The sequence below is a fragment of the Physella acuta genome, unplaced genomic scaffold (genome assembly GCF_028476545.2).
Source record: "Physella acuta isolate Inbredline_101_S28 unplaced genomic scaffold, ASM2847654v3 ptg001752l, whole genome shotgun sequence".
Classification (NCBI taxonomy): domain Eukaryota; kingdom Metazoa; phylum Mollusca; class Gastropoda; family Physidae; genus Physella; species Physella acuta.
Genome location: NW_026733262.1, coordinates 1 through 72089, shown reverse-complemented (window position 1 = coordinate 72089; position 72089 = coordinate 1). Strand labels below are relative to the sequence as shown.

Sequence of the window (72089 nt, the reverse complement as noted above, 5' to 3'; positions counted from 1 at the left end):
CAACTTTATCTCACCGCAACAACTTTATCTCACCGCAACAACTTTATCTCACTACAACAACTTTATCTCACTACAACAACTTTATCTCACTACAACAACTTTATCTCACCGCAACAACTTTATCTCACTACAACAACTTTATCTCACCGCAACAACTTTATCTCACTACAACAACTTTATCTCACCGCAACAACTTTATCTCACCGCAACAACTTTATCTCACTACAACAACTTTATCTCACTACAACAACTTTATCTCACTACAACAACTTTATCTCACTACAACAACTTTATCTCACCGCAACAACTTTATCTCACCGCAACAACTTTATCTCACTACAACAACTTTATCTCACCGCAACAACTTTATCTCACTACAACAACTTTATCTCACCGCAACAACTTTATCTCACTACAACAACTTTATCTCACCGCAACAACTTTATCTCACCGCAACAACTTTATCTCACCGCAACAACTTTATCTCACTACAACAACTTTATCTCACTACAACAACTTTATCTCACTACAACAACCTTATCTCACTATAACTTTATATCATTACAACTTTATCTCCTTACTACAACTTTATCTCTCTATAACAACTTTATCTCACTACATCTTTATCTCACTACAACAACTTCATCTCATTGCAACAGCTGTATACCACTACAACAAATTTATGTATGACAACTTTGTATACCTTTGTATCTTAGACCATCATTTATCCTTATGGTATTCTTTTATGCAATTGCAAACTGCGCATGTCTTGTGTTTGGTGCAATCTGTTGGGGAAAGTTTAGTGTGTAGGGGCAGGGCAAGTGTTGTGTAGAGCAGTAGCGTAGCCAGGATCGTCTCATGGGGGGGGGGGGGTGTTCAAATTTTTTTCCAGCAGTATATAACCCGGGGACAAACTTTCGATTAGCACCCCCCCCCCCCCTCAACTTTTCGATTTGCACACCCCCCCCCCCTCAAACTTTCGATTTGCACCCCCCTCAAACTTTATATATATATAGAGGGGTCTATGGGGGGGGGCTATAACCCCCCTAATCCCACTCCTGCCTACGCCACTGGTTTAGAGTTTGGGTAGAGACTCATATATATATATATATATATATATATATATATATATATATATATATATATATATATATACCTTTTTATTTAGTTTGTATACGCGTGCTCATGTTTGCGTATGTGTATATGTATAATAGATTGGCTCGTGTCACAGGGAACCCTGTGTCCGAACACACCAGCCAGACCATACCCTGGACACCAGCTGGACATGGTATCCCATACTGCCACTGGACCCGTGACTGCAGTATTGGGCAAATTTTGTAATGTCAAGGTCACCTGAGCCACTTGTTATTTGAAAAATATTTTTTTTTAATCTGGAGAGGTAATTTTAAATGGGTTTAATTTATCGTTGTAAACAGGAAGAATTTTTGTAGTTATCGCTTTAAAAAGAAAAAAAAAGTTACTTGAAGGGCAAACTTGTGATGAATCTTATTAATTTGATCCTGAGAAAAAGTTGAGGTTTATTTTTTGTTTTTGTTTTTTGTTACCTGGTTCTCAAGGTGAAACCTTGAGTACAAGGTCAATGCAGTGAGTTATAACCCGATGACACAGTTGGAAGTAAGTTTTTAAAGTGAGAAATTATCGAGATTTGCTTTCTCTAAACTGAGAACTTACTCAGCTTTGATTTTTCTAAACAAATAAAAAACTGTTCAAGCTTCATTTTTAAACTGAGATATTATTCAGATTTTATTTTTTAATTTTAAAAAATCTTTAACGAACTGCTTGTAAATAGATATATTCGTCAAAAGTATCCAATGTTTGTAGATTCGTATGCCTACCCTAACTCCAAATACTGGCCTTAATCCTATACATGTGCACGTATTACCAACTTTAAAATATCTAGTTCGTTATTGTACGACGATGCCGACAACTGTATATGATCGGAAATATAAATAGCTCATGGCCCCTAAACCGAAAAAATCCCGAGTTCGAACCCCAGCGATATCCTTAAGACGCCAACTCATCTAGGTGGAAAACTCCTATATCAAGCAAATTCTGTCTTGTAGTTTGTTCTTGAATGGGCTGTGGAGGTAAATCCAAAAATAAAAGGAAGCTGAAATCGTATCAATGGCCTATATATATGGTGCATAACATGTTGACACGTAATACCTAATTGTGTTGGAGGAAATCACATCCAACGTTATAATTAAGAACGAAAAAGAAGAAGAAAATATTAGTAATAATTAGGCTAATAAATCCTACCATGTTAGCTTATAATGAGTCTCACGAAACTGGTCAACGTTAAATCGATAGCCAGATAAGAATTGATTCCTGATCGATCGAGAAGAGTAAAATCGATAAGTGTTATGATCGGGTTACAGCTTCAGTTTTGTTAAAGGATTTTTTAAATGTCTACAATAAAATTATAGCTTGCAATATTATCCACATAGAACCACGGCAATGTGAAAATAAACTACCCTGAATCATGAAAGTATGAACATGGACTACCCTGAACCATGATAATGTGAATATGAACTACCCTGAATCATGACAATGTGAATATTAACTACCCTGAATCATGACAATGTGAATATTAACTACCCTGAACCATGACAACGTGAATATTAACTACCCTGAACCATGACAATGTGAATATTAACTACCCTGAATCATGACAATGTGAATATTAACTACCCTGAATCATGACAATGTGAATATTAACTACCCTGAATCATGACAATGTGAATATTAACTACCCTGAACCATGACAACGTGAATATTAACTACCCTGAACCATGACAATGTGAATATTAACTACCCTGAATCATGACAATGTGAATATTAACTACCCTGAATCATGACAATGTGAATATTAACTACCCTGAACCATGACAATGTGAATATTAACTACCCTGAACCATGACAATGTGAATATTAACTACCCTGAACCAGTGGCGTAGCCAGGATCGTCTCAAGGGGGGGGTTCCAATTTTTACCCGGGGACAAACTTTCGATTTGCACCCCCCCCTCTCAAACTTTCGATTTGCACCCCCCCCCCCTCAAACTTTCGATTTGCACCCCCCCCCCCCCTCAAACTTTCGATTTGCACCCCCCCTCAAACTTTCGATTTGCACCCCCCCCCTCATACTTTTTATATATACCGAGGGGTCTATGGGGGGGGTTATGACCCCCCCTAACCCCCCCCTGCCTACGCCACTGCCCTGAACCATGACAATGTGAATATTAACTACCCTGAATCATGACAATGTGAATATTAACGAGACAGACAAGTACGCTTCTAATGTAGGTTTCGCTCTACAAAGTTGAACAGAGTTATCTTGTAAAAAGTGATCTCCCATCAGCGGAGTGTTTAACCCGACCATTAAGTCTATGCAAACACGGACATTAGCATAAGGCAAGGGACACAAAAATGTGGACCCCCCAACAGTAGATTCAGATTTCTACAGAACGTTGTCTTAGAGGAGAGACTCTTGCGTCATCGGGGTGGTCACGTGATCGTTTTGTGTTGCGGTCTCATTGGTGAAGGAGATGTTAACGCGACACTTTACCGGCACTTGTCTTTGAGAGCCGGCAATGTAAATACAGTTGGATAGAGGTGGATAGTCGTGGAAATTGAGCTGGATGAGGCTGGATGGCTCTTTAACTTAGAACATTAGCGTTAGGAACATCCAAATCAGTTCACGAGAACAAACACGTCTTTTTTTTTTACTTTTTCGTATATACTTTGAGTCTTTTTTTTACTTTGTCGTATATACTTTGAGTATACTTGTCGACATGGTTTGGGGATTAGACCGTAAACAAAGAAGGATGTGGATTAAAGGTTCACCGTAGTTTATACCACCTAGTGGGACGGCGTGGTAGAGTGTTAGAGCGTTCAACTTCTAGCCCGTAAGTCTCGAGTTTGGACCCTGGGTTCGAGTACATAAGACATATCTGAGTCCACCCAGCTCTGATAGTACCTGACTGGCAGTATTTTGACCACACTATCCCTTCATGTGCGGAGGTCACTGAAACAAGTGAACTCTACTTCACCTCATTAATTTACTTTTTTAGACACCCCACTACATAAATATAGGCCAGTTCTGCTGTAGCTATGATTGAATTGAGTACTGGCTACAACAGACCTTCCAGGCTACGGTCGGATTTCCTCACCTGGGTGGATTAGAGCATGCCTCATTGTTTATTAATTTACAATACTCTGCTTTAACTTTGACTGCTGTGTTTGTTTATTAGCGCTAATTACATCAGATCATGGTGTCACTAAGTAGATTGATACTTGTGATTGTCACTGGAGACAGGCTGACTATTTCTACAAGCTTTTATTTAACTCACTTCCTCTGTCTGTGTGTCTAGATCGAAACGGCCGAGCGAAATTGCAGGCACTTCTAACTGACATATACGGTTCGTAATTGGTACGTGGGTCAAGACATGAAGACAATGCATCGTGACATTAAATTTGACTTAATTGGTCGCCAGATTAATTTTTCATGAATTAATTATTAATTCACTGAACGAGTGAAGGCAAAACATTTTTTATAACAAAGAACGCATATATTAAATGGGTCAGGGAGGGGGGGGGGGGGTACAGTAATTACTGGGGTTTTGTCGAGAACTATGGCGAGCTTCCGATTTCTGTTTGTATACATACGTCAATGTTGACTGGAGTTTTGTTACTGTCTTAAGTCAAAATCATTCGTATGATTTTTAATACAAGCCTCAGACCTACATCTTAGACACGTTGACAGTTACAAACCCCAGGCCTACGCTGTGTGCTAGTTAAAGGACCTGGAGTGGCCACTCTGGCCTTGTGTTACCACTTCATCCAACTCGTAGACGCTGACGTCACTGCACCAGGTAACCCTTCAAGGTCAGCTGTACTTTTTTGTTTCGTTTCGCTTTTATTTTTAGACTTAGTTTTATAGAACAACGACGGGCAGCGGTAGACGAATATTTTTTTCTCCGCATCAGAACAGGCAATTCTTGTTTACGGTGGAACAACACGTGGACAATGGACGAAAGGTCAAGCGCGATTCTGTTTTGACCTCCCTTTGTCATTTCGTCACACGACTGCCTGTTCGCACTTGTTCCTTCGCGGAGTGACCGCGCCGGTGAATGGTGAATTTGTGGCCTGCGAATTTGGACCGGCCCAGCGCGTGTTTGACTTCTGGTCCAATTTGTGTACGCAAACTTTTGCGTGTGTTTGAAAAGTGGGAAGCGGAGAGGAAACGAAATAATTTTAGATATCAATAACACGCACTAAAATCACGTAGCTGGGGATTTTTTTTAATGTATTCGTCTCCTGGGATGTCTCAAGTTTGTTATACATGTTTTAACCATGTAAAACACATCTTATATATATATATATATATATATATATATATATATATATATATATATACATCTTTGGGGGAGAGTGTGGTTCGATCGTAGAAGATAGTAGAGGTGGCCGGAGGGGAAGGGGGAGGGATACGCTCTTTGATATTAGTAGGTAAGCAAAATATGGAAATTGTGTCTCTTTCTTCTTAGAGGGATAGAGCGCTAGAGTGCTGAACCGAAAGTCTCGAGTTCGAATCCGCGTTCGAGTGAGTAAAAATACCTTGAGTTCATCCAGCTCTGGTGAGTACCTAACTCGCGACAGGGAAATTCAAGCAACTTTGCATAATTTGACCACACTTTCCCTTCATATGCCGAGGTCAAGAAACATATGAACTGTACTTGATCCACCCAATCGATCGCTGAGTCTAAAGTGGAATCTATACTTTCATACAGATCCAGAAAGAATAGCATTTAAATCAACTCACTAAAATCTTCTGCATTTTTTTTAAATTTCACAAATATATTCAGTTTCCACGCAACGTGTTACAATTTTTTTTTTAATATGCGCATGTTTCTAGTCAAATGAATTGTGTGCGCACTATTCGACGAGCGTATACATCAGATAGCGCATTGCTCCGCCTGCGCAAGTTTTGTGTGCGCATTTGTTCAGCGCATGTTCCTGTCCTGCATACGTTCATGTACCGTGAGAGTCGAGTCGGACAAGGGGGAGCACTTGAGTGCACTTTCGCAATGCTATTTTAAGTGTTCCCAGTTCCCCTGTAATTTTTTCATGTGTTACCCTGTACAGTATTACCTGCGAGTTACCACCTGCGAGTCACCACCTGCCAATTACCACCTGTGTGTAGCCCCACCCCGGGTAGCAGGTAAATCATGTCAAGTTTCACATAATCAAATAAGATCACGTGTTCACCACGCCAGGCAGCGCAGGGTTAGCCCCACAGCACCACCTGGAAATATGATTTTATGGGGGTGGGGAGAGTGAGGGGGGGGGGAGAGAGCTTTCGTGACCAGATTTCACTTTTTAAAAATAAAAATATTTTTGCTTCCGTTTGAGATAACCTTGACCTTGATGCGCTCATGCTGACCCACTTTTGGAAAATAATGTTGAGGGTAGGGAGGGGGAGGGGGTTTGGAAGATGTAACGGTTTAAGGATAGGGCAGTTAATCAGCGCTTGATGACACCTTTATATGAGGGAGACACTAAGATAGATTTGATATCCTTATAGGAGGTGACACTATGATAGGGATAATATCCTTATAGGAGGTGACACTATGATAAAGTTGATAACATTATAGGGGCTACCTCTACGATATAAGTGATATCCTTATAGGGGGTGGCACTAGGGATAATATCCTTATAGGGGTGACACTATGATAGGTGAGCAATGCGGTTACACTATAGTAGGTGTAATATCCTTATATGGCTGATACTACGGTAGGGGTTTGATACTATGGTCAGTGTGATATTTTTATAAAGGGTGAGTGTGATGAGTATAATACCCTTATAGGCAGAACCCCTGTGTGGTCAAACCGTTAGTACTTGCTGGAAAATGTACACACTTTAACAAGTAAAATGCGTACAGCTGTACCCGGTGGCGTCATTCTGTGACTCCCTGTGGGGTTACCCAGAGTGTCGCCCCCCTCCCCCCTTCCCCAACAAGTATATGCAAGAATTACAAAAACTATAGATAATTTAATACCATCCCTTCCTCTATGATGCCGCCCTGTGTCTAATGATTACATAACTTGCAAAAGCAGATTTTCTCATTAAAATTGGCAGTCGATTTTTTCGGCCACACCCCCTCTTGGATGATGTCGCCCCCGGGCGGTGCACCCCCCTCCCCTCGCCCCATTTGAGTGCGTCATGTACGACAAAACAAAACAAGCAGATTTTTAGAAATCTAATGTTACCTTTTCACTTGCAACATGTATACTATACAAGTCTAAAAAAACTCGCAACAAGTTCATGTTATATGAAAATATTTTTTCCCACGAAACTTGTATACTAGACTTGCTGCGAGTTGTTGTTTTTTTTTCTAGACTTGTAGAGCGTTAACATGTCGTAAACGTGAACGCGGTGTAGAACAAAAATTTCATTCTCTACATGTGCCGGGTGGATTCCAGAAATTGGGCGGGGGTCGTGGTTGTCACGTGCGACTTAATTTAAACAAATTTATTTTCCGCACCTGATTGCAACAAGGGAAGCTGGTGGACCACGCGCCGCTTGCAGGCAGTGGCGTAGCTAGGGAAGGGCGGGTGGGGCGGCCGCCCCGGGCGCCGACCTTAACGGGGCGTCAAATGGGGTAGAAAAATTAATTTAAAAGCTCATTTTAAGCTGAAGTATTGAATTAACCACAGTCAAAGTTACGAAACTAAACGAACACAAGACTTTACATAAGTGCTTTTTCACAGGAGATATAACTATATTTAGAGTTGGGAGGGAGGAGGCGCAAAATTGATAGTCCGCCCCGGGCGCTGGAATAGGTCGCTACGCCTCTGTTTGCAGGAGATCTGTTGGAGTGTCGTGAGAAAATAGAGGTTTGGTGGAAATTTTGAAAATTGTTCTGGCACATACATTTCCGAGGAGAGAGGGGTTGAAAATTGTTAAGGTATATAAATTTTCTGAATAATGTATATATTTATTCCTTTCATTTTCGTAAGAAGGGGGAGGGGGCGGTGGACGTACTCTAGGGGCGGAGCGGGGGATTAATTGTAATTGTGCGAAAACCTAAGACAAGATTTTGACGAATTTTGAAGCTTTTTTTTTTCTTCTGCTGTCGGAAAAAAACTAAGATTTTGCAACCCTGTTCGTCTGTCTGTGTGTATATAACCACGATACATTGAGTACCGTTTCAGTTAGGCTTACAAAATTCATAAATAAGTATATATAACACTTGCATTTTTATTTCAACTGTTTGACAATTTCCGGTAATAAGAAGTGGTACTTTCTCCACTTTAAGTTAGGTGGACGAAATTTCATTTACAAGTATAAAATTGTATGCTAATATTTATGCAAAGTTTTGAACGATTTCCGTTAAATGGAAATGTAGTTTACTTATTTCCGTCTTCTAAAATACATATCATATAAATACTGTTTCAGTTAGGTAAATAAAATTTTTTACATAGGTGCAAGAGCTTAATCTCTCGACTTTTAAATTTTCACTGGTTTCCGTTGACCGGAAATAGTTACTTTATCTTATTTCCGAATTCTCACTAAATATCACTTATCACTTCTACCGGACCGATTTATTTTAAACTTTTCACGTAGGTCAAGACACGATAACAACAGAGGCGTAGCTAGGGGAGGGCGGGGAGGGCGGCCGCCCCGGGCGCCGACCCTAGGGGGGCGCCAAAAGGGGTAGACAAAAAAATTAAAAGCTCATTTTAAACTGCAGTTTTGAATTATAAACAGTTAAAATAAAGAAATGTAACGGCTGAGAGCCTTTGCATACTGATTTAACTGTTTTATACCTTGGTTGTGTAACTGTAAAACGTATATCTTTAAGAAACAGTGACCGGAAAAACCGCTTTCCAGCTTTCCTAGATGGGGAGGGGGGGGGGGCGCTTTTTCGAAGACTAAAATCGGAAAAATTCAGACCGAATTAAGGAATAAACCGATATCGCCTAGAAAAGAAACCCATTGAACTAAAGCGTATTTTAAGATTGCGTAACATAAAAAAGAGTTAGCAGACTGTCGGAGCGGGTGGATGGGAAGCGACACTCTTTGCCAAAATTTTAAGAGAGAAGGAAATTAGTATATTGTACTGATTATTACTTTGTTCAACCTAACTGATAATTCAAAATTGCAATATTGGCCTACTATTATCGAAATTGTTCTAAAGATACGACCAAAAGTACACCAAATAAGGCTTGCACCTTCTACAACATACACTCTAAAGCAGTGGTTCTTAACTTTTTGGAGTACCGAACCCAACCAGTTTCATATGCGCAATCACCGAACCCTCCTTAATAGTTGTATCGTCTACAATGAGAAAATCCGATCGTGAATCCTATGAGTCGGGTGTGTGTCTTGACCTCCGCGGAAGCACTGAGACTGAATTACCGAACCTCTCGGGTTCGATGGAGCCCACTGTTCTAAGCTCTTATGATTTTCTACGTGTTATTCGTTTCGGCATCTTAAGGGGAAATTAATTGGCGTCAAGTGAAGTTTTAGGGAACGACAATCAGCGTAATTGTTAATTTTTTTTTCAGACTGTCGCACACACAAACACTCACGCATATATATATATATATATATATATATATATATATATATATATATATATATATATATATATATATATATATATATATATATATATATATATATATATATATATATATATATGGGGGCGCCAAAATGAAAGTTCGCCCCGGGCGCCGGGAGGGGTCGCTACGCCTCTGGATAACAATGCACTGTAACATGAAACGTGACTTAATTACATTTTTAATTAATTTTTTTTTTCAATTTATCGAAGTTTCCATTATTAAGTAATAATTTTCCGCTCCATAGTCTACGTTCATTTGGCGCGCGATTCTTGCTTTATGTGATTTTACTATTAAAAAATGTAAGTAGACCTATACAAAATATTAATAAAAATATTTTGTATAGCTCGATTGCACTGAAAGAGCCATCCCCCTTATACAAAATATACGAGAAAGTTTACGGGGAGATCACTCCCGCTTTATTCAAATTGTCTTCAGGACAAAATAACTTTAATTAATACAAAGGTATCCTTTATGTTCTTTACTGTATAGGTATTTATTTATTTATTTGTTTTTTGTGTTTTTTTTATTTGTTTGTTTGTTTTTTTTGTTTGTTTGTTGGTTTGTTGGTGTGTTTGTTTGTTTGTTTGCTTGTTTCTTTGTTTGTTTGCTTTTTGTTTGCTTGTTTGTTAACTTTCACTACGATGAATGTCCGATGGATGAACATTATTTTATCCTACGTCGTTTTTTATCGCAACCAGAAGACACACCTACATACACCACTCCCATCCCCCACCCAACGGCAAGCCTCGTGCCAGTCCCAAAAAAAAATCTAGAACATCTGGCCGACTTCCGGCAGACGATAGTAAAGTGAAACGTAAGAATTTAGGGAACATGTCAAATGTGAGATCATTAATTTCACATTAGCTTAAAGTTTCGCGTGCTACCACTTAAAAAATGAACAACAAACGACGCTCTACCTGAATTGCGACGCTAAAGCTAGTAGAACAAACAACCGATATGTTAGTTGAAATTTTAATTATTTTATTATAAATCTTTTGTTACATTACATTGTGATTGGACCAGAGTTTCTTCCAGGCATCTCTTGGGGGGGGGGGGGGGGGGGGGCTGAAGGAACGAAATGGAATTTATATAGAAAATTCAATATACTTTTAACAGTGTCCGCAAATTTCAAGTACCCCCCTCCCTAGCCACTCCCCCGGAGAAAATAGTCTGGAAGAAACATTTGTTTGTTCATTAGTAAAACCACACTATCTCTTCATATGCCGAGGTCACAGAAACAAGTGAACTCTACTTCACTTGCCCCATAGACCGTCAGGTTTGAAAGGGAAACTTTACTTTTTTTTTACTTTATAGCTGTTTAACAAACACTGGAGTTTTAGTCAAAGTACACAAGTAAGCTTCATTTTATGTTACATTTTAGTTTTGTTTAAGTTACACTTACATTTAGGCTAGGAAGGTGCTTATATTTAGCTGATGTTATGGGTTGGTGTAAATTAGCTTAAGTTGAGGTTTATATAGAATTTTAAGTTTTAGATTTTAGCCGTCGGCTTAGGATTATATCTTGACATTTGTTTAGACTACTTTTTTCATGTTTATATTCTGACTCGGATTTTGTATAGGCTAATGTGTCTGTTTACATTTTTTGGACAACTTTACATTAAGGATTATGATACCGCCTAGAGTTTTTTTGTCTACCTTAAATTGGGGATTATGGTACCGCCTAGAGGCTTTTGTTTGGTTAATTTTAGGCGCGAGGGATAATGTTTAGCAATCGCGTATGGGGGGGGGGGGGTCCGATTTTTACCCGGTGACGAACTTTCGATTTGCACCCCCCCCCCCCCCCCCCTCAGACTTTTGATTTGCACCCCCCTCAAACTTTATATATATATATATATATATATATATATATATATATATATATATATATATATATATATATATATATATATATATATATATATATATATACATATACCGAGGGGTCTATGGGGGGTTATGACCCCCCCCTAACCCCCCCTGCCTACGCCACTGATGTTTAGACTTTAGATTAGTTGTATACAGTGGCGTCACTAAGTCAGGCGTCACCGGGCTGGTTTAATGAGGGTATCAGCCCACCCCTTCTATTAATTTTGCACACACACACACACATACATACAAACACAAACATACATACAGACAAACACTGGCGATTAAATCATTTTAAATACTCGCCTGCTAAATTCTAAGTTACCCCCACAGAAGGGAAAAGTGGTAATGGCCGTAATTTGTTGAGCCAAGATTTAACTTACATTCTAGAAATGTTTAGTCTTTTTTTTTAATATCTTGATTTCATGGTTTATACCATAATTTTACATTTTTAAAAATTACTTGTCGTGATCTTATTTTTAAAATTTTTTTTTTTTATAAAAAACGTTTTAATAACAAACTTTTATGTACTAATGCATTAAAAAGTAGTAAAATAAATTATACACTAAAATTTAAATTACTATAAAGAAAAGCGTGGGCCACTTTAGTATCTATTGGATACCTTTACTAATATTTAGGAAGAGAACCACGCTTTTCTTTATAGTAATTTAAATAGTAGTGTATAATTTATTTTCTACTTTTTAGTGCATTAGTAGGCCTACATAAAAGCTTGTTATTAAAAAGTTTTTTATGAAATTTTTTTAGTACTTAACATGTTTTTATTCCCACGTTTTCTTTAACTTGCTTTCTCTGTTTGTTTATTTGTTTGTCTTTCCAATCAAATCTTGCGATCGAAATTTCTGGCACTTCCTAGTTAGCTAGCGCGCTGAAATTTTCAGGGAAGCTTTCTTTTGGATGACCATAGAATATGCAATTGTTATTATTACTAAATTGATCAATGGAAACATTTTATTGAGCATTTTAGACCGCTATATAATCTATATATATAATTCTCCTCTGCGAGCCATTAGAAAAAAAACGAGCGACGCGTACCTCGCGCGCAGTGAAGCGAACGATCCCACGTCGCCACAGGTTTAGGGGCAAATAATTTAGTTTGAACCGAGTTTAAAGTTACAGGAGGTAGGCCAGTTTGGGGGAGACGATATGGTCGAGTGGTTGGGCACACGATTGCTATCCCACTCTATGTGTTCTAGTCAGTAACGTATTCACACAACAAAGCCATTGGCCAAATTTCAGACGCGACCAGATTGATAAAGACATTCCCGACTTAAGCATTGACTTTGGACCAGATGGAATCCATCGGATTTTTTGGTGTTCGTCCTTTGTGAGTGTTTGTCTTCGTTTACCCAAAACAAAAGTGAATGCGAGAAGATAAAATCGATAGCAAGATTTTAATGCAAACAAACAGACAAAGACTAAAAAGTAGAAAATAATAATCATTAAAAAAGTTTTAAAAAACCCACGTTTTCTGATTGAACTAAAAAGTAGAAAATAAACGCTATACATCACAATAATGCAAGCGATCACTCTACTATAAGCGATCAAAAACGTGGGGCGCCGTGATTTTCTTACAGTTTCTAATACTGTTGACTCTCTACAAGCTCCCTAATAAAAGTCAATAGTATTATCTAATCAATAGTAATATAACTTTTACTTCGGCGCCCCACGTTTTTCATTTACAATAGAGTTACATGACTAAAAACCATTGAGCAGCTATTGAACGTGATGACGCGTGTGGATAGAAGTAAAGTTCCCTTTCAAACCTGACGGTCTATAGGGCAAGTGAAGTAGAGATCACTTGTTTCTGTGGCCTCGGCAAAGGAAGCGTGTGGATAGAACTGCTTACTAATTTGGTCAAAATTTTAATTAATTCATAAAAAATTAATTAGGCGACCAATTAAGTCAAATTTAATGTCACGATGCATTGTCTTCATGTCTTGACTCACGTACCAATTACGAACCGTATCTGTCAGTTAGAAGTGTCTGCAATTTCGCTCGGCCGTTTCGATCTAGACAGACGGACGACAGACGAAGTGAGTTAAATAAAAGCTTGTAAAAAAAATCTTTAATATGTACTGTTGCAAGCTTAAATAAACCGGGAGTGATCTCCCCTAAACTTTCTCGAATATTCTTGTATAACACTACGGGGGATGGCAACTCGGAAAATAGACAATATTTTAATTCATTTTTAATTACTTAAACTTTTTAAAAATAGAATAGAATCTCGTAGAAAAGAATTGCGCACAATGTGAACGCAAGACAAAATGTGTGTAATAGTGCGGAATATTATTAGTACTTTATAAATTTACATGCGTTTTTTTTTTGAGAAATCGGAAATAGCATAGATTACTATTTCCGGTCAACGGAAATTACTCAAAATTTGACAGAAGACAGAGAATTAGATATTTTACTTACATGTGTAATTTCATTTATCTATCTGAAACAATACTCAAGTTAAAAGTCGAATAAGTTTCACTTCCGGTTATCGGAAATCGCTGAAAGGTTGATATAGAATTACAAATTTTAAATCATACTTGAGATTTCATCAACCTAGCTGTAATGGTACTCAAGTTATCGTGTTCACAGACACACATACATACACACACACACATACACCGACTCAGTGTGGTATAAAACGTCGAAATTTGTAAAAATCTCGATTTCCCCCCCCCCCCCCCCCCCGCGATTACAATACTTCCTCTATAGGCCTACTTCGTATACGAGAAAGTAAAAAGTTTTACTGTTTTACTAGATGTAGTACTTGAACTCGAGCACTAATAAAATGCTACTAGCCCAGTGCCCAACTGATCTTATTTCCGTACGTCATAACTTCCAGTCCGGCCCGTAGCTCCCAGTGTTGGGGCACGTCTGTTTTGTAAACACGAACTCGCGTAAAATCTCGTCGCGTCGCCATTGTGACGAGAGCACAACCAAAACAAGAAGTCCTTCAAAGGCGCATCAAAAGGTGGGACTTGCCAAAACAAGGATTCCTTCAGTGGCGGATCAAAAGGTGGTACATTACAGACTGATCCTACATAGAGTTAGTTTTCTGTTATAGTGAGGGTAGGAAAAGATAACATGATACTGTTGGATGGTGGGTTTTGTTTGTTTTGATTCTGTACATATCCTGCTTTTCATGTACTTACAGTGACTCTCTTTATCTGAACGACGGGCAGCCAACATACTAGTAGGATTATATATATATATATATATATATATATATATATATATATATATATATATATATATATATATATATATATATATATATATATATATATATACATATACATATATATATACATATATATATATATACATATATATATTGTTACGACTGTGGGGGCGTATATAGCAGGGTAGGGTTGAAAATAGACGTGACCCAGATTGAACAGGTCTAGATGGAGACAATCAACGAGGCACGTGTTAGAATTAGGTTACATTTACGGACGACGGCATCAATGGGGGTAGGTGTAGAAGACACGTACCTAGTTGGCCGGGGTGACCGTACTGGGGGGGTAGTATATTAGCAGGGTCTGACAATTTAATTAATCAGGTACCCCAGACCTGTTGGCGACATTTAATTAGGTTAGGCTTGAGTGGGACGTGTTGGTGCATAATTAGCCCCGCACCTGGGCATTTGTGAGTCCGTTATTTAAGGAGGGGGTAGACGGCAGACTGGGGACACTCTGAGGGACTCACACACGGAGACGGACTCGGATAGCTAGGTCTAGAGGAGACAGACATGGGGCGTCTCTGTGAGCTAATGGACAGCCAAGAGATGCCTGTACTGTAGTAGACCTAGGCTAGTTAGACAGTTAGGGATAAGTAGGGTAGTCGTGCTAAGAACTTTAGTTGTTTGTAGCTATTTGTGTATATTTCTGATTGTTGTACTTCGGTGGCGGGTTAACTTTAAGTGTTGTGATTTGTGGAAATAAATAGAGATTACTAAAGTTGGCGTTTATTTATTTTTATTTTTCTTCTTGTTTACGATTCCCTGACTAGTTCGAAAGGATTAGAGAAGGGAGTCGTAACAATATATATATTTATATATATATACATATATATATATATATATATATGCATACATATATATATATATATATATATATATATATATATATATATATATATATATATATATATACATATATATATATATATATATATATATATATATATATATATATATATATATATATATATATATATATATATATATATATATATGTATATATATATATATATATATATTATAGGGTTAAATCCTCCGCTCGGCCGCGGCGTCAAAGTTGTAATATTTTGTAATACAACAGACTCTCGGGTGAGTAGCAGTGTTTCCTCCAGACTTTTTTCTCCGGGGTGGGGGGGGGGCACTTGAAAATTTCTGGGGGGGGGGCGGTAGACATTCTTAAGGGGGCGGACACTGTTAAATGTATATATTTTCTACATAAATTCCATTTCGTTCGGGGGGGGGGGGGGCGGTAGACTTATTTCGGGGGGCTCTGCCATCTCCCCCCCCCCCCACACACCAGAAGAGATGCCCGGAAGAAACTTTGGTGAGTAGTATTGCCTCCTAGGTCCAAGGACATAGAAATGTGTAAAGTGTGTATGTGTGTGTGATTGTGTGTACGTATGCGTGCGTGTGTGTATTTGCGCTTAAGTGCATGTGTGTACGTGTGTGTGTGTGTGTGCGCGCGTGTGTGCCTGCTTGTGTATACACTCACACCTTTGTAAGCCGCTAACGGTTAGCGTTAGGGATCAACACGGGATTAACGTTAATTACGGTCGGCGCTAGCTCGGAACGTGCAGGTAGAATAAAATGGCGGGCAGCTTGACCTGCATCAGCTTGTTTGTTTTCTTTGAGCAGACATTTTTACGGCGCGTTGTCAGCCATGGGGGTCAAAAATCTGTGTCTAAACCTTGACCTTTGATCCCCCCGTCCTTGACCCCGGGGTAATAAACTGATCCGAATTAACCTTTGAGCACCAAGAAGTCTAATGCGTTAGAGTTGTTGAAAAATTTTTTTAATAATGTTATTTTGTTATGAAACAGACAAACGGTTGTTGGACATAGGAAGTTAGGGTAGAACACAGATTCAAAGAGAAATAGGTGTTGACTGTGTTCGAATCTCAAGGATCGAATCTTGAATTAAGTATAAAGTTTGAGTCGTTCGAGCTTCGAAGTTCGAATTCTGCCTTAACGGTAAAGTGTGACTTGCTAGGCCAATGCTGGAGGTTTATTTTCATATGAGTTAGTTCCTATGCATTAACCATACCCCCACCCCCCCCCCATTCTAATATGAAATATGGAATCTTTCTGTCCACCCCACCTCCCCAACCCCACCCTCAGCCCACATCGCAACCCCTCCCCCCTCAAATCTCCACATTCTGGAATCTTTCTCTACCCCCACCTCCCCTCCTTAACCCCACCCTCAGGCCACATCTCACCCCCCCCCCACAATCTCCTCATTCAATAATCTTTCTCTACCCCCACCTCCCCTCCCCAACCCCACCCTCAGCCCACATCCACCTCCTCCCCAATCTTTCTCTCCACCCCCCAGCCCCACCCTCAGTCCACATCTTCCCCCCCCCCAATCTTTCTCTCCCCCACCCCACCGTCAACCTCTTCACGACACGTTTTACGACTAATAAAATGCACGTGCACAGACTGACGCCCGCAAAATGGGTTTACGGGAGTCAGGTGACTCTCCTAATAAACGACCTTGACATTGATTTAACAACCGACATTTTTTTTTATCATTCAAGAGGTCACGACTATACTTGTTTAGTAAGGGGAGGGGGGGTGTATTAGCGCAAGAAGGGATGATCGGGAAATTTTTTACAAATTTAAACTTCAATCAGGAACATTGAGTACAGAAGTGGTTAGACCAGCGATATCTTCTAGTGGTGACATGGAGAAATGAACTTACAGATGAGGCTCGTTAGCTGGGGAAAATAAACCTTGTTGGCTGGGGACATTAACCCTTCCAGGAGAAAAAAAAACCTTGATAGCTGGGGACATTAACCCTTTTAGGAGAGAAAAAAACCCTTGATGGCTGTGGATATTAACCCTTTTAGGAGAAAAAAAATTGTTAGCTGGGGATATTAACCCTTTTAGGAGAAAAAAAAAACCTTTATAGCTGGGGATATTAACCCTTTTGTGAGAAAAAAACCTTGTTAGCTGGGGATATTAACCCTTCTAGGAGAAAAAAAACCATGTTAGCTGGGCACATCTAGGAGAGAAAACTCCGAAATCAAAACAACTTGTGTATTGCAGATGTCCATTGTCGTACGAAGACTATAAAAGCATACCCAGAAAGGAAAAAAGGCTGAAGGCGAAGTGAACGAACAGTATAGCCCAAACATGTTGAAACCTCTGTCGGAGATTCACAATTAATAATACACATAAGAACGGAGAAGAAGAAGGTCCATCATTATTGCGATCTTGATATAAATGAGTCTGCTTTTGAAACAAGATGGACAAGTTAAATTATTTTTGAAGAATAAATATTTATACCCTATCAATGCAAATAAAATGCAATTCAGCACTGCAAAAAATGAACATAGTTTTAAAATCTCGAAACAACTAAATTTTAGATTTTTTTTTTTTTTATATATACAAATAAACCGGGAGTGAACTCCCCTAAACTTTCTCGAATATTCTTATATAAAATAACAGGGGATGGAAACTCGGGCTATAGACATGATTTTTAATCCATTTTAAATACTTAAAGTTTTAAAAATAGAATAAAATCTCGTAGACAAATTAATTGCACACCAAGTGAACGCAAATAAAAAAAAGCGCATAATAGTGCGCAATATTATTAGTACTTTTAAAATTAACATTAGTTTTTTGAGAAATCGGAAGTAGCGTAAATTACTACTTCCAGTCAACGGAAATTACTCAAAATTTTACAGAAGGTAGAGAATTAGATCTTTTACTTACATGTGAAATTTCTTTTATCTATCTGAAATAGTACTCAAGTTATAGGCCTTTAAAAAATTCAAAGTAGGAAAAGTACCACTTCCGGTTATCGGAAATCGCTCAAAAGTTGATACGGATCTACGATTTTGATAAAATACTTATATATGAAATTTCATCAACCTAGCTGTAACGGTACTCAAGTTATCGTGTTTACACACGGACAGACACACACACAGACAGACACACACACACACAGACATACGGACAAGATTGCAAAATTATGTTTTTCCGTATCAGTGAGGTGTAAAACGTCGAGATTTGTAAAAATCTCGATTTTTTTTTTTTTTGCACGATTACAATACTTTCTCTATACTACGTATATACGAGAAAGTAAAAAAAGAAGAAGAAAAAATTATTCTATATAATAGTTTCGCTGTCTGTCTATCTATCTATCTATCTGACAAGAACGCTCTAGAGAAAACACAAGGAAAATAAAAACATGCACAGTAATTCGAAAAACGAAGTATGACGTCGACACATTTAGCACAGAGTAGAAAATAATCTCAAGCCGGATAGTGCACACAGTAATATGACGTCATTGATTATTGAGTAAACATTGAATAACAAGGAAATTTTGTCTAATCTAAGTGGTTTGCGTGAAGAGTTTCTTTCATACAATTTTTCGGGTAGGGGCGAAGCCCCACCCCCGCGTAAGAACGTCTGAGCCCCCCCCCCCCTCCCTAACTCAAAAGAAATTTCTTCATCGATACTCTATAATAAAATTACCGCCTAATTAATGTGTCTAATCTAAAAAGTGGTTTTCTTGCAATTTCTTTAATGCAATTCTTCGGGTAGTGGCTAAGCGCGACACCAGTGTTTCTTTCAGACTTTTTCCTCCCCGGAGAGGGGTGGGGGTAATTGAAATTTTCGGGGGCGGGGGTAGAATTTTCGGGAAGGGGGGCGGACACTGGAAAAAGTATATAATTATATTTCGTTGAATGGGACGGTAGACATGATTTTTTTGGGAGTGGGGTGTGGGGGGTGGGGGGGGGGGGTGGGGTGGGTGGGTGGGGGGGGGGTGGGGTGGTTTCCTCATCGATACTCTATAATAAAATTACCGCCTAATTAATGTGTCTAATCTAAAAAGTGGTTTTCTCGCAATTTCTTTAATGCTATTCTTCGGGTAGTGGCTAAGCGCGACACCAGTGTTTCTTTCAGACTTTTTCCTCCCCGGAGAGGGGTGGAAGTACTTGAAATTTTCGGGGGCGGGGTAGAATTTTCTGGGAGGGGGCGGACACTGGAAAAAGTATATAATTATATTTCGTTGAATGGGACGGTAGACATGTTTTTTTTTGGGGGGGGGGGGGGTGGGGGTGGGGTGGGGTGGCGGTGTGTGGGGGGGGGGGTGGTGTGTGTGGGGGGGGGGTGGGTTGGTTTCAGTGTTTCTTTCAGACTTTTTCCTCCCCAGAGAGGGGTGGGGGTACTTGAAATTTTTGGGGGCGGGGGTAGAATTATCTGGGAGGGGGCGGACACTGGAAAAAGTATATAATTATATTTCGTTGAATGGGACGGTAGACATGTTTTTTGGAGGGTGGGGGGTGGGCGGTGGGGGTGGGGGGCGGTGTGTGGGGGGGTGGTGGTGTGTGTGGGTGGGGGTGGTGGGGGTGGTGTGTGGGGGGTGGGTTGGTTTTAGTTTAGAGAAAAGAGACAGCACTATCAGCCTAGCGCCCGTTGTACCCTTCCTCAACGGGCCATTTTTCTCGTTCTATATAATAGTTTCGCTGTCTGTCTATCTATCTATCTATCTGACAAGAACGCTCTAGAGAAAACACAAGGAAAATAAAAACATGCACAGTAATTCGAAAAACGAAGTATGACGTCGACACATTTAGCACAGAGTAGAAAATAATCTCAAGCCGGATAGTGCACACAGTAATATGACGTCATTGATTATTGAGTAAACATTGAATAACAAGGAAATTTTTGTCTAATCTAAGTGGTTTGCGTGAAGAGTTTCTTTCATACAATTCTTCGGGTAGGGGCAAAGCCCCACCCCCGCGTAAGAACGTCTGAGCCCCCCCCCCCCCCTCCCTAACTCAAAAGAAATTTCTTCATCGATACTCTATAATAAAATTACCGCCTAATTAATGTGTCTAATCTAAAAAGTGGTTTTCTTGCAATTTCTTTAATGCAATTCTTCGAGTGGTGGCTAAGCGCGACACCAGTGTTTCTTTCAGACTTTTTCCTCCCCGGAGAGGGGTGGGGGGTACTTGAAATTTTCGGGGGCGGGGGTAGAATTTTCGGGGAGGAGGCGGACACTGGAAAAAGTATATAATTATATTTCGTTGAATGGGACGGTAGACATGTTTTTTTTAGGGGGGGGGGGGGGTGGGGTGTGTGTGTGGGGGGGGGTGGGGATGGGATGGTTTTAATTTAGACTTTTTCCTCCCCGGAGAGGGGTGGGGGTACTTGAAATTTTCGGTGGCGGGGGGTAGAATTTTCGGGGAGGGGAGCGGACACTGGAAAAAGTATATAATTATATTTCGTTGAATGGGACGGTAGAAATTTTTTGGGGGGGGGGGGGGGGGAAGGGGGTGGTGTGTGTGTGGGGGGAATGGTGTGTGTGGGGGGGTGGTGTGTGTGTGGGGGGGTGGTGTGTGTGGGGGTGGGGTGGGGTGGTTTGTGTGTGGGGTGGGGTGGTTTTAGTTTAGACTTTTTCCTCCACAGAGAGGGGTGGGGTACTTGAAATTTTCGGGGGCGGGGGTGTGTGGGGGGTGGGTTGGTTTTAGTTTAGAGAAAAGAGACAGCACTATCAGGTGTGTGGGGGGTGGGGGCGGTGTGGGGGGGGTGGGGGGTGGTGTGTGGGGGGTGGGTGGGGGGTGGGGGTGGTGGGGGTGGGGGTGGTGTGTGGGTGGGGTGAGTTGGTTTTAGTTTAGAGAAAAGAGACAGCACTATCAGCCTAGCGCCGGTTGTACCCTTCCTCAACGGGCCATTTTTCTCGTCACAAATATTTTGCCTAGTGCCTGACAAAGTTACATCCCCTTATGACAAATGTATTTTTAAAGGGAAATAATATTTTAAAAGGAAAAATAAGTTCTCGACGAAAAAGAAATATTTTCAACGAGAAAAATAAGACGATAAATCGTGTAAACGCCTTACAGGCGCCCGCCCTAATGTAAATCATAGCTAAGGGCGTTTGTACCGATTGAAGGGACAAAATGTGTTTGTGTGTGTGGGGGGGGGGGGGGGGTTGCTCTTGGTGCGAGGGTGGGGGTAAATAATGTTGTAGCCTTGACTTAATTATTGCACGCGCTGTCTTCTCGCGGCGGGAATTATGTCAAGGTTCCCGCGAGAAAAAAAAAAGATGATGAGTGGTTCACCTAGTTTTTCACCACAACAATTGAAATCATTTTCGTCTCTTCTTGATGGGACAACCCTTAATTTCCTGTATTTTATTATGGTCCTACTATTTGGTTGTATGGAGAATACAATTCATCCGTTTATAAATAGGTTTTATTTTTATACAAAACTTAACCTTGGACTAAACTCTATAATGAAAACAAACATGATCACTGGATGTTGGAGATCGCGTTAGAAAGAAAACTAAGATCTCAGCTCTTTGCTACGGAATATTTACATACATTTAAACCACCACACACAAAAACTAATTTTATTTACTGCTTTAAACCACCACACACAAAAACTGATTTTATTAACTGCAGGGGTAGTTAGCAAGTTGGACCGGTATTGTATGACCTATGTGTTGTCTAGTTTAACCTTGGCTTGATATGTTAACCCGTGACCTTGAGCGATGTTACATTGACCGGTATTACCTGACCTATGTATTGTCTATGTTGACCTTGACTTGACCTTTTAGCCTGCAAAGGCTTACGGAGGAGCAAAATGGGGTAGAATTATTTATTTTTTAATTAAAAAACCTCATTCTTAGTTGCATTTAGAAAATGGACTACAATTTTGCTTTACATACTGATTTAACTGTTTTCTGCAACGATTCTGTGACACAAAAATAAAAAGTCAAGCACAGCGACTGGTAAAAAGCGCACGACCTTTACAAATTGGGGATGGGGGTACCGTGGATAACATTATAATATGGGAGAGAGGGGAACATAATTGACATGTGCCACTGGGTAGATTCTTTTCCTTGCTACTTCTTTTGACCAACATATACCTACAACGTTATACCAGACTCAATGTATTAATATCTAGACAATCTCACAGCCTTGACCTTAATCCAGACACCTGCATGAACTATGAGACACAGCTAAGAAAAATCTTGTGAAAATCTCCATAGAAGGGGATCATTCTAATACTCCGGATTTAATCTTTTGTTGATTTTTATAGCTTCAATATGATGGGGTTAAAAAAAATATGTTCACATACTTGTGAGTAATTTGGTAAACCCGAGTCTGTTTAGGGAGGGGAGTAGTTGGGAGTGGTGTGGTGGGGGTGGTGTGTGGTAGGAGTGGGAGTGGGAGTGGTGGGGCTGGTGTGTGGTGTGAGGATGTGTGGTGGGGGTGATGCGTGGTAGGAGGGTGTGTAGTGGGCTAGTGTGAGTTGCGAGTGGTGGGTGGTGAGAGATTGTTGGTTGGGAGGTTGTGGTGGGAGGGTGGGGTGGGGTGGGAGGGTGCCTCCAGTGAACTCTATTGACCACTTTCTTTTAATTAATTTAAAATTTGCTCTTCGTATTAACTCCATGGAATTTCGCCTCTGGCGCCAGTCAGTTAATTTTAACTTAGGTTTAACGTTTAATTAATTCGTCCTCGGCACCCAAGGTCACTGGGTCAGGTTCAACCAGATGTTTAGGGTTAGGTTCAAGGTTTGTTTATGGCGGGGCGTACGGTTAATTTTCTAAGCGTTAACTTGCCAAATAAAAACGCTATTACATTAGCCTATACGCACTGGTAAAATTAATCTTATTATCAAGGTCTGCAACATCCTGTTTGCCAGCTCACCACTTAGTAAATTCTTACCTGCTTTACATTATAGTATTTAAAAAGAATATTAGCGCACCCGACAGTTCTATCTGCCGCATTAAGTCGTGTGATATTTGTTTAGGGTTCTTTAATCAAGTGTGTATGTACCGAACATGAATGAGACGTGAGTACCCTTCCCAGTGTGCTTGTATTTCATGTGCGTGTCTCACATTTCACGCGCTGAATTTACTGCCAGACGGGGGGGGGGGGTCGCGCAGAGGAGTGACAAGTTAGGTGTGGAGGTAGAAGGGGTGGGTGTAAGGTGGTGTGTTGCCGCTTTGAGATTTGGGATCGGAAGGGGTCTTGAACTACTTTGTGTGGGTCTTGGTCTTGTGGTACAGGGGTCTGCTTGTGGAGGGGGTAGGAGGGGGGGGGGGGTCTTACAGTTTTAGTGCGGTGTCCTGATAATAGAGTGTAATTGGTTTTCACGGAGTGTTTTCTTTATTGATAAAGGGGTACGAATGCTAGTGTTTGTGTTGAAATAGTTCAAACTCAATCGAATAACTGACTTTTGTATCAGCAAATAGATTAAAAAATGTCGAATGTATAGACATAATTTTAACATGCTTATTTTCTAAAATATTACCTGATTTAAAAGCAATTTAGTAGAGTATCGAATGTTTTTTAATCTCTCTAAAATGCATGGAATTCATGTAAATTTACTCTGTAATTTATTTCGCGTATATAATTGTTCTTAACATTTTTGGAGGTACCGAACCCTATTAGCTTCATGCGTACATTCACCGAACCCTTCTTAAGAGCTCTACTACCCTCACTGACAAAAAAGTCTATCGTGAATCATATAAATCGGGGGTGTATCTTGACCTCCGCTTGAGACTGACCCAGGAGCTCGATCGAACCCAGGTTGAGAACCCTGGTGTAGGCCTAGATAGTGTTAGAACCTACGCCAATTATAACTCGCATAAATACAGGCAAGTAAAAAAAATGTAAAAACTACTTTCAAATTTTAGGTGCTCGCGCCCTCTTGTATTCCGTACAAAATCACGTAGGCAACAAACTACAGATGCGCGGTTTTTTTTTAGCTAAGTCAACGTGTAAATAAAGTGTCACCCTATCTCCGTGCCCATCCTAAAGGAGATCGGTGCGTAGAAGAATAATTTATGTTAATGATTAATGGTCGGCCAATTTCTACACCCAGCTTGTACGCAATTCAAACTTAAAACTAGGTCGGCATGGCCGCAACAATCGACTTCCGGTTTCAGATGGGCGGGTTTTCAATCCGCAACAAAAAAAGGTCCGCCTAGCGACCGGGAGATATTTTTTTTTGTTGGTGTAAAAACAATAATTAACCAACTTTTTTTTTTATACGCACGCTAATTTTTTTTTTAAATAACACAGGCAGGTACAGCGCTGGGGGAGAGAAAAAAAATATCCCATAATTTCATCTCACTCCCAGTCATTTGAAACTGGGTCAGTGGATTACGCTTCTGGGTCACGAAACTTCCGGGTTGTGGGTTTGTGGAAAAAATATTGTGAGTTATAAATAGCGTGCCGGATTGTCGTTGATGGTGTGCGTGTAGTTGTGAATGTAATGCGTAAGGATAAAAAAATAAAGATGGTATAGAATTTGTACGGGTAGGTCGATGGTCAAGGTCATTTGTTAGATATTTCGTCGGTCGAAGTTCAAGGTTGTCAGCTGTAAATGTGATAAGTGTGTCTTCGTTCAAGGTCATTTTATGATGAAAATAACGTCTTTTCATCGTCCAAGGTCATTTTAGGATGAAAATGACGTATTTTCAACGCTCAAGGTCAGCGCTGTTTTGTCAAGTTTCAAGAAAATATTTTTGACATGTCAGTCTACGCTTAAGGTCATTAGGTCATCACAAAGATTTTAAATGAAAACCACCGTCTGTGTTTAAGATTATTCGCTGTAATAGTTTAAAAATTCATTCACTCTCAAGGTCAGCGAGTAAAAGAAGGGGTATCCACTTTCAAGGTCAGCTGTGATATGGTATAAATCAATCCACGCTGAAGGTCATCGGTTTGACAATTTATGTAATCTTCAAAGGTCAAGGTCGTCCGTTTGACATTTGATGAATTTATCCACGTTTAAGATCAGCGATTATAAATGGGACGAACCTATAGGTCACGTTCGACATTTGAAGAATTCACCCATATTGAAGGTCATCGGTTTGATGACTAATTCATCTTCATTGAACGTCATCGCCACAGATGTGCGATGAATCAATCCATGTTGAACGCCATCGATTTGATAATGATACCCACCTCGCTCAATGACATATGTTTGATATTCGATACATATTTCCAAGTTCAAGGCCATCGGTTTGCTATTTTCCGTGCACATCGCTTCCCCCCCCCCCCCCCCCCCCCCCTCTCCCCACAGTTTTTTTTTTGACAGCGTGGCAAAATTCTAGATCGTCTGTTAGAAATGTGACCAGCTTGATAAAACTGGCGGCTTGTCGAATGACGGGCCCGTTCAACATTATGTAGGTTGTCGTTTAAGACGTGTACGGTGCCGGATTAACCTTGGGGATAATCCGGCAACCTTGGTTCTCTGCGCATGCGCAGATACCATTGACCTGGTGGTATTGTCATTGTTTGTTCATTGTTTGTTGTTGTCGTTAGTTTGGTTGTAGTGGGTTCATGATTTGGTCGGTGTTGTAATGTGTTTGGTTTGACACAGGGAATGTCAGATATGTTGTGATGTTTTGTTTGGGGTGGGTTGGGGGGGGGGGGAGTTAGACATTAGCAATGATATTTGATGAAATGTGTAGGTTTGTCAGTTCGACATTAGGAATGTTATTTAATGAAATATTTAGGTTGGCCATTTTAACATTAGGAATGCTATTTAATTAAATATTTAGGTTGGTCATTTTGACATTAGGAATGTTATTTAGTAAAATGTAGTTTGGTCAGTTTGATAATAGGAAAGTTATTTAGTAAAATGTCGTAGGTTGGTCAGTTCGACAATGTGAATTTTAGTTTTGTAATGAAGTAGCCGTCTTTCCTTTCAATGACTTGAGCCAGGTACGAGTTAGAGCTGAGTCGGCTCAAGTGACTTTCTACAGACTTGAACCCAAGAACTCCAACATCTCGGCTTAACCAGCGCGTGTACTGAAAGTAGTCCAAGGCTACATGTATCAAGGGTGCCAGGTGAAATTAAAACTCGAGGTCACTGTGTGAAATCTGCTAGGTAAAATCCAAACAAACAGGTATTTCGTAGCACGTGTGAAAAGTATTAAGCATGTGAAATTACAAGGGGCCGATAACAACGCCTTTTTTAAAATTCATTTCAAATAGAAATTAAAAACCGTCGAAAGCAAGGTATTCAAAACATGTGGAGGTGTGAGGAGGGGGAGGGGGTAGAGTAAGTAACGGGGTGTGTGTGTAAAAAAAAAGGGGGTGGGGGGTAAGTGGCATAATTTACAGGCGAAGGTTCAACAAAAGTATTTTATCTGATGGGGTGGGGGGCATGTAATTGTAGCATTAATTCCCCCTCTCCGATAATGTTCTTTATAAAAGGGTGGGGAAATAGAGGAGGAACTCTAAGTAAACATGACGTTAACATTTTGAGAAGTTAGATAGGGTTTGCTTCCACTGTGGCGTAGCTAGGATTTTTTTTTTTTTTTTTGCTGTCTCTGTCATATGGGCAAAGCTGAAGCCAGACTGCCACTAACCTGGTAGGAATCGAGCAGTACTCACACCACTATTGCTACTCACCACCACGTGGGGGTCAGGGGTACCGAACTCGTAACGCGCGGGTCAGCAGGTGCGTGTGTTACCGCTAGGCCATCCCGCTTCCCCAGGGTATTGCAGTCTGGTGCGGCCCTCTCTTTGATGTCTGCCCTCCATCCTCTTTCACGAGGTTTCTTTCAGACCATTTTTTCCGTTGGATATTTGGAAAATGTGTGCGGGGTAATGAGGGGGCGGACAAAAGAAAGAAACACCCCCCCCCCCCCTTTACACACACACACACACACCACAACCAATTTATATAAGGAAAGCATGTAAAACTGTTAGAGTAAAGCCCAATTGAACTTAGAACTTAGTTCGTGGGTCAGGACTTCGCTTTAAAATAAAGATGGCTGTCCACTCAGGAAATCCATACCAATGTGATGCACACACAAGGACGCGCTACCGCCACCCGTGCGCAGCGCATTGTGGGGGCTCTGCTAGTTATTTATATTTTCCCGTTTATCAGACACGACAACGGAACTTCGTGTGTACACGGAAATAGATCACTTGTGTGACAGTCTGGGCTGCTAGATTCTTTTACACCTCATTTGGAAGGGGGCGAGACGGTGTGGTCGGATGAGAGAGCTAATGACTGCAAACCCACACGTCATGAGTTCGAATCTTGGGCTTGAGTCCGTAGGATGTCCCTGAGTCGACTCAGCTCTGATGGGTATCTGACTCACGTTCGGGAAAGTAAAGGCGGCTGAGCATAGTGTTGACCACATCATCCCTTCATATACCGAGCTCATAGGTGAACTCTACTTCAGTATCCTCATGGACCGCCAGTTCTGAAAGAGTACCTTTACATTTTCTTAGAGGGGGAGGGGAGAATATCTTTCATAAGGGAATGTATATAATTATGTGTGGGGTTAAGTAAGTATGCAAAGATACTTACAAGTATGGGGTGTGGGCAAGCTTTACCGATGTTCAATGTGTGTGTGTGGGGGGGGGGGGGCGTTTTTTTTGGTGAGGGTCTAGACATTTGTGGCGATATTTGGAGAATCAAGTTTTTTTTTTTTTTTTTTTGTAATGTCTCGGCCGTAAAACATGGGATAGGTTACCTTTTTATGTCGCAAAGTATTAAAAAAAATAAAACGGGGGGAGTGGGGTATTTGAAGAAGAGGTGGGGGTAAAATTATCCAACACAGCTTGCCTCGTTGATACGGCAGACCCACTCGCCTTAAAATGAATTGCTAAAATTAGCCAATAAGCTCTCTTGAAGTGGTAATTAAAATAAATGAACCACGCTGGTAGCGTCTAAAAGCTGCGAGCAGATTTTCCCCCTACCACGAAAATATCAAGACTCCGTCGCTTAGAGTACAGGCAATGTCAGGCTGATCTTTAATCAAGACCACAGACAGGGGGGATTACTCGCTAGTCAACACCAGACGAATTGAGAGGGGGTTTTCTCCCCTGTGTAGACTAATTGATATTTGATGAAGATCAGGCCCCGGCTTACAAGATAACCCGTCCTTGATGTTACTTTCATCAATTAAGCCAGCAGATAACGAGGAAGATAACAGGTGATTGGTTTTCTAATCTTCGTCATTAACACCTGTTTCACCTGTATTTAATATTGCGCTGCTATTAATAGATAATAAACTAAGCTAAGGGAGGAAACTAGGGATTTTTAAAATAAGGGGGAGTACTCTTGAATAACTTTTTTTCATCCTGTTTACTTTAAAACTTGCGAAAAACATAAAACAAACAATTTGAATTCTAGGTTTCTGTTTTGTAGGTTCAAGTTTAAAAAAAGCATTTGTCATACGCTCCTTATGGTGCATCGGAACTTTAAATTTAAAAATTATTTTGAAAAAAAAAACTACGAGTTAAAACGAATTCTGGGGAACAGGACTTACAATAACAAACAATCCGCACCTTGTACAACTCACTGTTTATTTGTTGTGATTTTGTTTATGTTAAAATCTACTTAACGTCGTGGGGTCCTTCTTAACTAAGTTTTTTTTTAAAGTATACAAACAAACCTTAATATCTGGGGTTTTTTTTAAATATATTTATGAGTTAAAAACTAGGATTGCACATGCAGGGAACAAATTATTCTAACTTTTCATAGCCAAACGTGAAAATCATAAACTCTACGGCCTTGAGCAATGCTCGTGAACGGCTAAGCTTAAAAAATAGCAGTTTTTTTTTTAGTGCTCATTACCTTAGTTGTAAAGTTTACTAAATTAGATCTAAAATCTACGAGTTATATTTTTTGAAGTGTTGTAATGTTATATAAAGTGTGTTTATGTCCGTCCGCAATTATTTTTTTTTTACAAACATGTAAGCCTTTAGTAAACTTTAGTTCCTATAAAAATAATTCTGATTTTTTAAATTGTAAACTATGCTTTTTCTATTAATTATTTTTTTAAATTATGTAAATTCAATGTAGTGATATCTATTAGGCATTTATCTGTCAAATAAAAAAAAATTTAGTTCATTTTTAATCGTAAAAAAAAATGCGCATTTTAAAAAAATTGGAACCCGGATATTAAGAGAGCCAACACGTGGGGAATGGATAATGAGAGGCGTCGCGCGAATAGGCGGGATGAAAAAAACTGATTCAACGAGGTACATGGAAGTGATGTCACCCGGTATGAGTTAGTTCCCTTATCAAGATGGCCGCATCACTAGTGGCCCCCGTCTGATAGAGTAATTAATCCTGTCTGTGCACCTGCCGTCAGACCCGGGCCGGCCAAGGCGATTTTGTTTATTAACTTACGCTTACGTCATTAGGAAGGGGATGCGGGTTCAATCCCACCTGGGGATAATTTTTTTTTTACTTCCCTTCAACAGAGAAAATTATTCTAGAACTGGTCGGTACTTCAGCTACGGGAGTATCACGTCAGGTTATTTAAAGCAAGAATATGTTTTACGCCGTTCGAAACAGGTTTTTCTTTTAATTTAAAAAAAATGTTTATATTCTACTTATCAAGAGGACGCCTTTTATACATTCTTCCAGAGTAGATTCATCCTTTTCCCGTGACAGAGAACATTTCTGCTTTAGAACCAGTATAGATGTAATTGTTCTTAACCTAAACCTTTTGAATTATGGCTCTAACCCAAGTCATCACCCTAGCCTATTCTCTAGCTATAACCCAAGTCATCACCCTAGCCTATGCTCTAGCTATAACCCTAGTCATCACCCTAGCCTATTCTCTAGCTATAACCCAAGTCATCACCCTAGCCTATTCTCTAGCTATAACCCAAGTCATCACCCTAGCCTATTCTCTAGCTATAACCCAAGTCATCACCCTAGCCTATGCTCTAGCTATAACCCAAGTCATCACCCTAGCCTATGCTCTAGCTCTAACCCTAGTCATCACCCTAGCCTATGCTCTAGCTATAACCCAAGTCATCACCCTAGCCTATGCTCTAGCTTTAACCCAAGTCATCACCCTAGCCTATGCTCTAGCTATAACCCTAGTCATCACCCTAGCCTATGCTCTAGCTCTAACCCTAGTCATCACCCTAGCCTATGCTCTAGCTCTAACCCTAGTCATCACCCTAGCCTATGCTCTAGCTATAACCCAAGTCATCACCATAGCCTATGCTCTAGCTCTAACCCTAGTCATCACCCTAGCCTATGCTCTAGCTCTAACCCTAGTCATCAACCTAGCCTATGCTCTAGCTATAACCCTAGTCATCACCCTAGCCTATGCTCTAGCTATAACCCAAGTCATCACCCTAGCCTATGCTCTAGCTTTAACCCAAGTCATCACCCTAGCCTATGCTCTAGCTCTAACCCTAGTCATCACCCTAGCCTATGCTCTAGCTATAACCCTAGTCATCACCCTAGCCTATGCTCTAGCTATAACCCAAGTCATCACCCTAGCCTATGCTCTAGCTATAACCCAAGTCATCACCCTAGCCTATGCTCTAGCTCTAACCCTAGTCATCACCCTAGCCTATGCTCTAGCTTTAACCCTAGTCATCACCCTAGCCTATGCTCTAGCTATAACCCAAGTCATCACCCTAGCCTATGCTCTAGCTCTAACTCTAGTCATCACCCTAGCCTATGCTCTAGCTCTAACCCTAGTCATCACCCTAGCCTATGCTCTAGCTTTAACCCTAGTCATCACCCTAGCCTATGCTCTAGCTATAACCCAAGTCAAATTTCCCTCTTTGATATTAATTTGTCGCAAACACCAGTCGTTGTATAAATCATTTCTAATGTATATAAAATATTTAGGTAGCATCACTGTATTTTAGATCTATTGCCGAAAGTTTTGGTTTTAAATCTACATTAAAACGACGCTAAGAATGTCTTTGTTCCCGTTGTTATGGGTATACACACTTTAGCCTGGTATAACAACCACACACAGACTTTTCCCTGGTACAACAGCCACACATACACACTTTTCCCTGATACAACACACACACTTTTGTCCAGTTGGTTAGGGTCAGACCAGTGGTCTTCGAAAATATCTACAGCACTGGTCATTGTGCGTGGGTATCATGGATACATATCCATATATCAGTAGGCATATAATCCAGTTGTCCAGTACAAATATCCACAATGGTCCGTGCCGCTAACGGCCTTTATAAAGAGGTCACTTTAATAACAGAACTCTCCCAGGAACATGACCAAGTCGCTTCAGACTGACCCAAAGGTAAAAAAGAAGCTAAGCTTGTAATCTCAACACCCACACCCTACCCCCGCAATAACACCCCACAGTGGGGTCTTTCACAACGCCCACGCCGCCCACCCAGGGAGGTATTAGTGACCAATCGACCAATTTCCCGAAGCTTCTCTGTACTTACAGACCACATCCTGAGTACTGTTTAATGAGGCTCTTGAATATTTATCTAGTTTTCGGTTTGCAAAAGTCTACCGAGGATGGCAATCAATTTGATGGTGGTGGAACGTCGTAAAAATCGTCCTGGAAAACATCGAGAACTTTCTTCTGGACGACTGTTGGTAAGTGATAAAAGGTTTCTGTGTGGGTGGGTGCATCGACTGATTGCGGCGGTTCCTCTACAGTATTATATATATATATATATATATATATATATATATATATATATATATATATATATATATATATATATATATATATATATATATATATATATATTATAGATATGCATATACTCATATAGGCACGCATATATACATATATATATATATATATATATATATATATATAGGCCTATATATATTTAATTATATATCAAATTATATTATCAAATAAAGACGACATTCTTACTAAGGTCTTTGAACTCCTGTTATACGTCATTAACTGTAGACGAAATTTTATTTTTGAAACATTTTATATAATTTATAATTTATCATATTTTTCAGAAATGTGTTATTTATTTATTTTTGAATCTTGAATATTTGTTTTGAAAATTATTTTGAGACAAACTAAAAAACATGAACTGTTATGAAAATCGCTCGCTAATGGAATAAATTTTTTTGTTTGTTTAATTTGCCAGAAGTTTCAGACAGATGAAAAAATATCGACAACGTCATCGTAATTTAAATTGCACAGTTTTAGATTGCACTTAATCATCCTCCGATTTCCTGGCAGACGTTCCCACTGCGCCAGACATTTTGTAAACAGCCCTTTTAAACACAACAACTTGTTTTTTGTTTGGGTTGCTTTTTATCCCTAACTTTCATTTTTTTTTAAAAGTTGAATTCGATTTTTCACAGACTCGAATTATGTGAGTTAAATATGTGAGCAAGAGATGCTGTATTATGCGGGGTCATCGTCCTAACGTTTTCAGATATAATTAGACATAATTTCTGTTGAATGTATGGACGGATCTGGAAGTTGTTGAATTACTCAGAGTATCGGAAGATTTAGACAGGTGGTAGAAATTTATGAGAAAATCAACTACATAGCCCAAACTACCACAAACAGGGTTAAGGGACAATCGATGATATACAGTTTATTATTTTATGTGCTGGCCAATCTCATGAGCTCACGCTTGATACTGTAAACAATAGCAAGTTGATTAGGGTGAACTTTTTAAAGGGCAAAACTGGAGGTGTCTTTTGAAGAACTGAGCACAGAAGAGATGTCTTGGAAGGCTGCAAAATGTGTATGAAGAAGATATCCCTTCAGGAGAGAGAGAGAGCTGAAAGAAAGACGCCATATGGCCGTAATGGGATTATTTGTTTTAGTATTTATTGTGTGATTAGCGACTGGTGTTTTGTTTTTTATTCCGCTTAATTTGAGCTTGCCAATTTTAAGACCCGCCCGCGGCCAAAGGTTCTTAAGTTCTCTGCCTGCTGATGCCAGCGGCCAAAGGTTCTTAAGTTCTCTGCCTGCTGATGCCAGCGGCCAAAGGTTCTTAAGTTCTCTGCCTGCTGATGCCCGCGGCCAAAGGTTCTTAAGTTCTCTGCCTGCTGATGCCCGCGGCCAAAGGTTCTTAAGTTCTCTGCCTGCTGATGCCCGCGGCCAAAGGTTCTTAAGTTCTCTGCCTGCTGATGCCCGCGGCCATAGGTTCTTAGGTTCTCTGCCTGCCCGCGCCGTGGACGGGAAGTTTCCTAGCCAGTGGTCACTTCCGGTCTTGTGATCTCTCCCTGACAGGAACACGACCAAAAACACATGGCCGGTACTAGCAGGATCACGGATTCCAGCGGTGGCTCCAATGACTGGTGTGAAATATAAAAAAAAAATCTTTTGAACTAAGCGGTTCATAGGACATGTGACCTCAGCATATGTTGGGATAGTGAAGACTATCCCCAGCCGCCATTACTTCCCATAACGTGGCTCAGGTACCTGTCAGAGCTGGGTGGATCTACGACGTCTTACGGACTGAGTTCGATATCATAACTCCAGACTTTCTGGTTAGGAAGTCGTCCATAAATGATATCACACTCTTAGGGGGGGGGGGGGGGGGGGTGATCCGTAATTTTGTAACGATGTGTGGTGGGGGAAAGGGTTAAGATAGTGTGACGTCACACTGCATTTTTTTCTAAACTAAATTTAGAAACTGAAATTCAGCCGTGATTTCGCGTTTGAACTTTATGCTGACTGAGCTCAGTCAATATTTTAGAAAAAAAATCGATGATTGAAAAAAATATATTTTAGGGGAGTGTAGGCTGGGATGTGGTCTCTTTAGGGGGGGGGGGGGGTCTGGCTTTGTGTGACGATGTGTGACGGAGGGGAGAGGGGAGATAAAAATTGAAAAAAAATTGTAACGTCATTTATGAACGAGCCCTGAGAAGTCGTCCACTCCATTGTCTAACCACGCTGCCCACTCGATGTGAGACAATCGTCATGGGAAAAAAAAACTTTGAACCTCTTTCAGATTATTCCAATATGATGGAAAAATAACTGTTATTTAAAAAATATACAAAGCGTTCTTTATTTGAACTTAGGCTTAGAGTAAGATATAATACCAAGATTAGGATTAAGATATTGACACCTCCAACGCGAAAATATCCATTCTCACTCCCACTAGCTGTGAAGACTTCTCTCCCTTCGATTGTGTAGCTACACCCCCGCGTTGTTGGTACCATGGTAACTGGGGAATGGCGTCTTACTTCTGCGAACCTTGGAGTGAAATGTCGCATTCCTAATGTGGTTGCTGAGACACACTTTTTTTTAAAGTCCGATAACTCGGTTTTTCTAACCAATCATAATAACTCTTTCTCGCTTTATGAAAAGTTAAGATCAGACTACAGAAAATCCTGCCTCAATTGTATTTTACAGTTGTGGAACAATTGATATCTTAATTTAAAAATCACATAGGGCATTCTTGCTATTCAATTTTCGAACTCTGTTTACAAACGTGAAAAATGCCATGAGTTTTTTAATATAAGTTTTAGAACCGTTGATTTCACATTTCAAAATACTACGAGACTTTGGCATTTCAGTTTTAGAACCGTTGTTATCAACCCCTAAAGCCACGAATATCCTTTGTCCAATACAGTTTTAGAACCGTTGTTATCAACCCCCAAAGCCACCAATATCCTTTTTCCAATACAGTTTTAGAACCTTTGCTATCAACCCCCAAAGCCACCAATATCCTTTTTCCAATACAGTTTTAGAACCGTTGCTATCAACCCCCAAAGCCACCAATATCCTTTTTCCAATACAGTTTTAGAACCGTTGTTATCAATCCCCAAACCCACCAAAATCCTATGTCCAATACAGTTTTAGAACCGTTGTTATCAACCCCCCAAAGCCACAAATAGCCTATGTCCAATATAGTTTTAGAACCGTTGATTTCACTTTTAAAAATACTATGAGCCTTTGGTATTTCAGTTTTAGAACCGTTGTTATCAACCTCCAAAGCCACCAAAATCCTATGTCCAATACAGTTTTAGAACCGCTGAGATCAGACTTGAAAAAAAAAAGCAACCAACGCCCCATCAGTCTTGAGTGTAACATGTTATTGGAATGTTAAGGCGCGGCCAATGGTGATGGTGTTGTGAACCATCGAGATAATTAATTCCCTCGGTACGGCCCGCTCGCTCTTTGACCCTCGGCGGTGACTCACGTCCATCACTCCCACGCCATCACCCTCCCACTACCACCCACGCAATCACCCTCCCACTACCACCCGCGCAATCATCCGCCCACGCGACATTAAAAAAAAAAAAAGACCTAACATTTTATATATAAATATATCTCGGAATCAATATAAAAGGTCATGAGAGCAGGTCACACTCACTCGAGCTTGAAGAACAGATCAATGGGGGGATTGGTATTTACAGAAACAGCGATGTTGCTCCTGGCTCGATGTGAACGTTCGCCGGAGAGGCGATCTGCTCGATACGATCGTTCGCCGGAGACAAATGTAATTGAGCTGTCTGTCTAGCCTTCTCGCCGTCTGCCCGCTAATGTATCGCTCATATCTCGTCTGATATCTATCTCTTACACACGTGCTTATCCTTCCTTATTTCTCACTCTCTCCATTGATATATACACACACACACACATATATATTTATATATATATGTATATATATATATATATATATATATATATATATATATATATATATATATATATAGAGAGAGAGAGAGAGAGAGAGAGAGAGAGAGAGAGAGAGAGAGAGAGAGATTATAGAAACATTTTCCAGAACTCACTTTCTACTGAACTAGATAACAATTTCAACAAGATGTTTCCAATTTAATATCGAACTTCCAGCGACCGACAGCGTTAGAGACCTACATAGCGGTCAGTGACACAAATGCACTGCTCACACTTGAAACATTCTTTGCTTCCTGTCCAACTTTTGAGCACGTGTAGACAGCACTCAAGAAAAGAAATCACTGATCTAGCTTTGGATGCACGTGTATACAGCACTCACCAAGTAGAAACAGATCTAACGGAATGGAAATTACGTCACCGCCCACTTCAGTGATTGGTTAATTAAGGGAAGAATATTTTTTTTTAAAATAAGCGATTCTATACAAGAAATTTTTTAAAAATATGCTGCATGAAGTAAGTGCTTTGAGGACAGAGAGTTCGAGTGTACCTTATCAACACAAAGTTGCTAAGTGTGTCAATTGCTATTTTTATTATAGATGTTTCTCATCGTTCCTAAAAAAAAAACCCAATATATTGCGTAATAAAAAATGACATGTAAATGTCAGAAACTGAAAGTGTTTTCAACTTCTTTGTCTAAAAAAATTAATTATTCATCATTATTATCGTTTCCGTCCCTAGATTGAATCTGACACATTTAGGTTAGATAACTCTTGCCAACAAATGATGCTTGATGTATTTTTTTGTTATTTAGAGTAATTTCCCTCTATCCATATTGCGCAAGCGTCACGAGTCAACATGGTTCCTACTATCTACTCCACAGAAAAGCTATCACTGGCAGCAATAGTTTCTAATGCAGTGGATCTTGAGTTGGATGTCGCTGCACGACTATCCCCCCCCCCCCCCAGAAGAAAGTCTACTGCCCCCCCCCCCCTCCCCGTAAAATTTCAAGTGCCCCCCCCCCCCCCACGCCGGAGAAAAACGTCTGGAAGAAACACTGCTCATGATGTATACTTTAAAATGTTCTCTCCGCGGAAAGTTTTGTGTACGCTTACTCCCCGGAGAAAAATGCCTGAAGGAAACATCACCTGGAACCGTTGCGGCAGGTAGTAGAGACGCCGTCTTTAAGATACACGACGACAAGAGGTGAGACACCATCAAGGTGGGTCACATGATGGGGTCAGGTGGGGGAGAATGACCGGAGACGATAGTCCAGTACAGAGAACTCAGGAGTAAAGGTAGACGGCGTAGAGGCATACTACAGCATAACTGACGGGAGACGATAGTCCAGTATAGAGAACTCAGGAGTAAAGGTAGACGGCGTAGAGGCATACTACAGCATAACTGACGGGAGACAATAGTCCAGTACAGAGAACTCAGGATAAGTTCTGATGATGGTGCTATCCATGTATTTTATCAACACACTTACTAGCGTAACTTACGGATTGTTGTTTTTTCCGTTACATTTCATCGATCTGAAATCCAGGTTTACATAAGTTTAATCTTTAAATCTCTTGCAAGTGCTAGGTTTAGAATTCAGCCATCTCAGGATTAACTTAGCTTAATCAGGAGAGCCTTCCAACAATTTCGAGATCCACTGGTCTAGTGACAATCCTACAAACAGGCCGGCCGCGACCCGCAAACCGAATGATTAAGAACCCCACATTAGCTTTAATCATTGTAAGTATATTTGCGTCTGCAGCGGACTTGTTCAGCTGCCAAATTTAGCGCTCTAATGCGCTCCATGGGCACATAACTCCAAGCGACTGGGTGTATCAGACCACGAGTAACTGTATCACGTGACCGAGATCCGCCCACGCCGCGATGACCAGTTAGTATTCCATTATTTATATTGAAATTTACTTACCTAAATCTAATATGTGGACATAAATCGTCTAAAAATAGACCCAAGTTCAAGGTTAACTTTGTCTAATAGATTTTTACGGGTCGTCCATTTTTTTACTTACACAGTTATTGAAGTAGGGGGTCGAAATGTTAAACTTTTTTTCTCTATTAGGAAACTTTCATTTATTGGTTTATGACGTAATGGTCGGTTTTTTTTTTTTTGTGTCGAGCGTTGGTGGACGGGAGTGCTCCGGGTGGAGTGTGGGAGGGGTCATTTTAGAGGGTACTTTTTTAACATTACCGCGTCGTTCCTGGCAGCCCAGCGGATTCTTCCCGCCTGGTACCCCAGCGGCAAAGTCTAGCACCGGTACCTAAAAGTCGCCGTGCTGTACGTACGGAATAGATTTGAAGTTATGTCAAATCCCACATAGATAGTTAGCGTGGGATTCTTTTGGCTGGTGTCAGGTTTTCTATTTTGACCATAGAGTGTGTAATTAAATAAATAAATAAATATAGACAGACAGACAGACAGACAGACAAACAGACAGGCAGGCAGGCAGGCAGGCAGGCGGGCGGGCGGGCGGGCGGGCGGACGGACGGACGGACGGACGGACGGACGGACGGACGGACGGACGGACGGACGGACGGACCGACCGACCGACAGACAGACAGACAGACAGACAGACAGACAGACAGACAGACAGACAGACAGACAGACAGACAGACAGACAGACAGACAGACAGACAGACAGACAGACAGACAGACAGACAGACAGACAGACAGACAGACAGACAGACGGACGGATGGACGGACGGACGGACGGACGGGCTGACAGACAGACAGACAGATGTATATGTGTGTCTTTGTTGCACAACCCACTCCCCCTCCCAAACCTTTGCACCCCCTATAGCTACCCCACTGAATACTTTTTAAAACTTTGATTTTTTCAAGCTCCTACACTTGATGTCTCCAGTTTTCATTATAAAATCATCAAACTAAAAACTGTTTAATTGACAGGGATTGAAATAGAAGGCGCACCGGCTCCCAGCACCGGCGCCCTGCACCGGCCTGAACTCCGTATTTCAACCACCGCCACGGGTGTATCAAGTCTCAAAGGTGACCAGTTATAACCTGCCGGAAGCCGGCATGAGCCGGCACACACCTGTGTCTCAGAAGGAAATATTTCCCTCCAGACCTCTCCAAATCGAGATGGGTTTTTTTTTTTTCACGCAGGTTTGTTTGAAATATTTATTTGCGGGATTTGGACTTCTGATTAATTATTTATTAAAATATAGTTTTTAAAATCTTATTTTAAAGCTTGTGATGACTGAAAATATATTTATGAATGATAGTGAGTCACATAAAGTGGGTGATAGGAGCAGGTGAAGCAGAGGATAGCTGGGGTGCGGGGGATTATTTATTCGGCAGATAAGAGAACAATTATAATTATAGGGAACCACAGTAGGGAACCACAGTAGGGAACCACAATAGGGAACCACAATAGGGAACAACAGTAGGGAACAACAGTAGGGAACCACAATATTGAACGACATCTACAATAAAAGTGTGATCAGAGTTTCTTTCTGACATCTTTTCGGGGGGTGGGGGGGGCAGACCCCGAAGAAAGTCTACCCCCCTCCCCCTCTTGAACGAAATGGAATTTAAATAGAAAATATATAGTTTTAACAGTGTTCGCCCCCCCCCCCCCCCCCCCCCGGAAATTTTAGCGCCCCCTCCCCCACACACACACACCACCACCCCCCTCACGGAGAAAAAAGTCTAGAAGAAACACTGAGTGTGAACTGTCTGGGACTAAGTAGAGAAGTGAAAGTGAGAGGTTCATAGTTTTTAATCACACTTAATCTTTTCTCATGCTGAATGGTGTTCAAGGCAAATGAATGAAAATTGTGATTTAACATGCCTTTTACAGCACAACGGGGAATTTCGAATGATGACGTAAACCATGGCCAAACCACGTGACCTAAACACGTGACCACATCATGTGACGTGAACCGGATAGAGTGCGCCGTTCCTAAAATAACTAACAAAATGTAGTGAGAACCTATTTTTAGCGCAATTTCCATTCTGGAGAATTGCGTTTATTAACCCGTCATTTCTGGATGTATGAATGTATGAATGAATGGATGGATGGATGTGTGTCCGCAGCTTTAGTTCGTATCTCCTCCTCAACGAAGCAATATCGATGACTAGTTCCAAAAGCAATTATGTTAAGCAAGTTACGAGGATGAACATAGGCTATAAAAATTCCGGGTTTCTTTCATGGATTTCCCGGAAAAGCCAAAAAACCTCGAAAAAAAGCAGTTTTTGGTCCATATCTCGGCAACCAGACCACTTAGCGACTTGAAACATGTACCAATCGATTCCTGCCATAATTTAGAACAATATTGCTGAAGAAAGTTTTCAAAAATATCCTTTCGTTCGGTCACAAAAAATTTTTGAATTAATTAAAATTTGGACCGAATTAGTAGGCATTTTTTCCAACCACACCACACGCGTCATCACGTTCAATAGCTGCGCCATCACGTTCAATGGCTGCGTCATCACGTTCAGTAGCTAGGCGCGCAATGGTTTTTAGTCATGTAACTCTATTGTAAATAAAACATGTATTTTAACCAATGGTTTTACTAACCCTGCTCTTGATTTACGCTACGACAGAGCTATTTTTAGATAACATAAGGAAATTGCGCTAAAATTGTCACTAGACTTTTTAATTACCTTGTTTTATTAAGGAATTGACACCGTTTTGCACAAAATGATACTTTGCCTAATTGACCATTAATTAGTGGATGGTGTGAGTCCTATTGTCGCATCACCGAGTTTGTCGACTGGGCGAATAGACGACCCAGGGGATAAGAGAGTCAGCATAGAGCTATGTGATATAGAAATGCTTTGGTTTTCTTTGTTCTTGATGTGTTTCTGATATTTAGAAAGATGGGATGTATTATGCTGTCACTTACATTATTTTGTATTTTTATTTTCACATAATTTAAAGTTTTGCAATTGTTGCAAGTAAAGCTATTTTTTCTATATTATTAGGATATTCGGAAATTCTAGGGTTTTTTTTTTATTACACAATGCTTTTTATACTGCGAAATCTTGTCAATGTTCTTGGGGGTTGGGGTACTAGAATATTATATAATAAAAGACGTTAGGGTTTTGGACGACCCCCCCCCCCTTTCCTATTATCACACATCTACACAAACAGCCAGACCACTCCCCTAAAATGTCACACCTCAACCGCCTCACAGTGGTAATTTTTTTTTTTAAATAAAATATTTATTGAGCTCACTATCCGTTGAGTACATCAATCAATTTCTATCACAATTTACAAAAAGAGTTTAAAAAACGCGAAATAACGGCTGTAACTCAGTTTATAACATTATAGTTTAAAGATGCAAAAGTCTGTTATCACACTTTCCGACCCCCCCCCCCCTTCGTCACACGTCCACAAAATTCCGACCCCCCATTTCCTCTCTTTGAGAGTGACTTCATTTTTGGATGAACCCTATGACGACTGGTGCACAGGGTGATATACGAAATGGGGTAGGGGGGGGCAGCAAACGTCTCATATATTTGTGTTATGTTAAAACCACCCACTCCAACCACCCACTCCAACCACCCACTCCAACCACCACTCCAACCACCACTCCAACCACACCACAACACCGGTACGCGTTTCATTGAGTTTTATTTCCGATGACACAAATTCTAGTGTCACTGGCTGTCCGGGACTAGAAAGTGAATGGGATAACTCTTGCGGTGGCTTAGGAGTGTCGGGACGAGTTAAGGGCCTTAGTGATACAGGAATTTGAACCCAACATTTCTCGTTATCAGTCAGAACTACGGCGGCGGCAACTTTTCCGGCTTATCTACCGGCTATGTAAAAACAAAATATATTGATATAAATACGAGTGTAAATCATTCTGTAGTGTTGGGGGAAAAGGTTGCCGGAATTTTTAGACGTTTTGGAATTTCTTTTGATTGAGCCGCACCTCGGGATCCTCTTATCCGACGAATAAATGGAAAGTGTAAAAACAAGAATGTAAAGATCCGAAACAAATAGTTTTAGATTAAAAGTAGGTTTTTTATTAAAGCTTTTACCGGTGAATGGTCTACTAGAAATTCCTGCTCAATTTTTATAATCATGGAATGTTGATTTGTCATTCTATGAAAAAAGGAGTAGTACGTTTCCTATTCTAATATGTTCAATAAAAAAATAATGAAACACATTCTAATATTCTTTTAATAGAAAGTTTACGTAAACTAAATATGAAACAAAAAGTTGATCTAAAAGGGATCGTGCATAAAGACGGTATATAATGACCACCCCCAATTATGTTACATTTTCCCCACCTCACCCCTTTGTAGCATAATATAATAAAATGATAAACACCTACTCTTCGTGTTTTGTATGTACATGGGACAAAATATATCGCAAATAATAATGGTACTAGCCGATTTCAATGGCTGTATCTTAGATCTTCTAGCGCTTTTTTGTTATCTATGTTGGTTGCATCTAGTTTACACTTTTGGTCGTGTTCCTGTGTTGGTTACACCCAGCTTATAGTTTGGGTAGTGTTCCAATGTTTGTTACATTCAGCTTATAGTTTAGGTCGTGTTGGTTACATCCAGCTTATAGTTTTGGCTTTGTTCCTGTGTTGGTTACATCCAGCTTATAGTTTTGGCTTTGTTCCTGTGTTGGTTACATCCAGCTTATAGTTTTGGTCGTGTTCCTGTGTTGGTTACATCCAGCTTATAGTTTTGGTCGTGTTCCTGTGTTGGTTACATCCAGCTTATAGTTTGGGTCTTGTTCCTGTGTTGGTTACATCCAGCTTACAGTTTTGGTCGTATTCCTGTGTTGGTTACATCCAGCTTACAGTTTTGGTCGTATTCCTGTGTTGGTTACATCCAACTTATAGTTTTGGTCTTATTCCCGCGTTGGGTACATCTAGATTATAGTTTTGGTCGTATTCCTGTGTTGGTTACATCCAGCTAGCGTACATTGCAGAGACAGACAGAATTAGCAACAAAAACTGCAGGTGATATTCATTGTTTTATTGATATCAGATCCAAAGTTTCCCCCATTAAAATAAAACACAGCTTGTTGAAGCATTGTATAACATGCAGACACAACCAGATATAATATAAATGAATGATTACAAATAATACAAATAAGAAACTGTATACAATCATGCAATAATTAAAGAAATTTGACTAGACCAAGCCCCATATAAATATACAGCCGAATATAATACTGAAAACTTATAGACTTTCGTGATGTTTACTAAAGATGTATTAATGATGAACATTAATTTTAGGGAGGGGTGAATGTGGTATATAAACACAAGCCCATTGGAAAAGACTTTGGCCTAGACTGAGATGGACTGATGGTGTAAAGACAGACCTACCAAGTCCTTAAGAGGACAACAGACAAATCTGAGTGGAGGTGGAAGGAGGTAAAGCAGGCTAAAGATGCACAGCCATGGATGGATGGGTGGTTTACGGCAGGGATGTCTTAGGAGACAACGTAATTCACACACACGGACTAAACAATGTGTTTAGGTTGAGGCCCTATGTCCCAAAATGACTACAATAGAGTAACACGTTAAGCACGATGAATATCACTGATTTTCTGTCAAAGTACATCCTTCATGATGTATGCTCTCATGATGTGTAGTTAGTTCAAGGTGTACACATGTGGTGTACTTGTATAATGTACATGATGATATGAATGAACAGGAACATTTCATTAACCTCTCATGGTGTGAGTTTACTAAATCTTAAATACCAAATTCAACACACTACTTTCAATTGTAAACACCACATGCATAGGTAACAAATGTTCTTTCACATACAGAAGAGTTCACCAAGGGAAAGTACCTATATATTTAAAAAAAAAATTTACCTGCAAAATTTAAACAAGCCTCAAAAATGTTAAAATGTTGCAGTACAAAATTTATGTATAGTGAAGATCAAAATAACATTTTGTTGATCCACTTTCAACAAACAACTTTTAAAATATCAAAAGGTGAAAGTTCAAGGCCAAAGGGTAAAGAGGTTAGTTGGTTTTAAGCTAATCTGATAAGTGTGTCTTTGCAAAAATAGCTTACACATACAAATAATGGGCAGATTTAAAAGCCATTAATTTCAATACAAAAATGTTAGGAATAATAAAACCAGTTAAACTATAAGAAACAAAAAGTTCTAGATAAATGTTATAACATATTAGCCAGTTGAATATCCTCTCTGTTTGGACCAGCTTCAAATGTATTTAATTAGAGTTATAACTTACACAAAAGGTGGGGGGAGTAACTCTAAATAAATGTTATTCATTACATTGTGTAGACTGTGAAAACACAAGAAACTATGACTTGATAGCTCACAGATAGGAACACAGTTTTAAGGATGAAAAGCTTGTCTAGACAGCTTACAACCGTGTATTCACAGGTAAATGAAGGAACAACTGATCTGAAGTCCAGGTATTCAATGAACCAAGTCAGATATCAAACAAGCAACATCTGATCTAAGTCAGACAATTTACCCACAGTTCAGCCCATTAAGATGGCCCACTTCTATTATAAGCTTTCTATCTCCTGATTGTGTTATGTCTTTCATAGGTGTATACATTTTTTTTACTTGCTAGTTATTTCCCTTGCTTTACTTGTGTTACTTCCCTTCTTTTTTTACTAGCCAGTTATTTCCCCTGAAGCCTGTTATGCTGAACATACCAGAAAGGTAAACAACAGGTCTGGCACCCAAAGCAACATCTTAAGCTCAAAAGGTAAACTGATTTCAGGGCCCGCCTTTCATTCAGGAAACATGATACATTTTTTTTTCTCCATTCATTCACCAATTTTTAATTATGGGTGTAATTAGCTTTTTTGGGGCTTATTTAGGAGTGTAATTACCAAAAAGTCGAACATGATGGATAAAAAATATAGGTTTGATAGTATTTTTTGGCATGGGTTAAAAGTTTTTGGCATGGGTTAAAATTAGACTAGATGAGAGAAAAATTATGTTAGTATATTTAGACATTTAACAAACACACAATGGATGTCTGTGTGGTAAAGAAATAGAAATCGGCAATGGTGTGCGCATAGCCACGAGTTTCCTAAGGGCATTGAGTTCAAATCCTTCCTACACAAGTTTAAGATAGTGCATCTAACTGAGGAGTAAGGGGCTTTATAATATATTCCACTTGATATAGAGTTTGAAAAAACAGTAGGATATTATTTAACCTATCTCAAAGCTAAGACACATCAATCATTTCAAAAACTAAATTATAAAATAAATGGTCTAAATAAAATTGAATAGCTACATGAAAAAACAGACATGTCTGTTGAGTGATGTTAAAGCACATTGTTTTAAAATGTTAGAACATTGAAGTGTAACAGGCTATGATGAACATTGCAGACATGCCTACCCCTGTCAGCCAAAAGTAGGAACAGTCATGCCTAAAAAGAGGAATTTGAAGCCAAAAAGAGGAACATACGCGCGGACGCAACTTTACTAAGTCAAAAATAAAAATAATTAATTAAAAATTGCTCTAATGACATTAGTAGGCTTCTAGTCCTATATAACTAGTCTCTAGGATACATTTAAATACTGTTTAATACTGCTTAATGTCAGCTTACATTTAAAAAAATAAATTAACCAGTAACCTGAGACCCCCCCCCCCCCCCCCGCCCTGAATAAAAATCATAGCTTTGACATAACATTATTGCTTTGATTATTTATGTCTTGCTATGTTCTAGGCTATATGAATAACAAATGCTGAAGGCTTCATCATATGTAATATATAATATAAGTTACGAGCAAAGACCCTTGATCTACCTAGGAAAACTCCTAGTACTTCTTACTAAGTTCTTCATAATAGTAGTTACTAGTTAAGTTAAACTTACAAGATAGATCAGTATTCACTATTTCAGTATCTACTAGTAGATCTAGAATTCTAGATCTAGTAGTAGTGGATATACTACTAACTAGATCTAGATCCAGTATTAAGTTGATACTTGTAAATATTGTAAGTAGACTAGGAAACAGAAACGTGTGCCAAATGAGATAATCATTTTTTCCTGACATTTTTTCAATTTACTCTATTACCTTTCTTTATTAATTTTTTTTTCAAAAAAATCGGAACCAACTGAGTCAATTTCGGGATGACGGAACAAATTGCTTTTTTAGGTGAAAAAGCGGGACGGTTCCGATTTTGGCGGGACGGTAGGCATGTCTGACATTGAAATGAAGGATGATGAAAAATGAGCACTCAAGTCTGATAATCAAAACTAAATGTGACAGATATAGAAGATGCTTTCTCAGATACATTAGAAATGGAATTCAGTGATATTATTGACCATAAGAATATGACATGCAGTAAAATAACATTCAACTTCATTACTCGCCATATAAGTAAGAAATTGGGTAATATTACTGTTGAGAGCAAGCACAAAACTTTAAACGTTCACAAATTCATTAGGATTGGAATTTATCAAATATAAATAAAAGTTTCCATGCAAATAGTATTTCTTTTAAATAAAAGGGTATATATAAATGATTTATATACAGTGTAAATAGTTTCATCTAAGAATAAATATGAGAGTATATTTAAAGATTAAGGCACCTGGAAATACATAGTGAATAAAAGGAAAAAGAAGGAGACATAAGTCATGGTAACAATCTTAAGGCTTGCTGATGATTTGCATTAATTAGTAGAAATTGTTAACAAAGATTAGGAATAACAAAAAATGTAACTAAAAAAGAAAATAGTAAGTCATGATTGGTATACTAGTACAAATAGTTGAAGAAGACTAGGAATAACAAAATAAATATAACAAAAAAGTTGACAATAGTAAGTCATAGTTGATTTTCTCGTACAAATAGTTTATAAAGACTAGGAATGACAAAACAAATTATAATAAATATAACAAAAAAATAGTAAGTCATGGTCAATAATCTTAAAGCTTAGTGATGAGTTATTTAGTACAAATATTTAACATAGACTAGAAATTAAAAATAAAAACCACAAAATATACTGATGAACTTTAGAGATGAACTCAATAACATAAGAGTAACATAATTAAAACTGTACTGAATGTCAGGTATGATTGCTGATGTCAAGCTACCTACACTAATGATAAATAAATGCATCAATGAGCTCTAGCTATGTGTCTGAGCTTAAATCTGAGCTAAAGATGTCAATGGCAACCGTCCAGCTGGCTAGGTTTTGAGTGCTGGTGTCAATCAAAGCACAATATGTAACACTGGAATGTGTATTGTGGGATGGGGAGTTGTGGGTGGGGAGTGTGTCAGGGTAATTACACCATTAAGCCATTCATTTTTAAACTATGGTGGTCATCTTAACATTTTTCTGTTTCAGGCTAAATAACTCAGGGTAAAATATATCAGAATAAAACATTTTAAAGTTCCCTTTCGAATCTGATGGCTCATGGGGTAAGTGAAGTAGAGTTCACCTGTTTTTTGTGAACTCAGCATATGAAGGGATAGTGTGGTCAGAACTATACCAAGCCGTCTTTAATTTCCCTAACATGAGTTAAGTATCCATCAGAGCTAGGAGGACTCTGGGAACGTTCTACTGTCTTGTACAAAGATTCAAACTCAAGACTTTCGGGTTAGCAGTCTAGCGCTCTACCGCTAGGCCACTCCAACCCACGCAGGAAAAATATTTTGGTATAAAATATCTAAAAAAAAAATATCTAAAGACAAATATTTTGTCTGCGACAAATTATGATATATTATGTCATGTAAACTTTCTTGAAGAAAGTAGGAAGGGTCTTTAAAAATACCTTAGAATCAAACATCAGCTAGCATAGCCAACAGTCAGACTACCTGAGGTTGTATTCAGACAATCACACCAAGTACAATCAACAATTACCTGTATACGATCAGTAAATCAATCATTGTCATAAACAAATAAAAAATAAATCATGGTTTCAATCAGATAGGAGTCAGTCAATTTCTTGTATACAGTTAAACATTTGTATAAAAAAGTCAATCAATAATTTTGAGCCATTGAAAAAAAAAGTTTAGCACATGATTAATTTAAATAAAATATTCTGCGCCTAAGTAAACATTAATTGAAGGCACTTGCATAATGAACACAGCTGATCTTAAAGCAGAGTGTAAAAACAAAAACCAACCCCAATATCTGGTGTAAATATACTGGTACAATAATATTTTTAAAATATGGAATATTGTAACAAAACAAAACAATTTCTAGGCATTAGAAAGTTTGTAAGCAATCACAGAAATGTAGAACATTATGGTTTTTTGGAATCTCATCACTCAAGGAATGTAGCATAGAGAGTAGAAAAGATAATTAAAAATCAATTACAACAGATTAAAAATTAATTGTTACATATATTGCACTTTAACTTTGGTTGTGATGTTGAGACAAAATATTTTAAAACAAAATAAAAATTGTGTAATTAAATAATTGCACTTGATAAAAAAAAACCAAATGATTTCTCTATGAATGAGGAAACTATTATGTCAACATTGTTTTAATGATAAACTAAACTGATAATACTATAATAAATAAAATGTTTAAAATGTAGGCCTATTCAAATTAAAATTTTGACCAAAATAAAGGGAGGTAACAGTTATTAATCAAATTTTCCCTCAGAAAATTGAATTAATTGCACTTGGAATGGAGAGGAAATAAGACAAATCAATAACAAAATTCAGATATAAAAATATCAAATGGGAATTCTGTAATAAGAAAACTAATTTTAAAAATAAAACTGCTTAATACTTAAAATGGAATGGAACATAAGGTTAAAAAGGCAAACATTACAACTGAAAACAAATACTGAAATTGAAAAAGAACACTCATCATACAACAATTGTTTCAAATTGCCATAAAGCTGGTCATTAATAGAACTTTTTGAACTTTTAAAAAAGTAGCAAGGCAGTTGGAAAAGGATAAAAAAATATATTACATGATAACAATTTTACACTTGTAAAATAAAACAGTAAGGCAGATGAAACAAGATTTTTTTTTTTTTAGAAGTATTACATGAGAGCAATTCTCTGACTAGTTGCTTAAAGGTGCCTCTCAATGAGTCTAGGTACAGATTTGTTAGCATATAAACCTTAGTGATCCTTGAGAGCCATTTCTAACCAGTCTTCCTCTTCATCCTCTGAGTTATCAGACTCACTACGCAGCAGCTTGATGTAGCGCACCTTCTCTTTATGGGGAATGCACATCTGGATAAGTGAAAACAAAACAAACCACAAGCCCGTCACAACACTGCCGCCAATAAACAGAACAGATGAGCCATAAGAATGATACACCATGCCAGCTATGAAACTTCCTGCTGAGAAGCCAATGCCAAAGTAGAAAGAGGAGAGGATAGATCTGAAAGTTCTGTCTTGTGTAGCGCCTATATTGAAGTCATCATAGCTAAGAATAGCAAACCAAAGAGTTGTGTGTGTGACACCATGGGTAAGCTCAATGGGAAGGATCGCCCATGGGTACGGGATAAAAGCGTAGTACAAAACACGGAGGCTGAGTACTAACAATGCCACAGACACCATCCAAGACGGGCCTAATTTTTTAACCAACCGTCCACTCATTAGTAACATTGGGATCTCAGCAAAAGCGCCTATCGAGACACACAGACCCATGGCAGTTTCTGATGATCCGAGATCTTGCATTCTCCAAAACAAGAAGTTGTGGTAGGCCGCGTACACTGTGCCTGTAATAAAAAGGGTGACAGAAAACAAGAAACCACGGCCGTCACAGCAGACTGTACGCAAACCCTTGCATAACTTAGACGTGTGTTTGCTGTTTACAGGCGGGGGAACAGGGTAGCAGCAGGAGATGACTAAAGCAGCAGCCATTAGAATAGCAAAGATATAAAAATGCAGCAGATAGTGATGGAGCTGGTAGGGAAGGAAGCAAGGGGTGTGATCAACAGCCACAGTAACTATGATAGGAACCAAGACAAAAGCAATGGAACCCCAGAATCTTTGCTGACCGTATCGCTCCAAGTCATCAATCCGATTCAGGAAGTCAAACCAGGAGTCGTCCGCTACTTTTTCCACAGGGGAGGCAAAAATTTCCCCAAAAACAACAATGGCTAAAACAACAAGAAAAAGTAGAAACTTGTCTCTCTGTAAGGTAGTCTGGATGGTGTGGAGCTTGTCCTTGAGGTCATCAAGGCTGGGCCACTCACTGCGTTTGTTGAGGTGGTGACTCACAGATTCTTTTGATCTACGTGATCGGGGCTAATGAAAGACAAAGGGAATCAAAGTAAGAGATGGCTTTCTTGTTTAAAGTATTTATTATAGTATACTAACATATCTGTAAGCTAAGATGAAATTGTTTTTCTAAACACAATATAACCAAATGGCAAGATATATAACAGTGACCAAAAAGGTAGATAAAGAAGCATACATCAGTTTCTGTATAGTTAGAAACAAGAAAAATGGCCAGTAAAATCTTTAGCTGCCCTTCTTTACTTTGATAGTGATGAACTTATTAGAACTTTATGACCAACAGTACTTGCTATGTTTACTTGCAACAGATTAACCTCTTCAACCCTACATCACAAGTAATTTTACTTCCAATTATTTAATTTTTAATCTCTGTTCATTTATTTACATAATTAAACTTTTTATTAAAATCTTGCTTAATTTAACATGGCTTGCCTACCTTTGTTGGTTGTCTTTCCTCCTTCAGGTAGCTGCTTAGTTCATTTAACTGGTCTTTAGAAGAATTGCTGAATAACGGTTGTAACAAAGTACTTAATTCTGAAATAGTAATCTTGTTGAGGTCAGAGTCTGTGAGGTTCAACTTATTCAATATCGCAAGAATTTTCTCGTCAAGCTGGATTTGATCCTCTGTTCCCAAAATTCCAGGAGGGTTTTTCTCTTTCATAGTATCGATGTCAGTCTGGTTAACACTGGCGTTAACAGCAGAGGTCAAACTTTCAGCTGTGGTGCTGGTTGATAATGTAGACTGTGTTGTCAAATGTGAAAGGGAACTGAATGTAGAATTAAATCCTGTCGTTGCTGCAATATCTGGATTCTCTGTTGATAAGATGGGACTGTCTGTGGTTGATTTCAGGCTTTCTACAGGGTATTCTGTATCTAATGAACCTGTGATATTCGGTGGAGAGGGGAGGCAATGTTGTGGACTTGAAAGCTGGGTGTATAGCGCAGGGAAGGATAAATACGTCACCATCATCATAAATAATGAAAGCATGAGAACAAGCCTGTGCCTGTTGTAGGCAGTCGCACACCGAGACCATAACGGCGCCCAAATAAGACTAGTCAATGTCTTGGCTGCAATTATGATGCCAGCATCCAACGCATTTAGTCCAACAAGGCGGAAGAACAGCGTGAGGAATGGAATGACTGCAGCTTTTCCACCATGAAAGAACAGGTAGAAAAGGTTCGTTAAGGTGGAGGCTTTAGAAATGTTAATTGTGTCTAGTCCTCGAGTCATGATGAACTGCTTAAACTGTGACCTTACAATGAGGGAGTGTCAGTTAATTCCTCCAAACTTCTGCTCATAATTGACTATAGGCCTATAACTGTTTAAAAAAAAGGGTGGAATAGACAATAAAAATTTAAAAGTATTAAAAAGTGGTTAAAAACAGAGTAAGAATGGTTAAGAAAAGAATATAGTAGTAACTAGTAAGTATAGGCCTAATTCCTACTGTATCCTTTATTTAAAAATAACGATTTCCTAGCGATTGTGTGTGTTTCGGTTGTGTTTATAATAAAATACGCTCAACCGGAGGTGAACGTGAAACGGCGTATAAAAATTAAAATACGCTAAGACTAAGAAAATCGAGTTTTACCGCTAGCCGCTAGCTACGAGAGGAGCTTACACTTTTCGGACACACATAGCGAAAAAACGCAACGTAAAAATTCCATGCGGTCTCATTCAGTAACCGCTTAACATAGAAAACAAAAAAAAGTATCATATCTATCCGCAACCATTCTACTTTAATAATGTGTGTGTCATTTTGTATTCATACGCATAGAACTTAAGCTATTCTTGTTATAGTGACTGGGGGGTCTTAACGTGTGTTCGAACACATGTAATACAGTTTTACATGTGTTCGGACACCTTTACCCGTCATCGGACATAGCACTTTTTGTTCATTTAGAATAATTTAAAGTCAATTTAATGAATAAAAACATATATTATATGCATTTATATTGTGTTATTGATTGTTTGTGAGGTAATTTTAATAGTATAAAACCTTTTTCCCACACTCCCAAAGTTCATCCCATTCAGCCATTGCGGCTCGCGCAGTACGCTGCTAAGCCAGCCAGGTCACATGATTCCCTCTCCTCTTTCGCATTCCACTGCCTTCTTGACCTTATTTTGACCCTTTCCCTTCAATAACCAGCCCCTTTTATGCTCTAAATTCTTATTTAATAATATTTTTGTGTTGCTGTCCGGTCCCATGTAAGGCCAAATAAGTTAGCGAACACCCCTTTTTTATTGTTCAAGCACAAAAAAAACCATTAACCTTGACATTTACGATGTTCCATACATATATAGAAGCTATTTATAGTGTAACCTTTTAGCTAAGCATTGATTGGTTCAAGTTTTGCCCCTAAGTCCAACCCTAGGTCACTTCATCCGGCTGGTGTAAAAATAGAAATGTGCGTACCATGCAACGTTAAAAAATTTCTAAAAATAATTCTTGAGAAAGGAAACGGAAGTACTTGACACGGAAGTGTTCATAAATGAACAGTTTACGTGCAGGCGCCGTGGTTTCGCGTGAGACATGCTAATTAAAGTTTCTATGAGCCAAAAACCGACGAAGTGTTCGGTCCTACGTAATTTTTGGTGTGTGTCCGAAAAGTGTAAACTCCTCGATCTACTATTTTACTAAACTAATAAATAAATCCTCCTAAAAATGTGAAATAATTACTAATGAGTCATCTTTTTTTCACAATACTAGCCTCGGCCGATTTTTCTTAGACCTACCTAAAAGTAAAAAGTTAGTAAAACACTACGATAGATTACCATTAGAATTTTAAACATTGAGTAAAAAACGAAAGTGAACACTAAAATGATACATTACAGGAAGTAGATCGACATGTCAGAAGACGGAAGTAAATGTATTTGTAGCAGTATCTAGACTAGTATCTGGATCTAGATCTATAAATAAATCTACCGTGTTTGACCCCTGGTGCTTAAAAATAATACGGAAACGCAGCATTATGACAGCCAGTAAAAAAAAAAAACTTTGGATGGGTATGGCAGTAGCGTAGCGAGGGGGGGGGGGGGGGGGGCGGACATATGTCCCTGGGCGCCGACCTTAGGGGGCGCCAAAATGGGTTGGAAAAATAAATTGAAAGGTTGAGGGTGGTGCAAATCGAAAGTTTGAGGGGGGGGGGGGTGGTGCAAATCGAAATCTTGCGGGGGGTGCAAATCGAAAAGTTTGTCCCCGGGCGCCGGGTAAGGTCGCTACGCCTCTGGGGTATGGGACTAACTTTGATACGAAGTGAGCTACTTCTTAGATAGTATTCCAGTTGTGATCGCCACGGTTACTTTGGTCAGGGTTGACAAAAGGGGAAACAATGAAGCCTATCGAAGCACGCACTTTCCCATAATGCCATAATATAAATGTAGGACTTTCAGTACTAAAAATTCTCGTGTTTATGAAAGAGGTGATGTACTGTCCATATGACATCACGCTTTTTGACGAACCATATAAATGTTCGATCCTATTGGCGCAAAAAGTGCAATTCAACCACCCCTCCTCATTTTTTAAAATAACGTTATAAATGTATGAGTCTCTGCAATAACAGTAGAGAATTGAGACTTCTGTGTAATTCTCAAAAATAGGCCTATATGTTGCATTTTTAAACAATAAAATTAGAAATTTTCGAAACTTAGGCTATTAATAAAGCATTTTTAGGGTTATTTGAATGCGTATGTCGTCTCGTGGCATTTTAATTACGTGTATTTGAAGTATGTTCCGAAAATGGCATGGGTAAGGGGGAGATTATCGACTAATATGAAAACATGTAATGCGGCTCCAATAAACTACTGGGAATGATCCTTTCTCTTCTAATGGTAATACCCAAGGTCAGTGTTTCTTTCAGACTTTTTTCTCCGGAAAGGGGGGGGGGGGGGCACTTGAAATTTTCGGGGGGGGGGGGCGGTAGACTTTCTTCGGGGGGGGGGGGGGGGGACACTGTTAAAAGTATATATTTTCTATATAAATTATATAAATTTCATTTCGCTCGGGGGGGGGGGGGGTGCGGTAGAAATTTTTCGGGGGAGCTTCGCCCCACCGAAGAGATGCCTGGAAGAAACTCTGCCCAAGGTACTGCTGACCCTTACTCCATTCACGCCACGGGATCAATGAAAGTTCATGACCCTCTTTGTAAGACTTTATTTTTAAATTGTATAGGGAAAACATTAAGATTCTCTAAATTCGTCATTTAAATTTTTCATACTTGTTTATATTTTTCCAATAGATAAAATCTTAACGCGAACGGAGATCTATTACATTTCATTTACGCTTAATATTAAATGATAGACTACATAGGCTTATGAAACACAAATAAACACTGTATCCATTCGAATAACCGATTTACTGTCGTAAAGTTATGCAATACATTTGTACATGTATTAAAAGTATTTTACACATTAATTATGAGTTTTTAAAGTGGCTAATTAGTTTGCGAATAAAAACTATATCTATATGCATCTACTGTTTATATGGCATATGGTTATATGTTTACTCACATTACGACGAATTTGCTAAATTTATATTGTTTTGCCAGCGTGTAAACTAGAATTGGACGAAATGAATATTTATGACAAACGGAATCGACTTTCATCATTTGGCTCACTGTTATGCTCCGTTAAGATCTAGTCTGGCCTTTAGGCTTTAGTAAGTCGCCTTAGCCTATATTATTGTCCAATCCCATTAATGCCCATGAGCTGTTGTTTTTCATTCATGAGCCATCTCATATTACTTGACTTTGTATTAGTCACCAAGCAATAAACTATATTCAAAGCCATCATTATTTACAAGCACTCATAACCAAAATGACCGCAATTCTTGTTTAACGTAACACTGGCTTGTAAAATGATTATAAGTATTTTCTAAAATGTAAACAGAATATTAGAAAAGCATGTACATTTTTCAAATTGGACGAGGTAGGTAGTAAACAAAGATATCAAATAGATCTATGTCTGAAAGCTCGATTACTCCGTTTTTGACCTAGGTATCGATATTGTCCATAAACACCGTAAACGACCAAGATGGCAACCCCGGTTCCTAGTACTTCTCCCGGTTCCCCATCAGCAACTAAACAAGAATTATCTATGGAGGAGGATCAATCTCCTAAAACAAAGGGTGCTCACGGAGACTTTTCTTTGGAAAACAACTTTTTAAGGGTATATCTAAATCAATGCTCATTTGTCTTTACTAACCCACTTTGAAAACTTGATCCAGTGAGACTGAAAGTTGAATAAGAGAAAAAAAAAAGCGCTTGTTGTTGTGGTTGAATGATTGTCTTTTGGCGACTTTTGGTCTCATTTGAGCTGAGCCATTATCATATTTATGGGAAATATTGGCCAAGCGGTAGAGAGCTGGATTGCTAACCTGTAAGTCTAGAGTTCGAATCCCGGTTCAAGTAAGTACACCGTCCCCGAGTCCACTCAACTCTCATAGCAGGGCATAGTGCTGACCACACTACCTCCTCATATGCTGAGGTTACAGAACTTGCCCCTTATAGCGTCTGGTTTGAAAGGGAACTTTACTTTTTTACATTATGATATTCATTATTATTATTCACAAGCCTGATATAGACTCTAGATCTACATTTGACTTGAGAATGGTATTGAGTGTAGGGCAGTGTAGGCCTAATTGTTAATCTATCATTTTAGTTTTAGGACCCTAAAATCTGTCAAAGCTAGTAAATAGAGGACCTAGATTAAAGATCTAGTATTGAGTAATGAAAGGGTGACTATTAAAATTTCAGTAGGGCCCTACCCAATTATTTCACAATATTAGGCCTACAAACTACAAGGATTTAATTAGAAGTTTGCCTATGTTTTAAAAGTTATAAAGATGTTTCATTTGTAGATTTTCTCACTAAATCTTAAATTTACTCAATTTACAATTTAAACATGATCACAGTATAATAGAAATCCATATTTAATCTATTAGGCACTAATTTTGAGGTTTTTAGTTAGTTTTTAAACTAATTGAAATTACTTAGGCCTAATTAAAAATATATTGTCACTCACATCTATAATACGCCACATCCCTCCATAATAACCACCCTTGTGTTTGAAGCTACAAAAAGCAATGAATCCGGTTTGACTTTTTAACTGGCTATGCACAAGAGTTCCTCATTAGCCTAGTGATCACCAAATAGTGGTTGTTTTTTTTTTAATTTGGTTGTCGTTTTCTTGGCCAGTCTCATAAAAATACGGCTGACAATATTTGATTTATTTTTTAATAGACTGATAAACCTAATAATGCTTCAGTATGGAAATCAATTTTGTACTATAGAAATTTATATTTAAAAAGTACTAGTATTTTTAATGAAACCAACTTTTAAATTTAGCCTTCATTCTCCAACGCAAATTTTGAAATGCTTTTCTGGCATGCATATATAGCCCTGCTACCTATAGTTTGTTGTTATATTGTGAAAACCCCGCCATTCTGCTGGTGGTTAACATTTTTAAAAGTAATTTGTAGAAGGTCACTTGAATTGGGCTACAAAATCGTCGGAAGTCATTCGTCCGGTCCGGACGCCATATTGTTGTTAGCAACCGACCACGCCTTCAAGTTAGAGTAATACTATCATTTAGGACCCTGGGCCTACCTATTTTTAAAGTATTTTAAACAATTTTATTAAAACATTTCAGTTGCCTAACAAATAATCTAAATAAATAAAAATTAGGCCTAGATTAATGATATTGTTACCAGATGTAACCAAGCTTGTTAACTTAGCAGTCACCTTTGTTTTTTTGTTTTTTTGTTAAATTTTTTTTTTGTGTTTTAATTAAATTAATTAGAATTCCAACTGAAAACACTCTCATTTACAGATGGCCACTGTTTATTGGCCCTACCTATAGTAAATCTTGCTCTCAAACACTGCTGTTCTAAGTTAATTACTGATTTAGTAGACATTACACACAGTTTTTTATTCAATTATCTATTATGTTTGACACATATAACACATTATACTTGTATTAAAGACATATTTATTTGCACCTTTCTCTCACATTACTAACTTCGGCCAATTTTACTGTCCTAAAACATTAGATTACCTTTTGAATTTAGTTATTTAAGGGGATATGCGCAGAAAAAAATCACAAAATTTCTTGTTTTTCGTCATGATGGGTTTCTTGCACTTTTGGATACTTTGTCCATTTTTGTATAAAGAAAATAATAACTTTAAAGAGAAAAAAATATTTTATTTGTTTGAATTACGATTTTTATGACCCTATTAATTAAAAAATAATAAATTTTTCCCAATCTTACAAGATCTCTATGAAAAGTTTTATATCCATCATTATATTGTATTTGACATCATTGGAAAGCTGGATTTCTCATGTATCTAATAAACTTAATTTCCTACATATGGGAAATACCCAAAGCTTACAATCGGCTTTGCAGTTTACACAGATGTGGTACTTTCCTGACCTAGTTTTCGTTACTTTTGGCTGTTTTTCTCAGTTCGCATGTTTTTAACACTAAAAAGCCTACTACTTTTTTATTTATTAAACAATGCCAACCATATTTTCAGTACTTGTTCTTGATATAAAAATACATCTTTTGTCACGAGGGAATTGTGATTGCTTTCATAGAAAAAAAGTATTTGGTAATTAATATGCAAATTTTGAAACTATTGAATACTAAAAAGGGTACGATTTTTTAGACCTTGTAAAATTCTTACTAGTAATTATTTCAAAAAGTTGTCGTGACAAAAGTTTTAATATATACTGAAATATAAGCAGTTTAAATTTGATTGCTATAGGCGCATAAATAAAAAAGCCTTAGTATTTTTAAAAGTACCAAAAAATTCAAAATGGCGGAGGTTTTTTGGGTTTCCATGACAACCAAAATTGTTTTCGACCCTTTTTTTGCTGTTTAATAATTACTTTTATATGCCAAATATGATAAAAGAATTCAAAAGGCTTTAGATCTTAAACTGTAAAAAATAGAAAAAAACATAGCATATCCCCTTAATAATAACGGTTACAGTAGTAGATCACTAAGTAGATTAGAGACAACACAAAAAGTCTCAAAATGACCACTAACATTAATTTTATTCAAATCACATAGGATGTCTTTAAAATAAATGAAACCGGTTAGGTCTAGAGAGTGGCTATATATAAAACTATAGGCCTACTGAACACTACACCTATGGTGTATGTAGTTGTATCTATTCAACTGTGCATAATATCATATGACTTATTTTAATTATTTATTTATAGCAAAGTAGCATCCATGCGTTTGGCCCATCTTTTTTGTTTCAAATTCCACTTTATTTGACTTCCCACATTTGGTCACCAGGGGTGCCCAACACTGATTAAAGAAAATACTTCTTATATAAATTATATATTTTTTCTGCTCTAACCGTACAAATGTTGAATTTTTTTAAATATAATTAGCCCAGGGCGCCTAATTGCACCCTGCCTGGAGTGCCGCGGATGCACCTGATTATGTTTAGTTAACTACTCTAATACCCTATCTTATTTATAGTCTTTTGCTGTTAAGAACGAACATAGGCGGCATAGCGCTCATGGTAAAGACTGGGGCTCCTGAATTGCACCCTGCCATGGTGCTGCCCGCGTGAGAGTGAAACAATTTTTTTTTGTAGGGTAAACCTTCCCTTAGGTATTCTCATCAACTCCCTTAAAGTTTCATGGTGATTGGATGAAAATTGTAGTAAAAACACACACACACACACTTTCATTTAAATATATGTATATATATAGATATTGATGTCATTATTCCTGTAACAAATCATTTATGCTGAAACATTAATGTATCAGCTTGATAAGGTTAGAATCAATAAACAACAGCCCTGAGCCTATAAAAATGGAAACAAGAACACAAGAGAATCTATACTATTAACACATATTGTAGGGTTATATTTATGATGATTACACAAAGTAACAAGGGAAACTGTAAATTAATCTTCTTAGGATATGTAGACTGGTAGAGAATACTGAGAAATTTTGTTGCAATCTTGTCATGACTCACTCTAGGCATTTGTTTTGTTTGGAATATATTTTCTGTTTATTATTTTATGGTATTCTATTTGGAAGATTGTTCCATAAATGAACTTTTTAACAGTCAGACAATAAAGTTACATTACCAAAAGTGGTTTCTTTTTATAAGTTTGTTAATAGAGGTAAGCTTTTAATGTACACACTGTGAAAAATGTAATTCTTACCTTATCATCTCACATATACTTGGGGGGGAGGGGGGGGGGGGGCTGCAGATGGGAAGTAAAACAAACACTAAGCATCTATTGTTATAATCTGATTAGTATCATTGTGAATTTGTAAATTGTTGAACTTTATGATCACAAAACTTTGTAAATAAATAAGATAATGATCTAAAAAAAAATATTAGGTCAAGTTACAACTTACCTTCTTCTTCTTCGCTCTTAATTTTATTGTTGGAAGAGATTCCTTCCAACACAATTAAGTCAATTGGTTATGCGCCATTGACTAATTGACAACTTACATGAAATTCAAGGTTGATTTTTTAAAAATTATATATTAAAAATATTTGAGATAGAGTTGTGCATTAATTAGATTTTCATTGCCCTTTTAATTCAGAATTTAGTGGACCCAATGACTGACGAGCTGGAGAGAAGTGTGGCCAAAACTAATGCCATACTGGACAAGATGAGCAGGTCAGGGGTCATTTCCTTCTATTATAGACAAAAAACAAACCAATCATTACATTGATGCTCTATCATAAAATTTGATCATAATTCATTGAGTTCTTTGCACTAAATAGTTCAATTTCTGTTTCACATTTTATACAGGATAAAACTACAAAACTGTATAGAAACTTCTTCAAAACTATTTTAATGCAATTAAAATTGAAAATATTATTATGTTAAGTAGTTCTAATAAAATATAACATCCTAATTATTTTAAATTGACCAAAGACATTAATTATTAAAAGAAAATTCATTGGTCAGCATTTTAATAGATACTTGACAAGGTGCAAACCTAGATTGATTTTTTTGTTCTAAATATTGATTACTGTAATAAAAGCTATTTTTAAAAAAGTTGTACACTACAACTTGAATGTCAATTGTTAGTTTAGCCCAGTAGTATGAAGTGAAACCAAATATTGATGTATACCAGTGTTTCTGACCTTTAACACATGCTGGTGTAACAGGTGTTCAGTGTGTAGTTGGTTGTGTTCAGAGCTGTGGTTGACAGGTGCACTGTAGGCTCTTTAGTATGTCTGAAAATGTTCTCCTTCGATCTATGTACAGTGACTTAGAGGCTGAGAGAAAACAGAGGTTTAGAAAAATTCTTCATCCACATATTCCTGAGGAATTACAAGGAGGGTGAGTACCAAAAATATTATTTCATGTCACATGATCATGTTTAATGGAAACAGCTGTGATCATACTTGTTCTAACTGTATTTCTTCATTATTTTAAGCCATAAAATTAAATAAATTTCCATTCGTTTACTTATTGTTTACATGAAGTGAAGAGTTTATTTGTTTAAAATAAATTGAATTTCATTTATTTTTTTTTTCATTAAGAAAAATAAATAACTTAGTAATGTTTCAGTTCAAGACACTTTATTAAAAGCTGCTAAAAGTAAAATTTTAGTTGAATATGCTTCTCATGAAAAGCTTTATATCAGGACTAATTTAAAAATATCGATAATATGAGGATGTTTTATGTGTATAATATTGTTTATAAATTAACCAAACAAATTATTCTAGAGGTAAAAAAGAAGAAGAGGTCATGCAATTAGTAGACCAGCTGGTGTTTTATGAAGAGATCAATGATGGACAGGAGGAAGTTGAACTTAAGTAAGTCAAGGCTGTGGTTATAGTGTTGTGGACAGCAGTAGATATGTAGACAGTTAAACTACATTGGCCTAGCCTTTAGATATGCCCTTTCTCCAATAATTCCAGTTTGTTTTAGCTTATATTTTATTTTCTTCCTATCTTATTGCGGCTGGTTTTGATTACTAGATATCTCAAAACCATTGAATCTTTAAAACAGGGGAGGTGGTGCAACTTTATGTCTAAGCTATCTCATACATTTAACAACAGATATAGTGGAGCAAAAGACAGCAGTTGTTCAATGATTTAAAATATCATAGGGTCTAAATGGAAAGCTAGAAATTAAATAAGATCCTGATAGCATTTATAAAATGTATCACTTCTAACTACAAACGTATCAAGTTGAATTTGACTTTGATGTTGAAAGAAATAATGTATTATAGGCAATAGTTGTTGATACAATCTAAACAATCTATAAAATAGTCTAAGACAGACAATTGTATTTTTGATGTAGTGAATCAGCCCAGCTGCAGGATCTAGACGAGACAGCCAAACTGACGGTGACAGCCCACAGCCTGGCTGCCCACTTCACAACATTAGAGCCTGCTGCCTTAGAACGAGCTGCATCAAAATTAGACTCTGACTGCAAGCTATGGCTATCTCGGCTCTTTAGGTACGTCGCTGTAGCATAGATTCTTGACTTTGGTCAAGTTTATAACACACATTGTGGATTTGTTTTTAGTTTATTTTACAATGACTTGTGTTGTTGAACCTATGTTATCTAATCATGAATAAAGAAGTCTCAAATAGTGTTTTTTTTTTATTCATTACATGAAAACATATAACATGTGAAATATGTTTGTGTAGGTTCAAGAACTCTGTTCCTGTGTACCATGATAAAAGGTATGAAGGACTTGCTCGCATTTGTCAACTAGCCTTGTACACTAAATATCCCAAATATGCCACAGAAGGGTTTGAAGCCTTATACTCCCGCCCACCTGTTATATACATCAGTGCGTCAGCTCCACCTGGACTAGGGCAGTATCTTTGTCAACAGGTATTTTGTGTGTAGCACATTTTAAAAAAATAATCTGAGTTAAAATAGTTTAAAAAGATAAGGGAATTTAAAAATAATTGTACTTTTTATTAAATGTTATTTTTTTTTAGAGTAACATATAGGCCTACATAATATTTGAATAAAAGAGTGGTTTTTTTTTAAAATCTATTTTAATACAGCAAGTTTTTAAAAAATTATTGTGTTTTTGTTCTAGCTTGGGCTTCCATTATCATGTACATGCACAGTGCCTTGTAACACACACTTTGGAGCTAGTAGTAAGATGGTAAGTGATATCTTGGTTTTGTAAGGATAGATTATTTCATCAGCAAACTATACACATAGTAGTACTGTTTCAAGGCACGGAAAACAAAATGGTAGTGTGTTAATTAAAAGATATAATTATGAAGAAAAGCAACTTTAACTGTCACCACTAAAAGATTTTCAATTAGGTCTGTTGTTGCTGTTGACTTTTTCTAGTTGCTTTCTTGTGAAAGGGTTAAATTTTTTTACTTAGCATTTTATTTTGTTTTTAAAAACACCAGGATGTCGCCATGCTAGAGAAACTCATACAAGATGATGTAGCTGCTGCTAAAACTCCTGTCCTGCTGCTGGCTTATGCAGGTGATACTTCAGTTGTTCATATGTCAGGGATCTTTATTGTAAAAGTTTACATTTAACACAGGGGCAGTTATGTTATAGTTGTGGAAGTTTAGAGAAATCAAACAAAAGTTTCTTGCTTATACAATGTGAAATGTATTTTGTTTTCATGGTATAAGGCTAAATTTGGGATGTGTATTTAGCATATGCTGTAGCTGCTGTGTACTTATCAAATGTTATTTTTTGTGCAATCACCAGGGACCCCTATTGTAGGACATGTAGATAACTTACAGAGACTTCAAGAAATTTCTAAGGCAAACAACATTTGGTTGCATGTTGAGGGGTAAGTTAGTTATTAATAGCTGGTTGCATGGAATTCACTTTAGGTGTATGTAATTGTTGTAGGTCATTGCTGTGGATGATTAGTGAGAGTAATGATTTTTTACTGTTTGACAGACATAATCTGGCAACTTTAGCCATGTTTTCTGTGCCAACATCTGTCGAGTCAGCAACTTCTGGTGACAGTATCACACTGGATCTTTCTAAGTGGTTGGGTGTGCCCTCTTTGCCATACATTGTATCCTTGCCTCGATCATTTAATGTACCAGGCTTATTCTGGTCCAAATTTTTTATTGTACAAAACTACCCTATTATATTACATCTTTACTGGTCAGCCATTGTTTGTCAAAGTAACAGCTTGTATCAGAGTTCTGTAGACAATCTTCCCTTAACCATGGATTAGACACTGTTTAAAGATTCTGACCAGAGTATGACAGACGCTGCAGGTCTGACCACTGTAGATGCCAAGCTTCAGCTGAAATGTCTACCCCTCTGGATGTGTTTACAAAGTCTTGGACATGAGGGCATGGTCAACAGGATCAAGCACTCGTGTGAACTGGTAATATAACCTTGACCACATCAGCTACTAGAATAATGAAATGATACATTGGTTTGTTATTATAATTCAGGAAATTTGTCATGTGAACTGGTAATAAAAACTTACCATATCAGCTACTAGAACAATGAAATGATACATTGGTTTGTAATTATAATTAAGGAAATTAATTTGTTTTATGTCTGTCTTGTAGGCTAAAACTTTATTTGATCACTTGGACAAGTTATCTACAGTTAAACAAATTGTAAGTATAGCATTTGAAAAAGAAGACTGATTATTTTGCTTACATGGCTATTTTACAAATTTTTATTAGCACTGTGATTGTGATTACAATTTGTGTAATTATGTGTATTCTTACAATGGAATTGTAAGTTATATTAATTGTATTATTTAATATATTTTGAAACAAGAATTGGAACATGTTTTTAGCATGCCTGCAATGACTTTATTTTTAAAAAAATGTATGTTTGTTGTTGTGTTGAAAATTGTTTTATTCAACTTGTAATGTGGCAATTGTTTATTTTTTCTAGAGTCGAGACAGAAAAAAACGAGACAAGGAAGTTAAAAACATCAAAGACCTGATTTCTAAGGCAATAAGTGCTCTAGTAAGTAGCTGAATTTCATTGTTATTACTTCCTGGTTTATATAAATATATATATATATATATATATATATATATATATATATATATATATATATATATATATATATATATATATATATATATATATATATATATATATATATATATATATATATATACCAGTTGTTTCTGCAGCAGATTGATTTTCTAGTAAATTGAATGTATACTTTACTTTTTGTACTCAGGTTGTGTTTGAAATAGTGACACCCACAGTTGTGTTTAAATATGCTGAGGATGTGTTAGCACCTGGTGCTGTTGTAGCACCTTACTCTACTGTCAAAATGGAAGATGACAATGAGGACAAAGATAGTGTATATTTTGACGCTCTCAACACATGGGTATTAATTTTGTTCTTTCTCTGATTGTTTTTTTTTTTAAATAGTAAGCAACAAAACACAGTATATCCTCTTGTATACTATTGCCATATGCCATAGGAGACAACATACTTAATTTGATATTCATGCACCAGAAAACATAATGATGCAACTGTCAATATTCTGTTGTGTTTTTTGTTTTATATACAGTATTTAAAAAAGCATTAATGCTACTCCCACTTACTAAATATAGCTTAAGATTTTTTTAAAGAAGTTTCCAGCTATATTAACTCTGACCTATATTGTGGCCTCAAGTAATTAATATTGCTTTAAAAGTGTCAAAAGAAATATTTTCAAGTAATTTCTGCCAAAAGTTATCAGGTTATACATCCTTAATTAGCAAAAAAGAGTAAATGAATTCATTGTTTATTATTTGTCAGTATTAGAAAACACTAGCTCTTATGGTTTGTAGGTTGTGATGTTTTAACCTGTGCTTACACTATATATCCAAAATATTGGTTTAATATTTAAACTGCTTACTCCTCAGTTAGCTGAAGCTTTACAAGTGTCTAACCCTAACGTCCCCATTGACCTGGTTGAAGTTGACAAAGAAGGAGTTTGTATTAGATATTCCCCACTTGAAACAGCTCAAGGTATGATAATTACAAACCCATTGCCCCAGTTTGTATTAGATATTCCCCACTTGAAACAGCTCAAGGTATGATAATTACAAACCCATTCTCCCACTCAAGGTGTGATAATTACAAACCCATTCCCCCCACTCAAGGTGTCATAATTACAAACCTATTCCCCCCACTCAAGGTATGATAATAGCAAATTACATCAGCCATCTTCCAGTTCTGAAAGCTATCTAATACTAATGTGTTAATATTTTTCAGTGAAGGGTACAACTAAAGAACACGTTGAACAATTTGTAGAATCTCTAAAATCTAATCTGGTGAGTTGCTTTCACATGAAATTCCTTTTAGTTTTAGTACACAGTGTACTAAATTTGTGTTAAAAGAATGTTTGTATCTAGACTAAATAATTGACAACTATACTTGCAGAGTGTATTGAATGCTACAACTATACAACGGAAGAGATTCAAGTCAATAGTCTCAAATCACAGTAATTTAAGCCTGGTTGATTTGGATTCCTGGGCCGGACTTGGAGCTGTATGGTACTGTGACTATTTATGGAAGTTAAGATATTTTGGGGGGGAAAAATGTAACTATTTTATAAATTAAGAGAATTAGATGAATTATTAAATGCAACCCAGCTTTGTCTCTTAAACGTTTGTCAGAATCTACAACTTTGTCCTTGAATAATGTCTTTATTCATAATCATCTGTATCATTTCATTTGTCTTTTTTATTTATATCCTAATCCCCAGCAATATCCCTCCCTGCATTTTCTTATCCCCAGCTATATCCCTGTCTTTATATCCTGATACCTAGCTATATTCGTGTGTTTATATCCAAATCCCCAGCTATATATCCTTGTGTTTATATCCTAATCCCCAGCTATATACCTGTGTTTATATCCTAATCCCCAGCTATATCCCTGTGTTTATATCCTAATCCCCAGCTATATCCCTGAGTTGTATATCCAGAAAGTGGGTGAGCTGACAGAGAAGGAGAGAACTGATATCAACAACTTGAATGCTGAGTTAGTGCACAAGCTCAAGGCGCAGGACACAGCTTTCTCAACAGGTCACAGTTTGATTCTTTTAGTCATGAGTTATACACCAGCAGGCAGCATTATTGTAATGATAAACTCATATCATCTTGTTTTTATTTTAATTTATTTGTTGTTTTGTTACTTTTAAGTAATGTAGTTGATGAATGTGTTTGATCTTGGTTGTCCTGACAGGTCACACAGCCAATGGCATGGTTTGTGTACGCTTTGGTCTGATCACCACAGACACAGATGTGGATGAGCTGGTCTCTCTGGTATACAACATTGGTAAAGACGTGGAGGAGAGCTCTAAGGTAGGACATATTTTTTCACATGGAGTTACATTAGCAGTTCCAGTAAACATTCTGTATTCACAAGTTTGTATTTAAAATATTTGCATGGTTTTACTAACTTTCTATCCCAGTTCCTGGAGTCTATGTCAGAGATGATCAGGAAAGGAATAGAGGAGGCAAATAAGGAACTGGAGAAGGAAAATACAGAGAAACTGTTGCATGAGGTTAGCACACATATCGCATTTATCTTTAACTAGCTACTTATTTAATTTTATAATTAACTTGACTTTCTTCTTCCTCCCCCTCCCTCCACCCAACTTCTGTGTAGCAGTCAGTATGCTATTCATGCTACCTTTAAAATTTTAAAATAATAATTTTTCTTTTCATTCAGGGTGTTTTGCGCCAGGTGCCTGTAGTTAGCTCCATCTTAAACTGGTGGTCCCCTGCTAAAGAGCAGATCAAAGGGAGGACTTTCAACCTTACTTCTGGTGAGACTTGAACATATGAATCAAATTTTAATCTCTTTTCATAAAAGTTTAATAATTCTGTTGTCATTTTTTTTTTTTTTTTTGATAAATTACATTTTTTCCTGGCATTCACAGTTGTATATCATTCATTATGTTAGAAAATTAAACTCGTTGCCACTATTGATTTGATTCTTGTGTCTGTCACAGGTAAAATAATCCCCACAACCGACACATACAAGTATCACATGCAGCTGCAGGAAGACAACAGCTCTGCTCCAGCCTCCCCCAGGGAGGTAGCCCCACCCAAACTTCCCCAGCCAGAGACCCCACCCAAACTTACCCAGTCAGAAACCTTGAAAACAGCTGGTGAAGTAAAGTCCCAGCTGGTTAGTCAGTCTGCTGCCGGTGCCTCGTCCCCCACAACATCACCTGAGTCACCCAAACTACTGCAGAATGGTGGAGCATCTCCAATAGTGCAGGATGTAGCATCAAAGCCAGCCGTTGGGTAAATCAACACTTTAATTATTCTTACATTCTTTTACATTTCTAAAGTTTCTTCACTTTTTAGTAACATCTTGTACTATTTTGCTTTAAAACTTATCAGTTAAGAAAAAATTGCAAATGTGTTGGCAACCACTAAACATAAAGACAATATTAAGTGAATTTTTAAATAATTTACAATGAAAGACCTGGGGATGAAACATCATTGTAAATATTTTTATATAGTATTGTGATGTGGCTAACATCTCATCAGTTTATGGTTGTGTCACCTCTCTTTCTCTTCCCCCCCCCCCCCCCCCCCCATCCCACATTCACTATTACTAAAATATAACTGTATTTATTGTATGGTGACTCAATTAATTTTATTTATTGCCTTTCAATGAATTAAAATCACTTAATAATAGTACTTCTAAATTAATTAAATTCTGAGATTATTAAAAACAGTTTAGAGAGTATAAAATGTGTTCCAGACATACAACAAAAACATTTTTCCCCCCAGGGGTGCCAGTGAGGTGAGTGAAGCAGACGCTGTGACCAGCTAGAATTTCTAGTCACCACACCAGGGACAAGTTCATGTTTTGTTTGAAGCTTCTTTCCCTTTCAAAGAACAAAATGCAATTCATCACTAGGCACCACAAGTTTTTTTTCTATTTATTGATAAGTTTTCCCAACTAAAACCTGTCGTAGAGGCACTGGTCATATACAGTTGTTTCCTTTGGTCATTGACATTCCATTTTGTTTCTCACACACCAGTAGCTGATTGTTGATAGTTAGGTTGTGATAAACTGCATTTGAAATGTAACTAACAAAAACTTTCTTCAACAGTTGTAATAGATACATGTACATAAATTATAATTAATATAATGAAAGAAAGAAATTAATAAGCTGTGATGTGGAAGATTTTTTTAAATTCATTTTTTATTTGAATAAAAAAATTAATTTATTAAGCTATAAATATATGTATTTATTTAACTATGCTGTCTGAAGTTGAAGCACTAACTTTCACTTGCATGAATTTACAAACAATTGCTTTGTTGTAAATGCAAATTGTAAAAGACAAAATTTTCAGAACTTTTTTATAATTTAGTTGAGAAAATTGTGTTTTTTAAAGAAATCTAAATGTTTTTGCCTCCAATTTAAACAATTTTACATCTTATGTATAATTCTGTGGCTTAATATCAACTTTTCTAGCTTAAGTGTCATTTCTTGAGGGTTTTCTATCGTGTATCTGATTCTGGAGTTTAAAGAAGTTGCACTGGGTGAAAAACTGTTTTTGTTTGAGGGTTGAGCTGGTGGTTGCTATGGTTACTGTATTTTATCTTCCATATAAAAAAAAACCAGGGTACGGTGGTTGATATCTGCACTTGTAAATAGGCTTGTTTTCCTCAGTATTAGCATTCAAGCTATTTGTACCTTCAGTCACAATTCTTGTTAGTCGTAAGTGTTGTATACATCAGGGCTTGATCACATCTTGACTTAGGTACATTACATCATGTCTTGTGTACATCAGGACTAGTGTACATCAGGACTAGTGTACCCCAAAAACTGAGTACACATCATGTCAACACCATATTAGAACTGTTGTAATAGACTCTGTGTATGGTTGATAGATTTCCTCCCCAACCACCAGCAGTTGCTGCTTCCATTCACAGCTTCAAGTTTTTTTGTCTGGCTACACCAGGGTGTAATTTTTTTAACATAGACAAAGCTAAGCACAGGGCTTATAAGATATCTGAGCTGGTTGCATAATAATTAACACACTTTTGGGTTGTTTTTTTTTTAGCTCTCCAAATAATATGTTTTGTCTGTTTGGTATACACATTTTTTATTCTAGTAAGACAAAAATTTTTAATTAATACTAACACTTTTTACTGAACTTACAACCTGAGTGAAACTGGAATTTGTGATAAGACTAGTGCGGCTGGCCTGAGTTTCTGTGATGAGTTTATGCAACCTGTCTCTGTAAGAGTCAGCGCCCAGACATCTGCTGTGGTACCCAGTATTTTACTGCTTTCTTTATGTCAGTATTGTATTATTTTTTTGAGGTGTTATTAGTATTAACCATAAATATGCAAGATCATTAATTATTTTTAAGTAAGACATAATATGGTGGCATATACTTCTGTGTTGGAGGTAGTATTGAGTTGTTTCATTTGGCAGTTTGTTTTGGTGCTGTTATGGTCCAGTCGTGTGGTGCTAGGCCTGACATTCTGATGGTCCAGTCTTGTGGTGCTAGGCCTGACATTCTGATGGTCTAGTCTTGTGGTGCTAGGCCTGACATTCTGATGGTCCATTCTTGTGGTGCTAGGCCTGACACTTGATGGTCTAGTCTTGTGGTGCTAGGCCTGACATTCTGATGGTCCAGTCTTGTGGTGCTAGGCCTGACATTCTGATGGTCCATTCTTGTGGTGCTAGGCCTGACATTCTGATGGTCCATTCTTGTGGTGCTAGGCCTGACATTCTGATGGTCCATTCTTGTGGTGCTAGGCCTGACATTCTGATGGTCCAGTCTTGTGGTGCTAGGCCTGACATTCTGATGGTCCATTCTTGTGGTGCTAGGCCTGACATTCTGATGGTCCAGTCGTGTGGTGCTAGGCCTGACATTCTGATGGTCCAGTCTTGTGGTGCTAGGCCTGACATTCTGATGGTCCATTCTTGTGGTGCTAGGCCTGACATTCTGATGGTCCATTCTTGTGGTGCTAGGCCTGACATTCTGATGGTCCAGTCTTGTGGTGCTAGGCCTGACATTCTGATGGTCCATTCTTGTGGTGCTAGGCCTGACATTCTGATGGTCCATTCTTGTGGTGCTAGGCCTGACATTCTGATGGTCCATTCTTGTGGTGCTAGGCCTGACATTCTGATGGTCCAGTCGTGTGGTGCTAGGCCTGACATTCTGATGGTCCAGTCTTGTGGTGCTAGGCCTGACATTCTGATGGTCCAGTCTTGTGGTGCTAGGCCTGACATTCTGATGGTCCATTCTTGTGGTGCTAGGCCTGACATCTTGATGGTCTAGTGTTGAGTTCTAAGCCTGACATCCTTATACTAAGCTACTATGTAACCTCCATCCACTGCCTTTTATTTTATTGTTTTTTTTTTGTGCCAGCTCATGTTTTATTTTATATTTATTTTGTACCAGCATACCATGTACATAATGAGGGACTATTCACTATCCTGGTATGTTTTGCTATTTATTTCATTGCTTTTTTAATGTGACTATTTTCTTCCAGCAAATCCAAAACAATGACTGCCAAAATTAATAGAATCCTTCAAATGTGTTTTTCAAATCAAATTTTTAAAAATTAAAAAGCTTGATTCTTTTTCACATTACATTTTTATTTCTTGTACCTTTGTTTCCCTTACATCAAAGGATGAAATATGTACCTATGTTTTCTATATAACAATGATGACTTATGCAATGAGTTTCCTAGAAGTGTTTGACCAGAGGAGTCTGTGATAAACATAATTTTTTTTAATGCTTGTTACAACAGCCATTCACTTGCTTCTTTTTGATACTTGTGTTTTTTTTATACTGCGGGATTATTGTTTTAAAGCACTGAATGTGGGACATACACAGATTATGGGTTTTGTCAGATTAATGTGGAATGTTTTTAGTTGGGGGTGAGTGAAGTCATTCTGAGATTTTAGTACCTTTTTTTTGTCTACAAATATAATATTTAATCTAAGAAATAAAAGTGATTTTTTTTTTCCTTTTGGAAAAGATAATGCCGTTTAATTGTAGTTCTTTTTTTTTAAACAGTGCTGTAGAACTAATGAGAGTTGTATTGATGAAAGAGATGTTCTGTTAGTGTAAGTGGATTGTGTTTTATCAGTGGGATTATCATGTTCAGTTTGGATCAAATAAACCTTTGAAAATATTTGTCTGTTTTCCTGTTGTCACTTAGTTTTACAGATGAATGTATGAGCGGTATTGTCTGATAAGTTATGTTGTCTGATTAGAACACATACACTGATGGATTTGTTTGGAGCTTGTGACAAATGTGAGGAAACAAGAAGCGCATTGATGTTACAACATATTCACTTTGTTAAAGATTTTTTGAAAGTTGCTGCTGCATCTTGTTGGTATTTGTATCACTGAACTGGCAAGCAGTAGCACAAATGCCATTTTATGGCAAAACTGGGGGGAGGGGGGGGCACCCCAGACAGATAAAATTCCTTATTTAAGACTGCTACAGCTGACTCAATGGGTGGCCAAACTGGATTAGATGCTGAGCTCACACAAGAGATAAAAATGTTTAGCTGTCATTGATGATACAAAAGATATACATTTTGGTTTCAAAACAGGTACAATGACAGAAACAGTACCATCATAACCTTTGTTCATAAAAAAGTAATGTAACTGTTTTGTTGTGTGGGGTGAATTTGTTTTTTCTTTTTTATTAGATTTGATGTTGGTTGTGTAAGAAATTATTTTGTTTAATAGTAACAAACATTAATGTGTGATTCACATGAAGTAATTTTTTTATTACATAATGATAATTTAATATAATGATCCCAGAGTTGAATTGTAACTTTGTAACAATTAAACTAGGTAGGCCTACATGACAAATGTTTATGTTGAAATCTATACACACACAATTTTAAAAGTGAAAACACTATTTCTTACAACAATC

At 37.9% G+C, this 72089-nt stretch overlaps 2 protein-coding genes across 4 annotated transcripts; one reads left to right on the top strand and one right to left on the bottom strand.

The window, feature by feature from the left end:
* Window positions 1–46233: 46233 nt before the first annotated feature.
* On the bottom strand, window positions 46234–53090 carry LOC131930285 (major facilitator superfamily domain-containing protein 6-like protein A). Of its 3 annotated transcripts, none has more exons than XM_059286699.1 (3): window positions 53066–53090; window positions 50671–51553; window positions 46234–50243 (listed from the first exon to the last, which is right to left on the bottom strand). In XM_059286699.1, the coding sequence occupies exons 2-3, from the start codon at window positions 51463–51465 to the stop codon at window positions 49107–49109; spliced, it is 1932 nt and encodes a 643-aa protein (XP_059142682.1). In that variant the 5' UTR covers window positions 51466–51553; window positions 53066–53090; the 3' UTR covers window positions 46234–49106. The 3 variants fall into 3 exon arrangements, with proteins under 3 accessions (XP_059142682.1, XP_059142681.1, XP_059142683.1); XM_059286698.1 differs by having other exon boundaries at window positions 53008–53081; XM_059286700.1 differs by lacking the exon at window positions 53066–53090 and adding an exon at window positions 52969–53036.
* Window positions 53091–55255: 2165 nt separating this feature from the next.
* Window positions 55256–71335, top strand: LOC131930283 (putative pyridoxal-dependent decarboxylase domain-containing protein 2). The gene is made up of 23 exons (XM_059286696.1): window positions 55256–55398; window positions 59812–59888; window positions 60486–60560; window positions 60950–61039; window positions 61530–61688; window positions 61883–62072; window positions 62287–62355; window positions 62615–62693; window positions 62928–63012; window positions 63126–63246; window positions 63412–63567; window positions 63758–63808; window positions 64095–64169; window positions 64393–64545; window positions 65069–65174; window positions 65421–65479; window positions 65589–65701; window positions 66108–66232; window positions 66393–66511; window positions 66622–66714; window positions 66882–66978; window positions 67165–67462; window positions 67958–71335. Exons 1-23 carry the CDS (start codon window positions 55264–55266, stop codon window positions 67998–68000), a joined length of 2568 nt encoding a protein of 855 aa, XP_059142679.1. The 5' UTR covers window positions 55256–55263; the 3' UTR covers window positions 68001–71335.
* Window positions 71336–72089: the final 754 nt, after the last annotated feature.

What these genes read in the sequence shown, in the direction of transcription:
- LOC131930285 (XM_059286699.1), bottom strand. Translation starts at nt 51,465, where the DNA reads ATGACTCGAGGACTAGACACAATTAACATTTCTAAAGCCTCCACCTTA. An exon ending in AGGAAAGACAACCAACAAAG is followed by an intron (nt 50,244 to 50,670) that starts GTAGGCAAGCCA and finishes GTCTTTCATTAG; the next exon opens with CCCCGATCACGTAGATCAAA.
- LOC131930283 (XM_059286696.1), top strand. Translation starts at nt 55,264, where the DNA reads ATGGCAACCCCGGTTCCTAGTACTTCTCCCGGTTCCCCATCAGCAACT. An exon ending in GGACACAGCTTTCTCAACAG is followed by an intron (nt 66,233 to 66,392) that starts GTCACAGTTTGA and finishes TTGTCCTGACAG; the next exon opens with GTCACACAGCCAATGGCATG. An exon ending in CAGAGAAACTGTTGCATGAG is followed by an intron (nt 66,715 to 66,881) that starts GTTAGCACACAT and finishes CTTTTCATTCAG; the next exon opens with GGTGTTTTGCGCCAGGTGCC.